At 35.7% G+C, this 72089-nt stretch overlaps 2 protein-coding genes across 2 annotated transcripts; one reads left to right on the top strand and one right to left on the bottom strand.

The window, feature by feature from the left end:
- Nucleotides 1-15140: 15140 nt before the first annotated feature.
- On the bottom strand, nucleotides 15141-45867 carry LOC117916395 (bifunctional aspartokinase/homoserine dehydrogenase 1). Its single transcript, XM_034832364.1, has 12 exons — nucleotides 45665-45867; nucleotides 44704-44854; nucleotides 44372-44452; nucleotides 44026-44141; nucleotides 43635-43688; nucleotides 42229-42316; nucleotides 42044-42136; nucleotides 38514-38554; nucleotides 37811-37864; nucleotides 37469-37632; nucleotides 17211-17280; nucleotides 15141-15694 (listed from the first exon to the last, which is right to left on the bottom strand). Exons 1-12 carry the CDS (start codon nucleotides 45758-45760, stop codon nucleotides 15569-15571), a joined length of 1134 nt encoding a protein of 377 aa, XP_034688255.1. The 5' UTR covers nucleotides 45761-45867; the 3' UTR covers nucleotides 15141-15568.
- An 18599-nt stretch (nucleotides 45868-64466) lies between these two features.
- On the top strand, nucleotides 64467-65465 carry LOC117916396 (putative methyltransferase DDB_G0268948). Its single transcript, XM_034832366.1, has 2 exons — nucleotides 64467-64616; nucleotides 64833-65465. Exons 1-2 carry the CDS (start codon nucleotides 64467-64469, stop codon nucleotides 65463-65465), a joined length of 783 nt encoding a protein of 260 aa, XP_034688257.1.
- The last annotated feature ends 6624 nt before the right edge of the window (nucleotides 65466-72089 follow it).

Below are 72089 nucleotides of genomic sequence, written 5' to 3'. Positions count from 1 at the left end.
AGGATTCAGAGTCTGTTATTGGGAGAGTTTCTTTTCGGTTGATGGCTAGCAGCTGCAGGTGGAGCAGAGGGCGCTTTTTCAGAAGGGGGCTTTTTCAGGAGTTGGGAGTAGCAAACGGAGGGGGGTGGTGTTTTTTTTTGGACTGCTGTTTGCTGGCAGAGAGGGGGAGCTTGCTGGAGAGGCAGAGGGTTATTTTTGGGGAGATGATGGAGCTTGCGGGGGAGCTGCCGAGAGGTGATTTCCAGGCTGCTAGTGAGAGAGCTATAGAGAGGTAAGCCCGCTGGTTTTGGTCGGCATTGGAGGAGGATTGAAGGCATTTCTAGCTAAACAGAACCTCACTGAAATGGGTTCTTTCAGGTATGAATGTAAATGATTTATTGTTTGATTTAGTTTCTTATTACTCCTCTATGTTTCCTACTTATGTTTGAGGGTTTGCTGGTATGCTTGGGGTGGATAATGAAGGCCACTTATTGTTTGTTGAGATATAACCCTGAACTCATGCTTGATGTTGAAAATCTGAATATGCCTTGCTTCTGCTGTGAAATACCCTGAGAATCATGCCAATAGTTGTACTTGATGTGTTTAACTCACCTAACCAGAAGGCTCACTGATGATCTGTGAAGTGAAGCCTCATTTGAAGATGTTTTAGTTTTTTTCATGCTCTGTTTCTATTGTTTCTTCTCTATGGTGGTTGCCTTTTGTTCTTGAGTCTTGTTCAATGCATGGGCTGCGAGAGAAAGGGAGAATCCAGGACTAACTCTGCAGCTTGAGCTAGGGGAGGTGTTCATCAGTGAAAATCATGGTAACTTGTTGATGAGAATAGCTGGAAGGAAGCTCTCTGCTAATGTTCATGGCTCACTTCTTGATTTGAGCTGCCGCCCATCTTTTGCAAATGAATATATAGAAACTGGCGTGCCTATGGATAATGATGATGGGTTGCATCTCTTTGGTCTGTTAATGTCTGAGATCAGAGGCTCCCATAGGAGATGCCCGACATTGATCTCGCATGGAGCAAGAATTCAATAGCTACGACTTGGCAGAGCACTTGATGTCACAAGAGTTTGCTAATGCTGATAAAGGAGCAAGTGCTGCTGTTTCTGGTGGGAATCCAGGTTACAGTGGAAACTATGACAACCCTGAAACTGGATATGCAGCAAATCCTTGTCTTACAAACCATGGCATGAATCCGATACCAACAAGCACAGAAAGTTTTCCTCAATACGGACCTGGACCTGGTTCCTGGGGTGCATACAATAAACAGCAGCTCTCCTAGTTTTGGTGATGGTTATGTGGCATTGTTTGTTCGGATGTTTGGGCTAGATAATGATCCTCTTGATAGGGAATTGGCAGTAGTAGCATTATGGAAATGTTCACTTGGGGGAAAGCAGCATATTGATGTCATAATGCAATTCTGAGGCTGCTTAAATCTCACAATAAATCTCCTTGAATCAGACTCCAATTCTACTTATGAAGCAGCTGCAGGTCTTCTATGAGAAATAACTTCAATTAATCTATGCAGAGAGTTAGTAGCAGAAAGTGGGGCAATAGAAGAGATAACTGGTTTGTTGAGGCATTCTTCCTTAACATCTGAGTAATCAGGTCCCTGGAGGATGAGGATATTAAAGTGAAGGAGGCAGTTGGAGGGGTTTTGGCAAATTTGGCATCAAGCATATCTCTTCACGGCACCATTTGGAACAACTTTGATAAAGCTTGTTTGTTTGGCAACCTTTCTAAACGAACATCTCTCAAAACCATAAGTTCCAGGCTGTTGGACTTGGAAGGGCTATGAATTGGGCACAAAGTTGGGGGCTTAGTGGAGAATGGGGGTGTGCTGGAGTACCTTTTTGGGCAAGGATTAAGAAGATATTCATGGATTGGGATGCTTGCACCAAGAAAGGAGGTTCGGGACCGAGAATAGCTATGAAAAAGAAACTGGTTATTAGAGGGAAATGAAGTAAACATGCTAAGATAATTGAGTATACTCCTTTAAAATGGTTGAGGAATGTGTTTCCACCTACGGGAGGGAATTCCTAGAAAATGAAGGCAATTCGAGTAAGAAGAATGAAGCCCTGAATACAAGGCATATCTGAAACAATTCTCCACTGAAAATTGGAGGCGCATATTGCAAAGCTTTAAAAGAAAAGGGAGTAAACTTCATGCAGATGCTGGGAATTATTTCTTCAACCTGTTGTCCTCCATCAAATATTCGAAAATCCCACCTCCGGTTTTGAGGAGTAGGCAAGGTAGAAAGTAGAAGATGAAATTGAGCGAGGAACAGATGCGGATAGTTGTGATTGATTGGCATGATTTTGTTATGAGAACAGCAGTACCTGTAGATGTGAGAGGGGGAAGCCCAAAAAGCCCTCAGACAAACCACTGGAAGCATACCGATGGGGCGTGCAAGTACACTAGCAGCTACAGATGCTGCTACCCCTACCTTGAGGCGCATAGAGCAGCTTTAGCTGCTGCCACGCCTATTACTTACCATTCCAGGGAACTCTTACACGTTATCCATGAACACCTACAAGCATCTGGTTCGAGCACAACTACTGCTCAATTGCTTAAAGAGGCTCAGTTGACACCTTTGCCATCCTTGGCAGCCTCCTCATCTCTCGTGCATCAGGCCTCTTCCCAAGAAACTCCAACTATGCAACTTTAGTGGCCATCTGGTCGCATTGCCAGTGGATTTCTCTCCAATAAATGGAAACCGAACACAAAGGATGAAGATTCCTGCTTGAAGTTGCTGGACATGACATCGACTCTGTTAAAATCACAAATTCCACAGGTTTTTCTTCATATTCAAAGGGTTCACAAGAGATCACTACACTTTATGAGACCGCAGATAATGGACATCTTGATGTTTTAGGATTTCATGTCATTGACGGGGTGGGTTTTAATGCTTCTGATGCAGTGAAGGCCTCGGTTCGGGTTGATAAGTAACACCGTTGTTTCTCCATATATTCTGCCTGCTAATTTTGCAAAGTGGGGAAAATAAGTAAAAGCAGTGGAGTTGACAAGTTATGATTGGACTCCTGTGGATGTAATAGACGGTTGCTTTTGTCCTAAATATAACAATTGGGCCTCTCATTGTCAATGCCCTGCATTCCGTGACAGATCTTCCATTAGACTTGCATTTGATCTTATTATGGGATTATGGGGGTTTAATCACCTATCTTATATCCTCTCACATGCATGCAGTCCATGCACATGGTCCATTGTCATCCTTCTCAAGCCTCATCCTAAGAATTCATCTCACCACATTTCCTGGTCTTCACACCTACCGAATCCTTCAAACCCATTTTCCCTCATTATCCTTCCATCATCCATACTCATTAAGCCCAGGTTCCTTCACCTGCTATCCGTGTCGTCCTCATTTATCATCCTCTGCTACCATACTTATGTCACCATGCCTTAGAAATCCACTCCATTTCTCCACCACCTTTATGGACTCTACACCATCATCTCCCTATACTCGAACTCTTACCCCATTTCTCTCATTAAATCCCGCCACCCAGTCCACTCATCGATTGAGGAGACCATACCCACATGCATGACCTTCTTGAAAGACATGGAGATGTTTGGCGCGCCTAGGGCTTGACTGGCCACATGTGATGGGATTTTAGAGAGGGTATTTTGTGTCGACATATTGAACCTTTTGACAAAGCATGGGAGAGCTTTCATGCTGATATAGAAGGGATGAATATAAGCTTGAGAATCTTGATGCATCTGCTTCATGAGACTGCAAGTATCCCCAGTGAAGACAAGATCAGAGACAGTTGGAGGATGCACAGTTGATAAAGGCTTGCGATGACCTTTGAAGCAGGTTTAAACTTCCTCCAGAAACGGTCTGAAAGTTGTGACGTACAAGGGTGCATCAAGTCACTGGAGGATGCAGTCGCATGTGCTCTTACAGCTGACATGAATGTAATCTGTGGTCATTATTGATGATGACCGTTTTGGTGGCTAAGAATCCAAGGGAGAATGAGATAAATGCATGGGCACGTCACCTATTGAATTTGTTGATGTTATTGGTTCCTTTCTTCTTCAATGTCCCGTATGACCCCATCAAACAGGCCTCAAAATCACCAAACTTTTATCCAGAAGGTCTTTATCAGAGCGCACCTTGTTAGTGCTGACAATCAGCCATATTTGGAATATACCAAGGGAGGGATCCCATTTAAAGACCCAATCATTGCTTTGTTCTCGTCGAGCATTGACAAGCTGAAGAGGGCTGCAGCAGAGTGTTCTCTGGCCTCATTTATTCCATTCCGCAGAATTCCAATTATAGCTGGAATGGCTCATTCTCTAGCTATGAGTCTTTTGTATGCTTCATCCATTGACAAGTTCAAAAGGTCTATTACAGTGTGTTCTTGAAGCTTGGAATCTAGATAGGATAGGAGTTGAACTAGAGAAGGGATTCCTCCTCTGTTAGCAATACGAATTCTATTATCTGGGTTCTCTTTGGCTAGCATCCGAATCTTCATAATGGCCTTCTCATGTCAGTCAGATCAGTCATGATCACGTCTCGGATATTGCTACATTCATCCAACATGGTGACATCTTCAAGCCTTGCAATAGAATCCCTCAAATTAGGGAAGATGATACTATCAATGCCTAAAGTTCTCAAGCCTGAAACCCTCAGCTGAGACACCTCAAACCATTTCCTTCAGCTCCGGTTAACTCCTTTCTCAGAGGAGACTGTTTTCAGTTCTAGAAGCCTCAGGAGTTAGGCCTATCCCAGCATCCCTTCATTGCTCGTCCCCACCAATGGCAACCCCTACTCTTCTCGCTCATATATTACACCCACTGCCAGTAGCCCGCTTCATCACCACACCTACTCTTTCCATTCTTTCTAAATCTATTAAACCCTCTCATCTTACCACCCTCCATCATCCGTTTCATCAATAACCCCCTGAAGACCAAGAATACTTCGCAACCTTTGCGCTTGAGACAGATATTTAATGGTGTCTTCCTGAAGGTGAACAACGTAACAATGAATATGCTGCACAAGGTTGAGCCTTAGGTGACATGCGGGTATCCCAATTTAAAGAGTGTCAGGGAATTGATTTGCAAGACTGGGTGCCTTCCCGTTACAGCGAAACGCTTGGCTTGTGTCATCGGCACCACGACACAATCATAAGGCATAAGTACTGTTTGCATTGGAGCGAGTATACCCTCCATAATTGGTACTCTTGGAAGTACGTCTACAGGATGAAGCTGATATATTATCTATTTTATTTGATAATGGATGAAATCATGGTGACTTTGTGGCCTACGTCATCAAGAAGTTCTCTCAAGAGATATAGCCATCATGAAACAGTCCACCAGATATGAATGGGAATGGCTCTCTTCATCACTCTCAAACTGCAGAAGGTGTTAGAAATGGTAATTCCAGGCAAGGACAACATCTCAAAGTTGAGGGAAGCTCTAAATTACTCGCTGGATTTCTTCAGCAGCCGCATCAAGGCCACAGGGTATTGACGATTCATACGTGGCCTCCCTGTAAGGCATGAAAGCGTTTGGTGCACTCTTTGGAGCAAAACGAAATAGTGGAATCAGTAGCAGAGGCTTCGTGGTCTGATTCATATCTGTTACTTATGGACTTAGCAAAAACTGACTGCTATGCTAAGCGAGCAAGCGAACTGTGACTTTGGTCGATATCCAAGAATTTGTTGCTGCGGACAAACCTGCTTTCTAGTGACCTTGACGGGGCCTGTAATGCCTATCTAGAAGGGTGAGAAGTGCCTAGCCTTAAGGTGCTTCAACTGACAGAGGAGTGTCTCATGGAGAAGCCTGCTGCTGGTGTCTCCCAATCTGTCCCGTTTTCATTGGTCATCTCAGACCCGACTTTGTTGGTTGTACTCCGGGCCCACATGCACAATCCTAAAATTGTATGGCCATCCTCTTGTGCTTCTTTTCAAATCCATGTTTCTTCATTTATTTTCATGCCTGTCTTTAAAGTAATGAGTTTTCAAACAACTTCAAATTCTTCCATTTTTCATCCTTAGCATTTTTTTAGGTTCCAAAATCCATTTTCTTTCAATGAAATTCATTGCCATTTTCTTCGGCATACATTTTTCACAACTTCCATGATTTTGAAATGTTTTAAAATAAGTGTGAATTTATTTTCGTAATTCTTGGTGATAGAATTTACGAAATTGATTCACTCAAAAATAAATTGGGCTTTGGTGGGGGGCCCGACATCAAATAAATTTCCTTTAAAATAAAAGTGGAATTGGAATAATGCCATGCATGATATTGGTGCTTCTTTATCTGATTTAGTGGTATGTGTGACATATCTCGTGATTGTTATTGTGCACTAACCCCCTTTCTTGATAGCGCATGATGACTCTTTTGATGTCAAGATACGCTCCGCTCTCACTTTGGTTATTCTTCATTGAGTGTTCCGATTTTCATATGTGCATGATTGATTCGGGTATCCATTGATTTCCCTATCAGATCCCATGATTGATTTATTTTATTAGTAGAGACTCGACTTTAGGGACTTAGAGGGGTGCTACGGTCTTTACCGTACCTTCCCGATAAGTAACCTGACCCCCGAACCCGATCCGGTTTTTCACAGACCGCCTTTTCCAAAATAAGGAGTCACACTTAGGGTTTTTCTTTCTTATTTTGTTTACCCTTTAAAAAATAAAACAAAAATAAGTGGCGACTCCAAGTCATTTTCTTAATCAATAAAAATCACTTTTTCAAATAAAAATCGAGCTCGCCATCGAGTGGGAAACGCATTGAGCTCGAAATGCGGGGTCCACAAAATGGCGACTCCACGTTATTTTCTTAATCAATAAAAATCACTTTTTCAAATAAAAATCGAGCTCGCCATCGAGTGGGAAACGCATTGAGCTCGAAATGCGGGGTCCACACCATGATATTTCGGTATTTAATTCTTATGTCGATTGGAAATGGGAACATTAACTATATACAATTACCAATTAAAGATGATGATAATGTAAGGTTAATGTTTCATGTTGTAGCACAAATCCCACCATCGAATACTATTGAAATGTACTTGCAAACACGTCCAAGAGATCATTCATCTAGGTTAAGTCCATCATTTGATCAAGAAATTATGGGTCATGATGTGGAAGTACTAGCAAAGGGGAATTTGGTTGTGCACATTGATGATATGGAAGAGAATTTAACACACAATGATGAAATGGGAAGGGGGGAATTTGGCAATAGTGACTCAGCCATTGATAACGACAAACAACTATGTTGACATCCCATTTACAAATGAAAATGATGATATGGAATTTGATGATGAGGATGAGATTAACGAAAAGAATTATGATGATGAACCTCCAACAAATAAGGCTTTTTTAGATAATGGTGAACATATTATGTCTTCCCCAATTGTTTAAACAATTGAATTGGGATACAATAAATAGCATGATTGTTGAGTCTCTCATATCACATATCAAATTGTGAAATGAATCCAATGAGTTGTTTAAATGATTGAGATTTGAGAGTAAAAAAGACTTGCAATATTCTATAAAACGTTATACAATATGTTAGAACAAACATTTAGTTGTTTGTGAATTAGAACCACAATTGTGGGCAATGAGATGTAAGAAATGGCAGGAATGATATAATTGGAGGCTTCGTGCATATCATCATAAAAGTCATGGATTGTTTGAGATAACCAAGTATGTAGGTCCTCACACTTGTATTTATCCTAAATTATCAAAAGACTACTCTCAACTGGACTCTACATTGATTGCAAGAAATATCTAAAATGTAGTTTAAAGGGATCACACCACCTCTATTGCAACATTACATCATATAGTGAAGGATAAATTTGGATATGATGTCTATTATAGGAGAATTTTGGAAGCTAAGAGAAAAGTAATTATTAGAGTATTTAATGATTGGGATGAATCTTATCAAGCATTGCCAAAGTAGATGAACATCCTTAAGCTAACTAATCTTGGAACAAAGGTTGTTTGGAAGACAATATCTTTGGGAGTGATTTCTAGGAACATGCATTTTATGCATGTTTTTGGACATTTGGGCCAAGTATTGAAGGGTTCAAGCATTGCAACCAATTATACAAATTGATGGTATGTTCTTACATGGAAAATACATGAGGAAGCTTTTAATTGCTACTTCAATTGATGCAAATGGTCATATATTCCCCTTTGTGTTTATAATTATTGAAGAAGAATCACAGGATAGTTGATCCTTGTTTCTTATTGCATTAAGGCATCACGTCACTCAAAGAAAAGGGATATGCCTAATTTCTAATCACCATGTAGGAATAAATGTTGTTGTCAAAAATCCATCAGTTGGATGAAGTCCTCCTCATATGCAACATTGATATTTTCTTAGGCATGTAATGAGCAATTTTAATTTAAGAATAAGGTCTTAAAAGACTTGGCGTATAAAGATGGATCTCAACATCAACCATAGAAATATGAGAGATGCATGGAGGAGTTAAAACTCTAACTATTAGATGAAAAAAGTGTGGGCTGGTTTTCAAAGTTAGACACTCAAAAATGGACTCAAGCATATAATATATGATATCGATATAGGTAGATGACCACAAATATTGTTGAATGCATAAATGGTGTGCTTAAGAGAGCGCAAATGTTGCCTATCACTTCACTTGCTCAATTAACTTTCTATCAATGTGTTCATACTTTGAGACTCGTAGAGCAGAGATACGTGCTAGAATGACAAGTGGAGATGTGCATATTGCATTTGCAATTGATAAATTTTAAAAAGCTAAAGCCAAAGCTAGTGGACATACTATGACTATCTTCCATCGAATTAATCAAACATTTGAAGTAATTACTGCTCTCCATAGGTTTCATATGGATAAAGAACGTAACAAACAAGTTGTTAAGTTGAACTAAGGTACATGTAGTTGTAATAAGTGGCAATCATTTGGCATTCCATGTTCACATGTGCTAGCTGATTGTGCTCATATGAGGATTGATAGTTGGCAATTTGTTGAAAAATACTATAGGATGGATGCCTATGTCAATAGTTATGCCCTTGAATTTAATCTCATTCTACATGAATCTTATTGGTCGTATCTTGATTTTCGTATTCTCTACCTTAACCCAACTTTGATGAGGGATAAGGGGTGTCATGAGGGATAAAGGTTGTCCAAGATCATCAAGGATAAGGAATGAAATGGATTTGATGGAACCAAGCATTTAGGTTTGATGTGGCTTATGTAAAATAGAGGGGCATAATCATTGCAACTATCCTATAAGAGATGGAGGGGCAATCCTCTAACTTCCTTCTTCATGACAATTAAAGTATGAAAGATTATCCATTTTCATAATATGATATTTTTATGTAATGTTTTTAAATTTTTAGTCATACTAATGTTAACAAGAACTAATGGTTATTTACTATATGTAATTATTATTGCACGATGGATTCGGGACCATTGGATCATACAAAAATACATGGATAGGGCACACACAAGTCATCTTTAGCATGGATAGGTGCTGACTTTAAGGAGCTCCATTGTTGGCATCGCGAGGCAATTTTTCATCATACCAGTGCACTCGATGGGAGTTTTATTTCATTACTACAACAGATAGGCTTCTACGGTGTTGCATGCTTAGGATTCATTTCTTAAATTGACACCTTATTACTGCATTTGTTGAGAGATGGCGACCTAAGACTCATACATTCCACTTACCTCAAGGGGAGTGCACGATTACACTACAGGACATTGTCATTCTTCTTGGACTATCAGTAGATGGGGATGTAGTTACTAGTAGCACATGTTTAGATTGGAGACATGTATGTTATTCTTTATTAGGACTCACTCCTAGAGATATAGACATATATGGGTTGCACTTTCATCTTACATGGTTGGGTCAGAGCTTCCCTACTTTGGCACCAAATGCTGATGAGGAGTCTATTCAGCGTTATACTAAGGCTTATATCTTACAACTCATTAGAAGTTTTCTATTTTCATGAAAGACTAACGATAAGGTGCATCTTATGTTTTTACCCATTCTAGAGGATTTTAAGGTTGCTAGTAGGTATAGTTAGGGTAGTGCCTGTTTAGCCTAGCTTTATCAACAATTGTGTCGAGCCTCTCAAATTAATACGCATGATATATCTAGCCCACTGATTTTGCTCCAATTATGGATATGAGATAGGTTCTTATTTATTGCACCTCATCATTTATATATAGCTCCACATGATGACCATCTGTCTTCACCTCCATTGGTCGCTCGATACATATTATGACATTACCACAAATTTTACTATTATGAGGATACATGCATAAACTTAAATTCTAGCATTTATTTATTTATTTATGCTTTTTTATTTTTATTTTTTATTGTTGGAAAGATGAGTTTCATACTACTTTGATTAGCATGCACATCCTAGCTCAATATAGGCACCATCTTGATCAACTTATAGTAGATCAGGTGATAAAAGTGTGATTCATTTCTTATACTTGTTTCTCTAAACAAATTCATACCATTAACTATATATAACCTTTCTTGAGTACAAATTATGGAAACCTTATGTTGATGACATGAATGTTGGTCTTCCTAATTATTGTACTATTGGGAAAGATATATGGTGCACCATCTCACCTTTGATATGTTTCCACATAGTTGAATGGCATAGATCCGATCAAGTACTACGACAATTTGGATTTCGTCAAGGGATTCCTCAGTCATGTGAAAATGAGTCAATCTTACATAAATGTGATTTGAGAGATAGACATGATGTTGATTGGACTACTCAACATAGAGACTACATTCGACGTTGAGCTTTAGGCACGAGCATATTGCTAGAGACAAGATGGCTATAGGTTCATTGGGGCATCATGATACTATACATGGTGTGGTATCGTTCCATTACTATTCAGTTTCTTACTCAACCAAGTCCTTCCATGAGCTATTGGTGATTTTCATGTCTTAGCTTTTTATTAAAGTTTATTTTATTTTTATAAGAATTTAATTTATCTCCTATTTGACTTACAGACTACTAACATGCATTAGATATATGATATTGCACCTCTAAATGATATGTGCATTTGCAGATTGTGTACTCTGTATTAGAGGCCATACATGAGATGGATTGCTTAGATGCTCCATTTAGTATTGATGCTACTACACAGCTTTAGCCTCAATCAGGAGATGTACAACCTATAGGACGAAGGCCTCATAGAGGGAGATTAGGCATACACCAGCTATTGTTGGAACGCGACCATCGACTAACATTAGTCCACCACCTCATTAGCAGCCAATATCATCCATTGTTCCATCTTTGTAGGATCGGACTCCATTTAGTGTTGTTGCAGCTACACAACTCCAGCCTCAATCAAGAGGTGTATGAACTAATGGAAGGGATCATAGGAGAGGGATAGGCATACATCTGTCCTTAGAGATGCACCATCGATTACATCAGCTATCACCTATTGAGAAGACTCCTATTACACCTATGGAGGTGCCATCCACCCCACCTATAGTACCACTTATTGCATCATTACCACAATCGATAAAAGTTACATTGGTTGATGAAGAGTTAATTCATATAGCAAATGATAATCAAGGAGGAAAGAAGAATGATCGTGGTCGAGGACATAGTAGGAGACGTGGTCGTCAAGCACATGGGAGGAAGGGTACATGTCAACCCTATAGAGTCAATAGTGGAACATGCATATCATGGACATCCACAACGGAAGAGGAAGACTCCTTTGTGCGGTACACATTGAGGATGTTAGTACATATGACTTGTATTTTGGATATTGTTAGTATTTTGCATATCATTATTTTGGATAGATACTCATGATGTATATTTATACTTGTTATATTTTGGATTGACTAACTTTTTATTAACATAAGTTTATAGTATTCTACCTATTTTGGATTTATGTTACACAAAATAGTATTGTTACTATTTTGGAAATGTGTCGATTTAATTGGCATTTGGCTTACTTATTTTGATTGATTTTGAATTGAAATGTCAAAATATTGATTATAATGTATACAGATGATAAAGTTTAAACATTTGGTTCTATATAGGGTAATACTAATTAAAAGATTTTTTTATTATTTTAGAAGGCATGTCTCTAGAAAAGACACATTTAGCATAAATTCAATTTTTTTTTTTTTTCATTTTGTATGGAAATTGTAGAAAGTGTCTCTTCAAGGGACACCTTCAATGTAAATACAATTTTATGGAATTGTAAAAGGTGTCTCTTGAATAGACACTTTTAATATAAATTCAAAATTTTTCATTGTATGGTCGGAAGATGTATACATGCAATTTTATCGAATTGTGGAAGTGTCTCTTCAAGAGACACCTTTAGCATAAATTCATTTTTTTTTTTTTTTGTGTAATTGGAAAGTGTATGCATGCAATTTTATGGAATTGTGAAAAGTGTCTCTTCAAGAGACACCTTTAGTATATATTCGATTTTTTTAACATGTATAACTCATTAAAAAATTGTGGAAAGCCTCTCTTGTGGAATTATGAAAAAAGACACCTTCAATATAAAATCAAATTCAAGAGATACTTGTACTAAAATTAAAATTTGTAAAATCATGAAAGGTGTTTAGTATATATTGGATTTTGTGAAATTGTAGAAAGTGTTTTTTCAAGAAACACCTTTAATATAAATCTAATTTTTTGGAATTGTAGAAGATATTTATTCAAAAAACACTTTTAATTTAAATTCAATTCTTTTAAATATATATCATGAATTTGAAAATTGTAGAAGACGTCTCTTCAAAAGACACCTTCAATATGATAAAAAGTGTCACAAATCTATCAATATTTTTCAAACCACATTTTTTAAAGTTGCTATAGAAGTTAAAAAATAAATAAATAAATAAAATTAAAAAAAAAACATATATATATATATAGTTGCCTCGCTTTGTGATATGTCTGGATTGGTTTGCATGAAGTTTCCTATTTTATTTCTAGTCATGGATTAACACCATTTTTTAGCATATTAATTTTTTTATTATTATTATAACGTGGTCCATATACTGAGACGACAGAATGTGCTAGTGTATTCTCCTTTTATTTTTTACTTTTTCTTTTTTCCTGAATAGAACAGTCGCTTTAAAATTTCTTCAATGATACCTGCCAGGCTGCCAACGTCTTAATATTTCTCGATTTCGTCACCCATTGATTTCCCAGCCATGCACATGATATGTCTAGCTCCCAATCATTGCCTAGCTGGCGGCACAGGGCGTGAGTGGTGCTGACAGCCAGAGATGAAAACTCTTATGCATTGTCTAGCTCTCAATCATTTATATGTCTAGCTCCCAATATCCCCCCTCACCCATGTCATCCCAAACATCTACCACTCATGCCTCCTTTGATGCTACTAAGGCATAAATGAAAGGGAAAGCACTAGGTAAGAGTTCATCCCCACACTGCTTATCTTTCCAAAACTTGACCCTCCTCTCATCTCCCACCTCTAAAGATACACTATTGCCAACTAGATCCCAACCCTTCTTGATGATTTTCCAAACACCAACCTTGTAGCCTTGCCTTACTTTATAAGAGTACCAACCCATCTCCTCCTCCCCATACTTACCTTGAATGACCTTTTTCCAAAAAGTCTATCCCTCTTATGCATATCTCCAACTCTGCTTTCCTAACAAAGCCTTATTTAGAGAAGCAAGATTTCTTATTCCTAGGCCCCCTTAATTTTCTCCCCACAAACAATCGACCATTTTACCAAATGACTCTTTTAAAGCCCCTTCTCCTCAAAGGAAGTCTCTCCAAATTTTCTGAATTCTTAATTTGACCTTCCTAGGCATACTAAATAGGGACATAAGGTATATGAGTAGACTAGACGAAGTACTTCAAGTTAAGGTTAGCCTCCCTCCTTTCGAGATATATTGTCTTTTCCAAAATGCATGTCTTCTACGAAATCTCTCTTTCTTATTGTCCCAAACCGCTTCACGTGTAGCAATCAGAGTGATTTTCAATTTTTCTGCAAAGGACTCTTGAATGGAGGCAATATCTTGCTTTTCTCTGTTAATGGACCTTAATCACAGCTCCACTCCTCGAAAAAAGAAGGGGCCACCCTAAGACCATGGAGTTTCCTAGCAAGAATGGTACATCCCCCATGGAGACCTCTACCTTCAAGGAAAACCAAAACAAACCTCTTCTCCTTCATAGAGCTAATTGAGCATTGAATGAACCTCCCCGCCCCATTTCTACATCTTTCCACCATGTACACCCTTCCCTCCTTCACTCCATAAGCTGCTAATTTTTTTCCCCTCTTCCTCCATGCAGTTGGAAAAACCTTTACCCCCTCCAGAATAATGCCTACTAGCTTTCAAAGGATTTTGAACCCACCCCAAACCAACGCTATCCTCTAGGTTTGGAAGTGCATCCATTTTCCTCCTTAATCTTAGTCTATGTTCCTTAATTTTTATAATTAAAGGGGATTCGAGGAAGTCATACTTAAATTTTATATTCCCAAAGTAATGTATTCAGGCTTAGCTTAAAAGCGTATGCCACAAGTGTAGTGTGGCACGGCCTGCCACTCAATAGCTTTCCATTAGCAACTAATAATGGTTGGTGATCATGTTGTTTGATCAGAATGTTCGTATAATTTGTATAATTATCAGAAGCTTGAGGAATACAAGTGTAATTTTTTCTTAATTAAATGACCAATTGTATGTTGGATATGCTTACAGTTTTAAGAAAAGTACCCTGAATGAATAAAAAATAAAAGATCGTGAAAATAAATAAATAAAAAGAATTAAACAAGAACTTTACAAGATTATTACTTCCTCCCAATCTTCCCAAAGGAGAATCTTTAGGAAGCACTTGTAGGCTAGATTCAGTCCTACCAATAATATATCCTTCCAAAATTTTACTCTCTCTTCATTGCCCACTTTAAAATAGATTTCACTTTTAAAACTTTGCCACCCTCTCCTAGTTGTGTCCCATAATCCTAGCAGAAACCCCTCTCTCACATCTAGAGAACACCATCCCCTCTCTTCTGAAGAATTCATGCTTAAATTTTAGATTTTGAAATAAATCTTTTCAGGTTTAGCTTAAAAGGGTATGTCACATGTAGTGTGTGGCACAAACCAGCCATAATAGCTCCAAGCTAAATCCAAACAAAATCATGAATTTAGCATTGTTTAATCAACAAATCATTTCCCATGTTAAAAGGTTTCGACCAACCAATACCAGAATTAAGGGTTTACATTAGATCTTCCCATTTCATCGGTTTTCATCCCTTATACCTCTTCAAGTGGACCCACAAACTGATAGTCAGACATCACCAAATCCATGTACTTCAAACTCAAAAGTTTATGTTTATGCCTTCTTGGATACAAAAAGGATTATGTTCAAATAGACCAACACCATCAGCTTCAATGTATTATCACAAATTTTGAACCACTAAACTACATCTCTTCATACATACACATGCCCACCTCAAGCTAATTACAATTAGTAGTTTCCCATTAGAAAAATGACAATAAATATTTTCTACAATGTGTTTTCTTGGCCACATTAGGAAATGGCTTACCTGAAACTTTGGTTTTCAGTTTCTTCCACTTTAAGCAACAGAGATTTCATGTCAAGCAAACAGATCCTGAATATCAAGGATATCAGCTAGGACACCGGCTGCTGTAGTATCATTTCCTGCTCCAGCACCTTCAATAACCAAAGGTTGTTCATTATAACACCGGCTGTATATCGCTAGCTGCAGTAAAAATAAAATAAGGTCAGTCAAAGTTTAATAATAAATAAACGTTAAACACAGATGACTGTAAACAGAATATAGCCATAAACAACTTAAATGTAAAATTGTGGAAAAGGAGTGCAAATGATTTCAATGAATATCCAAATTGTCTTGTATGGATACAAGATCTCCAAATATGTAATACTGTACTTTCAAATTATAATTTATGTTAGTGAATTGGAAAAGCAATATGCTGCCAAATGAATCAGGGAAAGGAAATAGAGTTGAAAAAAAAATTGGCCAAAGATGCACATTGACAAAAGAAAACAAGGAAACACATTAGGGGTCCTATAATACATTCAATAGGAATTTGAAACACTCAAATAATACCTCCTAATTAGTATTAGACTCCAGCAATGGATAAGAATTACAAGCAAAATAGTTTACTTGATGAGCTTGGATATGCCTACAAGCTCAACATGTATGATGTCTCAACCATATTCCTATACCATGTACTTCTAGAAACTTTAGGCACTATACAACGCCTTGGGCTTATCTTGTATTATTTTGGATATATCTGGAAAAGTGAGACACAAGAAAAGATCCTTGTGCTGACCTAAAGCTCGTGAGGAACATGCAATTCCACCCCATTAATAATTAGCATGATCACATGCGCACACAAAATCATCATCCCCAGTTAACCCCAAAATATATACTCACCCTGAGATACAGAAAGAAAATCCCTCATAGGAAGTCTCTAACATTACATCAGCTCATTTATTGGTTAGAAAACAGGCTAGATTTTTCTTCATGGAAGAAAGGCATAGCCAGTATCTGATATCAAATGAAATAATAATAATCTGTTAATCATTTCTCTGAAAATCCACCATCTTGGACATAATCCATAGCAAACTTGTCAATCAAAAGTTTTAATATCAGCCAACCTTGCCATTCAGGAATATTGATGAAATTGCAAGAAGTTTTCTTTCATAATCAGATTAAAATTTAAAATAGCCTAGTTTTAGAAATTTCCTCCCTCTCCAGTAGAATAGGTATTTAACCAGGTACTTCTCTTAGGCCAGTTAACACAGTAACATACTAGAACCTATCTTCCCAAGTAAAATATGAGTCTATCCAGGATCAAAAGGACCAGACAGTGAGAACTAATATAGCAAGTGAAACAATCACTAGAAGATCACCAAGCATTCACCTCCACTAAACAGCAGAAACTTCTTATGCATGAAGTCCTCAAGTTACACCATTTTAAAATTTTTGTTGCCTATAGAGATAAATTATTTTTTCCTAGATGTCTTGTCATAAACACTTATAAGCAAGGACATCACATGGATCTTAATAAATCAGGCAGCATAATGATACTGGGGTCAAAGTGCCTTGGCAGGCATAAGCATCCAATTGTAAGTTGCATTTGCTTACAGTTTTAAGGAATTTACCCTGAATAAGAATTTACCCTGAATGAACAAGAAATAAAAGATGATAAGGAAGATAAATAAATAAAAATAATAAAACAATGACTTACAATATTATTACTTCCTCTTAGTCTTCCCAAAGGAGAATCTTTAGGAACCTCTCGTAAGCCAACTTCAGTCCTACCCAAAAAGTGAGTTATCAGCAATATGAAACGAATTAACAGAAAGTTGAGCCAAAATTATTAATTTTTTTACTAAAAGCTAACAAAATTATTAACATTAGACGCAACACAAATAAGTATGGCTGGGGGAGGGGGAGTAGAGAGTGTTTGCTTGGTTGATAATCTATTATTCTTCCCCTGAAATCCAGTAGGAGTTCAGAATCATGGATTTTCATGATCATAACACAATAATAAACTACTTTTGGTTTGACTCCATTCCATTCCAAAATATAATACCAATTATCCACTTTCAAGATTAAATCAGATGCTAGTCAGAGGTTTTGGTTCTTTGCATTTTGAAATATAATATTAATTTTCATGTTCAACAATTTGATCAAACAGTGATCAGGATATAAAGTTTCCAGGTGGACAGGTCAAACTCCACATTAATCTTTGATTTCCTAATTCAAAGTTGAAGTCAATACTTTTTTATTTGTTGAAGCAAGAAATTACAATTATTTTTGGAAGTTCATTAGAATCGACATGGTTGAGAGAGAAAGTTTCCCTTTTTTTTTTTTTTTCTTTATCTGATCAATAAACAGTATTGTATTAAAGAGAATAAAAGTACATGAGAAGGATGAGGAGTCCTCCCCATAGTTACAAAAACTTATCAAAAAAAGGCTAAACTCTCCCACAATACAAGGAGACCTAACCAACCGGTATGAATTAAAAAGAAATACAAAAGCCTCTCCACTGGCCAACACCAAACTGCTCTTGTTGCTAATCAACCCCTTTTGTTCTACACACCAATGACTAATCAAGCAAAACCAATGGTTTTAAGGGCAAAAGTGTAAGGCGAGGCGTTTTCATGCCCCTGAGGCAAGACGTAAGCCTCAAAGCATTAAGGCATAAGCCTTTTGAGACTATCATTGTTATAATTAATAAATATTAAAATATAATTGAAAATGTATAAACAAATTTAAAAGATAATTGAATTATATAAATTTTTACTATAAATATTAAATCAATTACATAACCTTTTTTAGCACCAAAGTTTTTAAAGGCAACATTGTAAGGCAAGACATTTTCATGCCCTTGAAACAAGGCATAAGGCATATTAGGGCGTAAGCTTTTTAAGATCATCATTTTTATAATTAATATATATTAAATTATAATTTAAAATATATAAAAATTTTAAAAAATGATTGAATTATATAAATTTTTGCTATAAATATTATATTAATTACATAACCTTTTTCTAGAACATAAAAAAATAAATTTTCAATTATATAATGAAGTTCAAATTCTACAAATTCATATTCTAAATAATTTAAATGTTAAATCAATCATCTAATTTATTTTTTCTGTTTAAAAAAATTAATAAGTAACAAAATTTATAAAGCAAAATAAAATCAACTATCTAATTTTTTTTACTATTTGAAAAAAACAATTATCTAAAATTTTTTACTATTTGGTACAAAGTCAATTATAGAAAAAGAAATTAATTTTATCTTGTTTGCTAATTTTCTACATAGAAAAAGGGAAAGAGAAAAAAAAAAAGGGTCAGCCTCGAAAAGATCGAGATGCTTTTTGGAAAAAGAGAGAGATAGAGAGAGAGATAAGGAAAAAACTAACTAGCATGAAATAAAACATTATTTAAGGTTAAAAAAGAAATGAAAAGGGCAAAATATAAACCAATTCAAGAGAAGAGAAGGAATTAGAAATGTGAACTTGAAAGGGGCAACGAGAGGGGTTGTGGTGTTTTGGGACAATAGGGTTTTGCAGCTTTTGGAGTTTTTTTTATATAAGTAAACAAGATATGCATTAGAAAAGGCTAAACGCCACAAAGCATACAGGGAGTATACAAGACGGCTACAGCCTCAAAAAGAGAAAAAGGACCAAAAAGAACTACCTCCCCTCAAGTGGAAGCTATCCACTCCAAGAAACCTATAAGGGAGAAAGACTCCTCACCTAAATACACTTTGGCCCAATTCCATAAGTTACAGACAAAAGAATTCTTTAATCTCTAAATATTCAACGCACCCCCCTTAAAGGCTAACCTATTCCTCTCCTTCCAGATCGTCCAAAAAATACACAACGGAATGGATTTCCAAATCTTTTTCCTTTTCTTCCCTACAAATGAACCCCTCCAGGAGATTAAAGCCTCCTTTATAGTTTCTGGGAGGACCCACTTAATATCTATCAACCCAAAAATAATATCCCAAAGGACTCTAGTCACTATACAGTGTAAAAGAATATGATTTACATTCTCTTCTTCACAACCGCACAAGAAACAACAATTTGGAAGTTGCACCCCTCTTATCTGGAGCCTATCCAGTGTGAGCACCTTCCCCCACGTAGCCTCCCAAGCAAAAAAGCAGACTTTAGTTGGCACCCTATCCACCCATATTCTCTTTGCGGGAAACACTGTATCATTAGGCTTGTCCAACAGCCTGTAAGCTTCTTTAACCCTGAAAAGACCATTTCTTCCTTGCCTCCATTTAACAGAGTCATCCTCCAGGGAAGGCCTATGACCCCTCAAAGTATGGAGCAAATCACCAACCATATCCATCTCCCAGTCATTGAAGTTCCTCACAAAAACAAGATTCCAATCTCCGATGCCCGAATCTTGGTCCCACATCTCCTCAATCGTGGCGTCTCTATGCACGGCAAGGACAAAAAGATGGTTGAAACATTGGGACAACGGAGTATCAGTGCACCAACTTATCTTTCCAAATTTTGATTTCGGAACCCTTCCCAACTAGAAAAGCCAAATTCTCCCAGCACCATTCAGATTCTTTCATAATCTCCTTCCAAACCCCTACTCCAGCCGCCCCATTAGCCTTCTTAGACCTCCAGCCATATTCCTCTTGCCCATATTTCGTAGAAATCACTTGTTTCCAAAGGTTATCCTTTTAACAAGCAAACCTCCAAGTCCACTTGCCCAACAAGGCTCTATTCAGAGTGGCTATTCTCCTTAATCCTAGCCCTCCATTGAGTTTTTCTGTACAGACCACATCCCATTTAACTAGATGAACTTTTCCCTCCAAGTTTCCACCCCCCCATAGGAAATCTCCTTGGGTTTTCTCCACTCTTTTAGCAACGGACTTGGGCATACGGAAGATAGACATTTGGTAAATTGGCATACTAGCCAAGGTACTTTTTATGAGAGTGATCCTCCCCCCTTTGGAGATGTACTGTCTTTTCCAAAGTGCAAGTCTCCTCCTGACCCTCTCTTCCACTCCATCCCACATAGAAGAAGCCCTATTGGGGACCCCTAAAGGGAGACCCAAATAGTGGGAGGGCAGAGATCCCACCCTGCACCCAAGCTCAGCTGCCAGCTCAAGAATCTCCTCCACTTCTCCAACTGGGATGATTTCGCTTTTGGCTAGATTAATTCGAAGACCTGAAGCCGCTTCAAACCAAAAGAGAATCCAGCTTAGATGAGAAACTTGCTCTTTGTTCGCCTCACAAAACACAATTGTATCATCAACAAAAAATAGGTGGCAGATATTCAATGAAGTTCTACTACCACCCCGAATGTTGCACCCTGATAGATATCCCCCCTCCACCGCTCTCCTGATAAGAACGTCCAGAATCTCCATTCCCATAACAAAGAGGTAAGGGGATAGAGGATCCCCTTAACGAAGCCCTCTAGTGCTAGGGAAAAACCCAGCTGGGCACTCCATTAACAAGAATAGAGAATTTAGCAGAAGACACACAGCTCCACATCCATCCCACCCACTTGATCCCAAAGCCCATTTTTTAAAGGACCTTCATTAAGAAATTCCAATTGATGCTATCATACGCTTTTTCTATATCCAATTTGCAAATAATGCCCTTTTCTTTTCTCTTCTGCCACGAATCTATCACCTCATTAGCAATTAAGGACGCATCCAGAATTTGTCTTTCCATTACAAAGGCATTCTAAGCACTAGAGACCACCTTACCAATCACTTTTTTGAGCCTATTAGCTAAGACTTTAGCCAAAAGTTTATAGAGCCCCCCCAACAGGCTAATAGGTCTAAAGTCTCCTAGATCCTCCGCCCCGCTTTTCTTAGGTATCAACACCAAAAAAGTATTGTTAAGGCTCCTAACAAAGGAATTATGCTCATGAAATTCTTTAAACATCTCCATAATCTCCTCTTTGGTAAAATCCCATGCGTTTTTCCAAAAGGCTACAGTAAAACCATCCGGGTCTGGGGCTTTATCCTCATTCATCTCCATCAACGCCAAGTGAATCTCAATCTCTGCAAATGGGATTTCCAGACTCTTTGCTTCTTGCTGGCTGAAGCAACCCACCTGAATGCTACCAATATCCGCCTGCCAAACCATATCTTCAGAAAGCATCTGCTGAAACGAATTCACAACTCCTTCTCTCACCTCTTGCTCCTCTACCAGCCACTCCCCATTAACCTTAATTCTGCCCATAGCGTTGTTTCTTCGGTGAGCACTTGTCATTCTATGGAAGAACCCCGTGTTTCTATCCCCCTCCCTTAACCAAATCTCCCTTGAGTGCTGTCTCCAATGGGCTTCCTCCAACAGGACCCATTTCTTAAAGGAGTCTTTAGCTTCCTTTTTTAAATCAGCTTCCTCCACAGTCAAATTTCTGTCACTTTCCACCCGATCCCAAAAGTCTACTTGTTCTAAGGCTGCAGCTTTATTGGTCTCCAGCCTCCCAAAAACCTCTTTGTTCCAAACTTTCAATTTCTTTTTAATTTCCTTCATTTTAACAGCCAATCTATAGCTAGCGCTGCCCCTGACTTCAATCCCCTACCACCATGTTCTCACAATGTCTTTAAACCCCTCAACCTTCAGCCACATATTTTCAAATCTAAACGGGGTTGGGCCTCTTCTAATTCCACCCCCCTCTAACACGATTGGGAAATGATCAGAAATTGGCCGAGACAACCTGATCTGAGTGACTCCACTAAACTGATCTAACCAACTAGGGGAAACAAAAAATCTGTCTAGTCTCGCCCACGCCTGATTGTTAAGCCCCCCATTCCAGGTGAACTCTCCCTCCTGAAGAGGCAGGTCCACCAGCTCTAGATCATCCACAGTCTCTACAAATCTCCTCATGGCTGAACTGATTCTTCTTCGGCTGCTCCTTTCTTGTTGAAACAGAATGACATTGAAATCCCCACCAAGGCACCAGGGATCATCCCAAAGACCTCTTATCGCCCCAAATTCCTCCCACATACCCTCCCTTTCCACTTTAGTAAAAGGACCATACACTCCCGTAAAAACCCAAGTAGCCCCATTTTCTATAGTCTTGAATCTACAAGACAATGTAAAATGACCCTCCTCCCAATCCAAAATATCCAAGACCCTCTTGTCCCAACATATCAAAATGCCACCCGCAGCCCCCTCCGCATTTAGGGCTTTCCAATCTATAAATCTCCCCGTGCCCAAGCTTCTCACAATACCTTCCGACATCTCCTGAATCTTGGTTTCCTGAATACACATTAGATCCACCCTCTGACTCCTTATATAGTTCTTAATAATTTTCCTCTTAGAGCTGTCATTAGCTCCCCTCACATTCCAACTTATAATCTTCAGCTTCATTGGGCAACTATCAACTGATTCCCTTTGCCCTGTGAAGGACCTTTCTGCTTATTCCCCCTCCTCATAATTGACAGAGCATTCCAGCCTCTTTAGTTCCCTTTCAAATTTAGACTTCTCCAAGAGTTCTTTGCTGTGAATCTTCTCCCTCCTCTTTCTGATTTTAGTCAGAAAATTCAATATCTCCCTTTCCAGCCCCTCCGTAGAGAAACCCAGAAATTGGCTAAATTTTGCTAAGCTACAATCCTCCCATAGTTCCTCTTTCTCATTTTCGGTGTCTTGAGGTCCTGAAGCATCAGCATTCCCCTCCTTGCCCCTAACCTTGCCTCTGTTTTTGTTGGCCTCTCCCAACTTCCAAGATCCATCCTCATTCTCAACATTCCCCTCATAGACTGTTAACCAAGTTGACTTATCCCCCCATAATTCCTCCTCTATTCCCCCTGGGTGATCGAAAGACTCCCCCTCTGGAGCCTGATCAAAATTAGAAGAGAGAGAAAGAAATGTCCCCATAACCCGCTTTCCTTTAGGATGGGAATTCAGGACATACCTCTTAGCTTCTTCTTCAAGGACGCGGTCAGTCATGGAGAAGCCTTCATCCCTCTGTTCCCTTCTAATCTCTACTGGCACCCAGCTCATCAGAGGATCCTCTGGAGTGGGTCCTTTTCTGGAGATAAAACGGCGCAAAAAACCAGCCTTCTCTTGGGAAGCAATTGGGCCATCCCTTTCCAAACCTTCCATTTCAACAAAAGGATGGCAGCTTAGATCAGCAACCCAATTAGATGGGCCTGCCTCTGACTCACCAGCCACCTTTGTTTTATCTTTTAACTTTCGGCCCAAAAGCCCATCTAGCTTAGCCAGCCCACCATCCTTCTCCTGCTCTTTAAGACTCATATTTGGGCCATATGAGGGCGACCCAGCCATTTTTCCATCTGAATAGGCCCAGTCCCTAGACATCGGGCCATGGATCTGGTCCCCAGTGTCACGGACTTAGTCGTTCACTAAGCTCGTGCGGCACTTAGACAAGCCAAGACGCTTGATCTTGCTAAGTCAGCCTTGTTCCCCCAATGCTTAGCTCGCTCGGCTAAGACACTTGCAACTCAAAAACTTAAGAAGCTTGGTAGGCAACTCCTTAAAGAATGGAAGCTCTATTAACTCAAGAAAGCCTTTACAAGTGCTTGGATGGTCACTTGCTTGGTTAGGAAGTGATTTGGGTGGTGCCTTGGCCAAATGAGGCCCTCACCTATTTATAGGCACCAAGGGAACTTTTTGGAACCTTGGAGGGTTCCTTATAAATCAAGAATATTCTAGAACATCCTACCCTATTCTATGTACAACCCTATGTACAAGAATATACAAGAGATTCCTAGAAGTCTCTAGAAAGCCTTGGACTCCTCCCATGCCTTCCTCCATAGTGTAGAGATGTGTGGACATCTCTAGGCATTTCTAGAACCTTCCACACTCTTCCCACCAATGGCTTAGTGTAGATGGCTCTAGGAGTCTCCAGAAGCTTCCCTCCTCCTATATAAGCCCATGGGGAGGGTCATTTGAAGCATCCTGTGACACTCTCCCCCACCGATGCCGTCAACGTCCTCGTCGTTGCCTCATTCTGAAACCTCTCGATGTATTTCCAGAACTTTCTCAAGGCATCCGCATGTTCCCAGCTTACCTGCCTCTTAGGTAGTCCTTTCCATCGGACTAGATACTCTATCACAGGAGGGACCCCTTGTCTCCTGGTGACCCGTTCAGCCAGGATATTCTTCACCTCCTTCTCCCGTGAGGCTCCAGATGGATGCAGACTCATGCGCTTTCGATGCTTAGAGTGCTGCTTCCTCTTACCCATTGAGTTCACCTTTCCCTTGGTGACCTCTTCCATGTGTGTGCGGGCTACCTTAGCTCGCTCCCCTTTTTCCTCCTTTACTTGCACCCCTGCTAGTAAGGAGGTCTTAGGCGTACTAGGCTTCGGGTTGAATTGGAGGGCACCTAGTAGCTGCATTGAGCCCATATGTGCTTCGTCCTCCTGCTCCCTCTCCTCGATCATGGCACTAAGCGCCTTCCTCTTTGGGCAATCCCGTGCCCAATGTGGACCATCACATAGGAAGCATTTGGTTTTAGGCGTGAACTCCTTCCTCTCCGCCTTACCCCTTCCTTCTCGGACGTTAGACGTCTTGCCTGATCCATTTTTAGGAGCATTGTGGTCCCTTGGAACCTCGTCTCTCCCACCCATGGCGTGGCTATCCTCCAAAGACTCATTATTGGAGGAGTTTCCCCTCTTATAATCCGTTAAAGACTCTGCTACTGCCATAGCAGTGGCTAAGTCTTGAACACCTCGGCGTCTTAATTCCTACTCGGCCCACCCTTGCAGGTTATCCATGAAGTTGAATAATAACTCCTCCTCAGTCATGTTAGGAATCTCAAGCATGAGTGAAGAGAATTCCTTGACATAGTCGCGTATCGAGCCTGTGTGCTTGAGACGCCTCATGTTTTTCCTAGCCTGGTAAGCCACGTCCTCGGGGTAGAACTGCTTCTTGATCTCCCTCTTGAAGTCCTCCCACGTCTTTATGGTGCAAATGTCTTTCTCCATATCGGCAAACCTTCGATGCCACCATAGAGTAGCTGTGTCAGTAAGGTAGAGGGTCGCAGTTCTCACCTTAGCCGCCTCATCCGTCAATGCGATAGCTTCGAAGTATCGCTCCATATGCCATAAGAAGTTATCCAACTCTTTGGCATCCCGTTTGCCACTAAACCCATGTGGCTTCGGCACCTCCACCCTAGATGCCTCATGTGTGGCCATGACCCGTGCCGACACAGCAGCCTTGTAGATGGCCAACTCTTGCCTAACCTCCTGGTCTCGGGACTCCATTCGAGTGGCCAAGGCCTCTATCCTTGACTCCATGCTAGCAAGCATGCTCAAGACCTTGCCTTGGAAGGACATGAACTCCTCGTGTGACACCGGCTGAACTTGTGAGCCTAGCACCCCCTCACGAAGGTCTTGGATCTGCTCCCTTAGATCCTCTAATCCCTTCTCCATGCCTTGCTCGATCAAGTCCACCCCTTCCCGGGTGTCCGCCATGGCTAGCTCCACCTTGGCTAACCTTGCCTCCATGTTGGCTAAGGCGTCACGAGACTTATCCTTCCTACCCCTGCCCCGTGCAGTAGGCTCGGTCTCCCTTCCACGGGTTTGCTCACTAGTCTCCTCCACGTTAGAGCCCGACATGCTTCCTTTGCTATGCCCACCTCGTAACCGCACTCTGATACCACTTGTCACGGACTTAGTCGTTCACTAAGCTCGTGCGGCACTTGGACAAGCCAAGACGCTTGATCTTGCTAAGTCAGCCTTGTTCCCCCAATGCTTAGCTCGCTCGGCTAAGACACTTGCGACTCAAAAACTTAAGAAGCTTGGTAGGCAACTCCTTAAAGAATGAAAGCTCTATTAACTCAAGAAAGCCTTTACAAGTGCTTGGATGCTCACTTGCTTGGTTAGGAAGTGATTTGGGTGGTGCCTTGGCCAAATGAGGCCCTCACCTATTTATAGGCACCAAGGGAACTTTCTAGAACCTTGGAGGGTTCCTTATAAATCAAGAATATTCTAGAACATCCTACCCTATTCTATGTACAAGAATATACAAGAGATTCTTAGAAGTCTCTAGAAAGCCTTGGACTCCTCCCATGCCTTCCTCCATAGTGTAGAAATGTGTGGACATCTCTAGGCATTTCTAGAACCTTCCACACTCTTCCCACCAATGGCTTAGTGTAGATGGCTCTAGGAGTCTCCAGAAGCTTCCCTCCTCCTATATAAGCCCATGGGGAGGGTCATTTGAAGCATCCTGTGACACCGGGCTCTAAACCCGGCCCATTCTCCTGCAAAAACCTCCCATCATCTGGCAGGTGCAGTCCCTCGGTTCCCGCTTCTATCAAATCCTTCCCCACACGCTTCTCCGCGCATGAAAACGTGTCACCCCTGAGCTCGGTTCTCCTACTAATTTCCGCCGCAGGGAAAATCCTTCTCACCACCGGCCTAACCTCCCACCACAACGCCAAAGAGTAAACCTCCTCTTCTACCTGAATTTCTAGCATACTCGTCTAAAATCGCCTCTTAGTTTGACCAGTATCCTAGCCCATTGAATCTCCCCCATCGACCTTGTCCGCTCGTCAATTTCAACAAATCCCCCACATTCATCCCCTATTTTCTTCAGTATCACCGGGCTCCATAACGAAATTGGCAGACCAAAAATTTTAACCCAGGCTTCCTGAACCATCTCCTCCTCTACCCAACAACCCGTCTTTGGATTCCAGAGATCCAACCCTAAGTGGACTCCTCCCATCACTCTGCTCCCCGATGAGACCACTCGGTGAGCCTCTCTTTTGGAGTTGGAGGAGGGGAGTTTTTCTTTCTTGTCATTTTAAGAACTGTGAGGATGGCTTTTGCTAGAGTTTTACTGGTGTTTATGGTCCCATGCTAAAGGTGGAGATGGAAGGTTTTTGGAGTGAGTTGGGGGCCGTTAGAGGTTTGTGGAGTGACCCTTGGTGTTTGGCAGGCGATTTCCATATGATTAGATTCTCATCGGAACATGGCAGAGGAGGTCGTTTGTCTTTACACTGCAGGGAGATCTGCTTACTTGGAGCGGTGGTCTTAAAAAATCGATACAAATCGCGAATTGGTCATTTCCTTATTTCTGAAAATTGGGAACTGGGAGTTATTCAATCTGTTATTGCTAAGCCGGTTTCAGACCACTTCCCGATTCTTCTTGAGGGGGGAGGGCTGAGGAGAGGCCCCTTGCCTTTCAGGTTTGAAAACATGTGGCTAAAGGAGGAGGGTTTTAAGACTGTGCTGAGATCGTGGTGGGAGGGATTGAACTTTAGAGGGTCTGCTAGCTTCATCCTTTCTGAGAAATTGAAAGCTTTGAAACCTATCCTAAGATGTTGGAACAAGGAAGTTTTTGGTAAGGTGGAACTTCAAAAAGAGCTAGCTCTGAACCGGATGGATTTCTGGGATAAGGAGGAGGTCTCCCATCCTTTGTCTTTGAAAGAGGAGGAGGCTAGGAAAGATGCTAGAGAATTGTATAAAAAGTGGGTCCTTTTGGAAGAAATGTCTTAGAGGCAAAAATCGAGAGAAATTTGGTTAAAGGAGGGGGATAGAAACACGAGTTTCTTTCATAGAATGGTCAATGCTCATAGAAGGAGAAATCAGATATCCAGAATCAAAATTAATGGGTCTTGGATCACAGAGGACAGTGCAATTAAGGAGGAAGTTTGCAAAGCCTTTCAAGTTTTGTTCTCTACCTTAGGTGAATGGTGTCCTAGTATTAATGGGTTGTCTTTTGAGAAACTAGAGGATACAAAGGTGGCAAAGCTGGAGAAGCCATTTTCGAAAGAAGGGGTGTTTGGGGCTCTTTCAAGCTTTAGTGGGGATAAGACTCTAGGCCCAAATGGGTTCTCCATGGCCTTCTGGCAATTTTCGTGGGAGTTTTTAAAAAGAAAGGTGATGAATTTGTTCAAGGAATTCCATGATTCAGGTCGTTTTGTGTAGAGTTTGAATGCCACCTTTCTAGTGTTGATTCCAAAAAAAGTGGGGGTAGAGGATTTGAGGGTATTTAGACCAATAAGCTTTGTAGGGGGGGTGTACAAGTGGTTGGCCAATAGGATGAAGGGGGTGTTAGTCAAGGTGATTTCCAAGGCCCAAAACGTTTTTGTGGAGGGTAGGCAAATGTTGGACGCAATGCTTGCGAATGAAGTAATACACTTGATATTGAAAAGCAATGGAGGGGTGATTCTATATAAGTTGGACATTGAGAAAGCTTATGATCATGTGGAGTGGTCGTTCTTGCTTACGGTTATGGAGAAAATGGGGTTTGGGGAGAAATGGTTAAAATGGACAAAGTGGTGTTTATCCACAAGAAGTCTTTCTATGTTGGTTAATGGAACACCTTCGGGTTTTTTTTCAAAGCTCTAGGGGTCTAAGGTAAGGAGACCCGCTCTCGCCTTACCTTTCTATAATAGCAATGGAGGCCCTCAGCTGTCTTTTGAAGAGAGTATTTTGTGGTGGTTTTTTATCAGCTTGCCAAGTGAGGAGAAGAGGGAGGGAATGGGTGGAGGTCTCTCACTTGCTATTTGTTGATGACACACTGATTTTTTGTGAGACGTGGGAGGAGCAAATGATGTTTCTGTGTTGGGTGTTAATGTGGTTTGAGGCAATCTCTAGCTTGAAGGTTAATCTGGATAAAAGTGAGTTGATCCCGATGGGTAGGGTAGAGAATGTGGATGATTTGGTAGGCGAGATGGGTTGCAAGGTGGGTAGATTGTCGTCTACCTACTTAGGAATGCCTTTGGAGGCTTCTTTTAACTTCATGGCAGCTTGGGATGGTATTGAGGACCACAAAAGGTTGGCTATGTGGAAACGACAATATATCTCTAAGGGGGGGAGAATTACCTTGATTCACAACTCTTTGTCCAGCCTCCCTATTTACTTTATGTCCATCCTCCATTTACCAAGAGTGGTTAGAATGAGATTGGAGAGGATTCAAAGGGACTTTTTGTGGGGAGGTGGGACTCTAGAGCAAATACCTCATTTAGTAAAGCGGTCATTTGTTTGCTTAGAGAAAAATAAAAGGGGCGAGGAGTTAAGAGCCTTGCTCTGCTCAACAAGTCTCTCCTTGGCAAATGGACGTGGCGTTTTACAAACGAAAGAGAGGCTTTTTGGAACCAAGTTATAAGGGGGAAGTATCGGGAGGATCGAGGTAGGTGGCTTACCCGTGATGTTAGGGAGGGGCATGGAGTAGGGTTGTGGAAAGCAATAAGGAATCTTAGCCATCATGTTAGCTCTAGATTTTCTTTTATGGTGGGAAATGGCCAAAGGGTGAGCTTTTGGAAGGGTAAGTGGTGCGGAAACTCACCGTTATGCAACTCTTTCCCTTCCTTACATGCGTTGGCTGCAGCCAAAGAGGCTTGGGTGAGTGATTTATGGGTTGTTTCAGCAAGTGGGGATTTGGGGGGGAGTTGGAATCCTCAGTTTACTAAGCGTTTCAATGATTGGGAGCTGGATGAGTTGCAAGACCTGTTAGGGCGTTTGTGCATGGAAAGAGTGATGTTGGATGAGGAGGATAGGGTGAGGTTGTCAATGTCCAACCATGGTAACTTCTCGGTTAAGTCCCTTTACAAAGTATTAGAGCTGAATTCTTCAGTGTGCTTTCCAGTGAAGATAATTTGGAACCCTTGGGTGCAGCAAAAAATAAGCTTCTTTGCTTGGGAAGCTTCTTGGGGAAAAGATCTAACTTTAGACCAAATTCAGAAGAAGGGTTGGGCTTTAGCAAATAAATGTTTTTTATGCCAAGATTATGAGGAGTCTATTGACCATCTTCTTCTCCATTGCGAAAAGATGAGGGAGGTGTGGAATCTATTTTTTACCTTGCTTGGTGTGTGCTAGGTGTTTCCTTCCTCGGTTAGGGAGACCCTTGTGGGATGGATGGTGCTTGGGTAGGCAAAAAGCGCATAACAGTGTGGAAACCCTGTGCTTGTTTTGGTCAGTTTGGAAGGTTAGAAACAGCATTGCTTTTGATGATGGGATGTTGTCCCTGCAAAGGCTGAAAGCCTTTTTTGTTTTTTCACTTTGGTTAGAGACCAAACTATTTATAAAAGATAGTCCTACAACATTAATAGATTTCATTGATTGGGTGGGTTCCTATTGAAGGAGGGCTTTTTTGTACATCTTTGTTTGGTCTGTTTTTGGGTACAGCTGTAAGGGAGTAGGTTTCTTTTATCTGTACATCTTGGGCTGCTTCTTTAACGCCTATTATTAATACAATACCTTTGCTTACTTATCAAAAAAAAAAAAAGGGAGAAGGAATTAGAACTAGAGAGAAGAAAAGAACAGAGAACAGAAAAGGAGAAGAAAGATATACCAAGGACCATACTTGGAGATCTCTTCAGAGCAATGGGAAGATGTCGAAGCTACCTACACTAGAGTGGGCCACCGCTAACAATCCACCGACAATGAGTTTAGAGTTAAGGTTATTTGTGTTTTCTCCTTGGATTGCACTTTCCACAAGCTCTTTTGGTCAAAGGACAACCTTTTATTTTTCTTTTTGTGTCTAACCATAGCTACAAAAACACATTTTAGCCTTATACCTCAAGCACTAATGAATTAAAGGCGTAGTAGAAGCACATCTTAGATACGCTTCAACTATAGAGACATATGCCTTTTGGGAGTCTTAACACTTTTGTGAACATTTCATTAGTTTTTGGGAACTACTTTTGCACCTCACCAACGCCTTGAGAGGAATACCTTTTGAAAGCAAATGTACAAGATGCCCAGAAAGAGGAATAGAAATGGATTAGATCCCAAAATGTCTCTACTGCCCTTCACTTCCTCAAAGACTCTAGCATTTCTCTTTGCCACACAATCCACATCAGTGTAAGACAAGCAATGTGCCACAAGATCTTACCTCTTAGGGAATTCATGAAACCCCTATATGAGATGGTCATCATGTCGCATATGCTCTTAGGTGGAACCTAATTCAACCTAGTCTATCCGAATAGATGGTGCCATAGCCTCATAATCATTGGGTAATGTAAAAAAATAATAAGAATAATAATCAATCATTCTCCACTCCTCTAACATAGAATGCACAAATTAAAACTAAGGTCTTTGTAAGGTCTTCTCAACTATAGCACATCATTAGTATTTACCTTTTTATACGTCACTAGCCAAGCAGAGGCCTTGACTTTAGATGGAACTTTATACTTCCCTAAAATTTGATTGGAGAAAAGAAAAATAAGTCTGATAGATTTGACAAGGCCAAAAAGAAGGATTTTACTAAGACTAAACCTAAAGAGGATAAAGACCAAGCTTTCACATCTAAAACAACTGAAAACAAATGCACACAATTGAGATAATAAGTTTTTCAAGGTCCTCAATCTCTAAATTAGTAAGGTTAAAATTAAGGTTCCAACAAGAAAAGGGAGAACTACCAAAGATACCTAAGATGGAAAGGTATTTCTCAGTGACTACTCTAAAAAGTCTTGGAAATTGAGAACATAAAGGTTGATCCCCATACCACAAATCTTCTCAAAAACAAATTCTCACTCCTTCACCCACCACAAAGAGACTCGTGTATAGAAAAATCTTGAAAAACCTATGCAAGGCTTTCTAAGGGCACCAATGTGACCATCTAACTAGGATGTTAGCATCTCATCCATTAGGATGTAAATGCTCAAAATGACCTAATGCCAAGGGTGAAATCCTTAGAAAATCTCCATAGCCACTTTCCTAGGAGAGCTTGAATCCTTAAAGAAACCCTCCCTAACCCTGAACTTCCAACCTCTTTAGGCTTAGACATAAGGTCCCAACTAATAAGAAGATCTCTTTTACCCTCCCTAACCCTTGACCATAGGAAATCTCTTCAAATTTTCTAAATCTTTGATGTCATTGATGCCAGAATCTTGAAAAGGGATAAGAAATAAGTAGGAATGTGGGACTAACAACACTGGATTAGAGTTTTCTTCCACCTAAAGACAATAATGTTTTTTTCCACCTATCTAATCTCCTTGAAATTTTGTCAATCACTTGATCCCAAAACACGTTTACTTTCATATTTCCCCTAAAGGAAGACCAGATAAATTAAAGGCCAATCTAAGATTTTACAATCTAACATCAAAGCCAACTAGAGGTTTGTTCTTGACTCAAGTTGATGCAAGAAAGAGTACCTTTGTTTGAGTTGATTTGAAGTCTTGAGATGCGTCCAAAAACCAACAAGACTAGTTTGAGATTTTGTAGATCTACCATAGAAGCTCTATAGAAAAAGATGGTATCATCTCCAGATTGCAAATGCGACACTCAAATCCTACTCTTACCCACAATGAAACCCTCAGCTAAACCTCTCTTCTCCACTCTCACCAACATCCTACATAAACCATCAACTACAATAGTGAACAAGAACAAGGAAAGAGGATCCCCTTTTCTTAAACCTCTAGATGCCTTTAGCATTTCCATTCACTAGGACAAAAAAACTTGCCAAAGATAAGCATCCTTTCATCCAAGACCACCATCTTATACCCTTTTCTTCGTAGTACATGCTCTAGAAAACCCCACTCCACATGATCATAGGCTTTTTAAAAATTAATTTTGAATATTACCCCTTCCTCACTTGATCGTCTCTTCTCATCCACCAATAAATTGGCTATCAAAACAGTATCCAAAATTTGTCTCCCCTCAACAAAGGCACCCTAAGAAATATAGATGGTTTCATGGAGAACTCTTTGAAAACGCCTTGATAAAACCTTAGCAATAATCATGTATAAGCTAGTGACTAAGCTTATGGGTCTAAAATTTGAGATTTTATTGGTTTGACTCTTTTTTAGCACTAGAACAATGAAGGTAGCATTGGTGCATTGGTGTTTATTAATACCCCATTATTGTGGAACTACAAGAACACCCTAAGTGAATCCTTCTTAATCACGTCCCAACACTCTTGAAACACTGCAATGGTGAAACCATCAGGACTGCAAGGCTTTTCCTTGTCAAATTGGACAAGCAAAAGCAAAAGAAATTATGGAAAGCAATAAGTAGGGGTTGGGTACATTTAAAACTAGAACCAGATTTGCAATTGGTAACGGGAGAAGAATCAAGTGTCAGCAAGATACTTGGCATGGAGATTAGCCTTTGAAAGACTCTTTTCGCTCGCTTCTCTTTTGCAACCTCTAAGGATGCATGGGCAGCTGATGCTTGGGAGGGGGGGGCTTTGGAAGCATCACTTTTCAAGACATTTCCAAAAATGGGAATTGGATAGTATTTTTGGGTTTAGCTAGGCAGCTTCAAGAGATGGAGTGGCTTAGTGGGGTGTGAAAGGATATACTGATTTAGGAGGCTAACAAGAACGGGAAATTCTCAGTTAAATCCTTTTATTCTGATTTGGAATCAAATGAAGGGAATGGCTTTCACCTCAAAGGAAGAGTAGGGCTCTTGGCTCCTTGGAAAGCAGAATACTTTGCATTAGAGGAAGCTTAGGGAAGGATCTTAACCTTAGATAACTTAAAAGAAGATGAATTTTGGAAGATCAATGTTGTATGTATAAGAATGCATAAAGAATCAACAAACCATTTACTCATGCATTGTGATGAAAGCAAGGGGACTATGATTCGTTCTATCTTTTCAACATCTCTTGTGTGCTCCTTTGATGAAAGAGTTGATATTAGGCATTCATTGAAGTTTTTTTTTTTTTTTTTTTGATCAAAAACGAAGAGAAATATATTAATAGAAGGAAAGATACAAGAGAAAGAAAGAAAAAAGAAACAAAAGAAACCACAAGAAGGATGAGAGGTCCTTCCTACACAATCTGAACAACATAAAAACCCCCAACATTAGCTAAAAACAAAGAGAAACCCCCCAAACTCAAACTTTTGAAGCGCAAACCTCACTCCAGTTGAGTTGTAACACATTTAAAGGAACTCCTCTAAAAGCTGCAGAACAAGAAGCCCAAAGAGAGGAATAGAACAAAATCAAATCCCATAACGTCTCTTCCGATCTCCCCTTATCCTCAAAAATCCTATTGTTTCGCTCTTGCCACACTATCCAAACCAAAGTGAGGCAAGCAACTTGCCAAAGAGTCTTGCCTCTTAAGGAGTTCCCCAAGCCTTTAAAAGCAATAACCAACATGTCCACAAACCTCCTTGGAGGGACCCAGACCAGCCCAACTAGCTTGAACAACTTGTTCCAGAGTCCAATGGTAACAGGACAATGAAGAAACAATGGATAATATGAAGGGTGGATCTTTTATGCCTACTTTGGACAATCTAGCAAGTAAAAGATCATTTTAAGGGGTATCATATTCAAATGAATTCTAAAAAAGCTTCCCTCATTTGTATCTTTTTCCATCTCATTACCCACTTCAAACGAGTTATTTATCCTTGTAGAGGTGACTCCAACTTTTTTTAAAAAATCACTTTTCCACAATAAAAACGAGTCTCGCCATCAAGCAAGAACACACATGAAAAATGTGGGTCTACAATCCTTGTTAGATTTTATTGACTAGCTGGGTTGTAAATATTGGGAAGGTGTTAGTGGGTGTTGGTTTTGTTTCCTTTCAATCTTTTTAGCACCCCTTGTATATGTCCGTGTACTTTGGATGACCCCTTTGTTAGGTGCTTCTTATATAATCCTTATTTTGCCCTATCAAAAATGAAAATATAATAATAAACAAAAAAGAAAAGCTGTAATTATAAAGAAAAGACGTTTTTCTTTGCATATTTAGGCTGATACAGAAAGCAACCAAAACTCTATTCAATATCTCATGCTTGGGAACCCATTAAATTGTCTTTCCACGTGCAATGTTCTATCTTTTCAGCATCTCTTAGGTGCTCCTTTGGTGAAATAGTTGGTATTGGGTTCGTGTGGGAGTTTTGTGAGGCAGAAGCAATGAAATGTAAGGAAGCTAACTCTTTTGTGCATATTTCGGAGAATTTGGCAACAAAAGATCATTTTAAGGAGTATAGTGTTCAGTTCAATCTCTAAAAGGCTACCGTCATTTGTACTCTTCTCCACTGGTCTAATTGACCACAGCAAGTTGGTCATTTATCCCATTAAATATCACTGCTAGTTGGATTGTAAATATTGGGGGGTGCTAGTTGGTATTGCTTTTATTCCTTTCAACCTTTCAGCACCCTCTCCATATCCTGTGTACTTCAGATGCAACCCCTTGTTATGCACTTCATATATAATCCTTATTTTTCCCATCAAAAATAAAAAACGAAAATAAAAAAAAGGTCGTGATAAAAACAATAAATGTGTTTCTTTCCACATTCAGATCAGTATGGAAAGCAACCAACTCTAGTCCATATCTTATGATTAGGGAACACTTCAATTAAACTACCCTCCCTTAAACCTAGGCTCATCAGTAGCACACCTAAGAAGACAATCATGTTGGATGGAGAGGGGTTGAGAAAGGGCTAGGAAGAAATGCCAAGGAAGCTAAAATGCTATGAAAGAATATTATTTCAAGATATTCTTTCCAAAGTGCTACAGAAAAAAAAAAAAAAATCATTAATTTCTCTTAGCAAAACTTAAACCTAGTTAAAAATTTAAAATAAACTCAGCAAAGCCCCTTTGTCAACAGTTTAGCTCAGGAGTCCTTCATAAATATGAATTGCTACAAAGAATTAAATGGTCCAAGGCTTCATCACCGATTTGGTTGTTACTTGTTCCATACAGTGAAGAAGATACTGATAGTCAAGTTCCAACAGAATGATTAGCTATTTGAGCACATAATAGATACACAGAGACTGCAGATTAGCTACCTCTGTGTGAGTGCCCACATGTACATAAACATGCCCACTCAGAAAACAATCAAGAACAGACTTCTACTAATTTTGTTAATATAAGACTTCTCTAATTTTTCATTTAGAACTTAATACAATTGACCTCTTATTTTAGTTAATATAGGGCATATCTTTTCACTCAGCAGAGTATCTAGTAAGATGACACACTGCTGCAATTCTCCCAATACACCTGATGAGTCACAATGTAGATTGTCATCCAATTATTACAAACATCTACCACTTTTGTTACGGAACCAAACTTCTATAAGAGAATTTTCAATCACATCATTTCTGATGTAGAATATGTAGTGAATAACTAAATGAAGCAATAGAAACAAGGAAAATTTGAATGCCAAAGGCTCATCTTCATTTCAACAACATTTCTGATAACAATCATCTTTTTGAATTGTTCAAATCATGCTAGGACTGAAATGGGAATTGATTGGGCCATTTTTCCAACACAAGAAGCAAAACATTTTGAGGGTAGTCTTAAGAAAATGTCCCTTTTATGCAAATTCCAATTTTAGTCACTTGAGGTGTTCTTCAGTACAACTCTTTTAGAATGTCTTGTTTGTTACCAATTGAGAAGTTTAAATAAATTAGATCTATTATTTTTCATTAATTTTCATGATTGTATGGAAAGTCTTTTTTGCTTAAAATTTTAGTCTGAAGTCTACAAACTGGTGTTATCCTGACTTCTATTTTCCTTTGACCTCAGGATAAAAGTAGTCATAGTGCTGAATTTAAAATAATCCTGTATCAACCTTCTTCTTTTTGTTCTTTTTACATATATTATTCAATTCCCTCATCAATTGAAACCTAGGACTCCACCTAATGCATATTGAAGTATAGGCTTTTGGTTGAAAATATAAAATAAAAATAAATTAGCTATAAGGTGTCACTTAAATACACTCCCTCTTTTAAAAATAAATAAATAAATAAATAATAATAATAATAATAGTAATTTCTTTAAAAATTAAAGGAACTCTAGTGTAAAGTAGCGACTTACCTTATGTTCTTAAACTGAAATCAAAATTTTTAAAATTTGAGGTAGTAAAAATTTTTTAATACTTTTATTTTTTTGAACAGTTTTTAAAAATGGTTCTTTCTAAAATAAGTCTCTACTATTTGAAAAAGTGTAGTCATTTTATATAAGTTACTACTATTTTCTGTTTTTCAGAACAGAAAATATGAAGTGTATGCGACACCTAAGAGTTTTAAAATTGTGTTTATAGTAGCTCACTCATTCAGAAAAACAGATGATTGAATTATAAAAGGAAAACATTTTACTGACTATCAAAATTTCAATGACAATAAAAAATGAACACCTAGAATACCTTGAGCCCTCAATAACACAGACATAACGAAGCACCTTCCCATCTAACGCAGCCTTTTGAACTCTTTCTTGGATATCATTATCAAGCAACAAGAGCCCACTGCTCAAAAAGTCTTCCAAAGACATCATGTTAGGTCCCATTTCTTCAGGGTACAAGCTTTCAATCTACAGAACAGAAATAACGATTATGAAGAAAAGTTCAATGAAACTTGAATTAAAAGCTTGATGGTTCATATATTCATTTACTTGTTAAAAAATTAGAATACAACTGACCATTAATCAAGATTGTATTCTAATATTTATTTAAAAAATAAAATAGAGAAAAGGAGATATCAACACTGACCTTAAGGCTATCTAAGTTAACCCGCCTTCCAAGAAGTCTAGATAGGATCAACGCCTGTTTTAAAATCCATAAAGCATGAGTTACAAGTATGTTTCTTGAAATTTTTAATTTATTGTATTTCAGTATCTACATTATCTATGTTTTCATCATTGAAAGCATCTCCTTAAATGGGCAAGTCTTGGAGATTTATAATACAACCTTCTCATCTATTTGACTCAGTGATGTGACCAGAGAATCATGAGTTAAAGCTTTTAACAACACCAAGAGTGAGCTTCAAGCCATAAACCAATTTCATAATCATTCAAACAATTGAAGAAATATCATAAACATGGGCACCACCAAACAGCACCCAACAAGGTAAACTCATATGCAAAATATCCCCAATCTAGGTAATCATGACTAGTTATTGCATACTTCCATGAAAATGGAGGAATAAATACAAATAATATTAACAGAACTAGATAAAATGATCATTTGATCAGGTAAAAGTTACAAGAAGAAAATACTCAAGGTGGGACATATCAAGTCAAAAACAGGAATCCTGCTTGTGCAGTATTAATGTCATATTTTATTGAAGGCCATTTATGGTCTATCCAACAGATGACAAACTGTTACATTTTAATCATAAACCACCAAGAAGTCTTGAAATTTTTAATAAATATTAACCAAATTAGGAACAAATAGAATCACAAGATTTACAAACCTTTCTTGCAACATCCATCCCACTTAGGTCATCGCGCGGATCTATAATAACAAAGAAAAAATAATTATAGTGACCAAAACACTAAACCTTGGAAGTGTAACATCTCACTATGAACTAATATTCAGAAACCAAGCTGTATAGAAGTTCCCCAAATAACAAGATGAACCATACTAGTCTAGTTTATATATTAAAGAGCCAAATAGCATAGATTTATGTTTGGAAAGAATGAAGGTTTTCAAAAGATGCATGGCAAGCCAGTCAGCTGTTTTTACTTCCCAATTCCCCTAAACTGAGTCATATAATGGACATACCTTGAGTGAAAGTCCTGTTAGGAAAGTTTGGGTTTTTCATAATTTCTATTCAACAGAATGTAAACTTAATGTTTATAATAATATTATGTTTTAAAAATGAAATATACAAATTTTATTTTAGAAATATAAAATTAACTAATCATGCACATATTAGCTGCTAAGGTTAAACTACAGTACACAACTGTTCATAATTCATGAATTTTATGTTTACATATATGTAACAATATGATATACATATATATATATATAGAGGATTGCTAGGAATGGCTGCTTTCTCGGAGGGGAGAGGAGTTCCGAAGGGGGGTAAGAGTTGGTTTGCGGTGGAATCAAAGACGTTCGAAATCTCCATTGAAGAGATTCGAGGCAAACTGAGAGGGGTTATTCTGGAAAGGAGCAAAGGCTTCTCTTCTTGGATAAAATTTGGTGAAAAGAGCTTCAGTTCTCTGTTGGAAGGGGTGGAAGAATGGTGCAGAGGAGAGTCAAGCTCGAGGCACCTTAAAGTTTGGGAAGGAGGAAGAAAATATAGGTTGGAGTGTCGTTCAAATGATGCCGATAGGTATCTACTATGCTCGGTAAGGGACTTGGAGGCAAAGAGGTTTTGTCTAGTATTCCCAGAAGGTAAGGGCTTAGTAGGAAGGTGGTTTATGCTGGCTCAGAAGCTAAGAGCCCTTGGAATTACTAATCAAGCCATGAGAAAAGTTGATCTGAGTACCTCCAACTCTGTAAAGGATGATTATAGAGTCAAAGGAAAAGAGAAAGGGAAAGGAGTTTATCCAAAAGTCGTGAGAATGGAGACAGGGGAATTAGGGGAAGCTTTGTGGGTGCATGTTGGGGAGCAAGACCTGATCAGTAGGGAAGAGCAGCTTAGTCGCTGCCTGGTAGGATGCTTTGGTGATAGTGTTGAGGTCGTTCCGTCTTTGTCCTTATTGAAGGAGTGGGAGTATGAAAGGTGGTCTCTCAAGGGAGGTTTAAAAATCTCCAGTTTGGGTGGAGCCCTAGTGATGTTCGAATTTGAAGATAAAGTGGAAGTGGACTGGGTGCTCTTAAGGGGTAGTAGATGTCTTCAGATGAGAGAGTTTTTCTTGCAGAAATGGGGACCTGAAGTGGGGTGTTGCAGAAATGGGAGCCACCCAAAGGAAGTGTGGGTGAAAGTAGTCGGACTGCCACTTCACCTTTGGAGTAGAGAAGTGTTCAAGAGTATAGGAGAGAGGTGCGGGGGATTCATAGCTGTGGATGAGGAAACTGCCTTCTTCTCCAAGTTGCAGTGGGCTCGTATTTTGGTGAGAGCCCCAGGGAAGGTTAGACCGGGAACGTTGCAGGTGGCAGCCGGGAATTTTTGTTAGACGGTGAGTCTCTGGTGGGAAAATCCTCCATGGTTTTCGGAGGTAGTAGCAAGTTCAGACTAGTTCAAAGAGGAGAGGCGGGAGGTCAAGGATGAGGGAGGGGGGGATTCACGCGCCAGTGGAAGCGTGCAAGAGGTTCAAAATTTTCAAAGTGATTTGCAAGCTCGGGGGACAAGAGAGGTTCAAAATTTTCAAAGTTATGTTTGACTCATATTCGTAATTATTTTCTCTCTTTTTAAGATCCCAATATCAATAGCCTTAAAGATTGAGAAATTGCAAAGGGACTTTCTTTGGTCTAGGGATGGGGATGGCAAGAAAGATCATCTTATTAGTTGGAAAGTGGTGTGCAAGCCAAAGGAGATGAGAGGTCTAAGGTTAGGGAAGACTTCCTTGAGAAATAGTGCACTCTTAGGGAAGTGACTTTGGAGGTTTCCTAAGGAAAGTTGTGGTCTTTGGCATCAAGTTATTGTGAGTATCTATGGGACACATCCTAATGGATGAGATGCCAACATTATGGTTGGATGGTAACATAGATGTCCTTAGAAGGCTATTGCACAATTCTTTTAGGATTTTGCCCCGCACATTCGCTATGTGGTGGGGAATGGGGAGAGAATCCGATTCTATGAAGATTTATGGTGGGGAAGTCAACCTTTGTGTTCCCATTTTCTAGAGCTCTCTATAAAGTTATCTCAGTGAAAAGCCTCACCATCTCGGCCATTCTTAGTAATTCCTATTTGCCTTCTTGGAATTTTAACTTTCGTCATAATCTCACTAATATTGAAATTGATTCTCTTGAAAGACTCGTGTCATCACTCTCCTTGATGTATTTGTCTCCCACTAATGCAAACTCAAGGACATGGTCTTCTAGTCCTCCTCTAGCTTATTCTCAGTAAAATCTTTCTTTTTGGTCTTATCCAAGTCCCCAATTTCAATTCCTTCCTTTCCAACCAATTTCATTTGGAAATCAAAAGCCTCTTCAAAGGTCAAGGTCATTGCTTGGTTAGTGGTCTATAAGAAGGTAAATACCAATGATTTGCTACAGGTGAGAAGACCCTACAAATCCCTTAGTCCACATTGGTGCATTTTATGCAAAGGCAGTGGAGAAGTAGTTGATCATCTTTTTCTACCTTGTCCAGTAGCCCTAAGGCTTTGGCATAAGCTATTCAATTTAGCCCATATGGATTAAGCGTCGCCCAAGAGTATCAGAGACATGATGGTTATCTCTTTTAGAGGATTAGGGAACTCATTGAGATGCAAGACTCTTTGGCAAATCGCTTGTCTCACTACTCCTTGAATTGTGTGGCAAGAGAAAAATGCTAGGATTTTTTAGGAAAGATTTAGAATGGAAGAGACATAGGACCTACTTCATTTCTATTCTTCCCTTTAGACCTCTTGCTCTATCACTTTTTAGGGAGTTCCATTTAATGTTATTCAACCAAGTTAGCTCTCAGTTTGTAATTCTTAGGGGGTGGATACCACCATTGTGAGGAGTTGTTCTTAGTTTTCTGTTATTTTGTATTGTGCTCTTTTATAGTGGAGTGCACTCTACTTTGATCAGGTATTGTATGTTTGTGAGAAGGACCCCCCATCCTTCTCCCTTTCTTATATCAATAAAATTCATCTTCATTTCTAATAAAGAAAAAAAAAGTGTGATCGCTTAGGAAACCAAAGTTATGACTATTAGGAACCTTGGTTTCATTGCCAGGGATTATCATTTATTTCTTTCTTTTGTCATTTGTCTTCTTCGATCTCCCATATTATTTCACAGCAACGAAGCAACTTTTGTAGAGCTGGAATTTTTACAATCATGCATAATCTTTTCACTTAATAAATTTCTAATCAAATTTGATTTATTGCAAAGCTATAATCAAAATACCTGGTTCGGTATAGCCCAAGCTTTTGGCATCCTTAACAACTTGACTGAATGGCTTTCCACCTTCGACCTCACTCATCACATATCCCAAAGTGCCTATTTCAAAAATGAGTGTGAAGCAAATATTAGAACTGATATTGCACACACCTTACAAAGATATGCTCTATAGAATCAATGCCTTAAAATACCGCTTAAACAAGCAACAATGCAACGTATGGGATCTCCAGATGAAAGTATGCGATTCAAAGATGCTATGACAGGGAGGCCAGCACCAACCTACCAAGATAATAAAAAATAAGGTCAGCCACAAGAGTACAAGAGTCATTTCACTACAGATATATGTACTGAGAAAAAATAAGAATATGGTGCCACACTTCACACGGCATAAAATCATGAATGAGGCACAACAGCATAAATTTGAACACCGAGAGATTATGTTTTTCATAGATTTCTTTTTTATCACAATATACTTAAGGTTATATAATCACTATTTTTGAGATAAAAAGGCTTATAACTAACTACTAAGATGAGGTTGTGCAAAATAAATAAATTATAAAACTAACAAAAGTACTAATATATGTAACAGAATCATTAGAGATTGTTGCATCTTCAAGAAGAAATTGAAAGCATTCTGAGGAACCTATTAACCCCACAATAGCCAGGAAGCACAAAACTAATTACATGATCAATCAGACTCCAAAACTGCAAAGATATTTACAATTTGTCCACTTCTTGATCTGCAAGCACCCAGTGGTGCTTAGCCCATTGACAAGTCCCTAACTGGAAAAGGGCATAACAACTGATATATCTCAACCTATGCATCAAAGAAGTTATATACATCTGAAACAGTTGGAAGTCATGTATTCCTTTTTTTTCATAAGGGATTAATTTATTCATGCCTTAGCTATGTTCGTTATGTTTAGAAATATTAGAACTTCAGTGATTGATCAGCATGTGAATGTTTTCTCTTAGCTTGTGGATATGTGAACCATAGAAGTGGGCAAAGCCTTATGTGGGTTCAGGATCAGTAATGCAGAAGCTCTCATCATTCAAAGGTTGAGAAATTTTTGTTGCTAACATCTTAGAATCTACACAATCAACAATGAAGAATAGTTGTTTTTCCTACGAAGAACTAATTAGATTTGAAGTCTTGAAAAAGAAATTATCATTTTACTTTAATAAAATTTTCATATGGTACATTTTGCACTTGAGAATTGTGATTATTGTTCTTGGTTCTTTTCCAGACTACAAATTCACTAAAGCTTATATTCTAGTTAAGGCAGTTTGAGGTTGTATCACAAAAAATTGTGCTTCCAATATAAAACAACCATGAGGTCTTACAAGCTCCTAAGCGCGAAAGGCTGAATCATGGTTTAGAGCAGACGTATTACCTAACATAGAAGGTCTCTGCACAAAAGTTTTAAGTATATAAATAGTAATCAGTCACAATAGAAGGATCAGATCGATACAAATTTCAGCCTTAAAGCCCAGTAGTCTCTGCCTTGTTATAGGACAACCAAACGCTTCAACCACTCCAATCCCTATACTTCACTTAAAGCCAATCCCAGCTACATCAAGAAACAAACACACTTACAGTTGACTCATACCGAATGCGACGTGGGTGAGCAACCAGTTTGTCATAATCATCCTGCAGGCCAAAGAATAAATATGTTGGTTTTAGACATTTATATGTTACAAGGTTAACATGTAGGGATATTTATCGAGCATGAACAACAAAAAAGGAAGGATCACAAACAAGGATAAAGATGCTTTCACATGACAAAACATTTATATTTAATTTCTATCAAATGATTTATTTAATCTCTCAACAACTTCTCATGGTAAGCATGGATATGAAAGAGATAACAAAAGAATAGAAAGACATAGATCTTATTATTGCATTGGATTCAAAAAAACAAAAATCTTTCACCCAAAGACTAAATATTGATTGTGAGGGCACCTAATTGGCTAATAGATTTAGTTACCATTGCAGCAGTAAGAGGCTTCTTATTTGCCAGGACAATGCAACAACCTAAATCAACCGCTTGATTTAGCACTCCCATAGTCTCAGAACTGGCAGAGCAATCAACAACAACCAACCCTGTGGGCAGAAATAACAAAACAAAATCATACTAAAATTATCTGATGCTGACACATAGCTAGAAGTCACATATAGTCAATATAAGGTTCCACATTAAGGAAGTAACTACCAAAATTTGAATTACTAGAATTAGAAGGCCCAATGTCTATGATACAGCATAAGGCAATGTCAAAAAAAGTTTGATACCATGGTGGTGCACAAGCAATATTGGAGCTTAGACAGCTGCAAACCTGTTGATTTACTCAGGCAAGTTGCAGTATCTATAACTGTTCTTGTTGCTTCCGAATTTGCAAATATTTGGCATTCATTTACTGTAAATATCCAGAAAAAAGAAAAAAAGAAGAAAAAAAAATCAACAACAAAGAAGCATAAGCTTGTTCAGTACTTCTATTGGCCAATTCCTACAATGCTGTTTTAATTTGCAGTATACTAAGTTACCAAATCAAACTTGAAGATGATAGCAAGATAAATAGCAATTTCTTACAATAGAACAATGCATAAATGAAAGATATATACTGTGATAATCCACTCCTTTCACTGCAGCAAGAAATAATGGAATTACCGAAACTACTAAGAGTCTTCAATGAAGAACCTCCTAACTTCACCCGGGAGACTTCATTCAAAAAGGTATCATCTAACTCCCTTGTGAACACATCTGATGCAAGAAGCAAGGATTTACTGTCACTTACTCCCACGACTTGCAACCGCACTCCCTGCCATTCATGGACACTATTCTCAGTCATTGAGACTAAAGTGCAAATCCCAAAAAATGATATCTATGCCATCCGATTGGACAGGAATGGACACACACATGCATGTACATGGTTCATATGTATTATGGACAGGTCATTTGAGAGTCTGGCCACCCTCAACTATAAACACACAAATGTAGAGAGCAGATTTCAAAGCTAACCCATCCATAAAAAGGTGAGCCCACATGTTCAGACCATCTTATGCACAAATTATTTCCAAAGCGTAATAAAGTCTGTATTCGATCCATCACATACATGCATACATGCATATACATGAATAGACACATTTCAAATCACTTGAAAAGTTTAGAAACAATTTCTGAAAACACAATTCCATGATCATTTGTGATTTCCTCCTCAACTCCGTTTTACTATACAGTGAAATAATAAGGGATGTTTTGACCTCCAACCGTAATGCATCATTCTCTATAACTCAATTTTGCTGCAGAGGAAACCAAATGAATGTAAATTTCAAGAATTTCATCTCGGGTCCATTGTTTTCAAGAAAAAAAAAATCCATCCAAGGTTCCTTTTCCTCCAGTTTATCACCAACCAACCGGAGCCTTTGTCTTTCCACATCAATTGAAGGAACACTCCAATATATGATAATGAAATCTCAACCAAATTAAAGGGGGGGGAAAGGGAAAAACAAGGTATTTCCAGGGAACATCCAAATGCCCCCAAAATAAACCTGATTTCATGTTCCGCTGTGTTAATTTCAGGGGAAAATTTGATAGGGAGAAGAGAAATGGAGAAAATGGAGGCAAGTACCAGTTTGGCGTGGAGGGATCTGCAAGAGACAATGTGTTGGAGGAGGTGACGCCCAACCCCTCCACAACCCAGCAGAATCACTGGTATATTTTTCATTCTTTCTGCGATTTGAATCCGATTTCAGGGTTTTTAGGGTTTATTTTGATCACAGAACCCAGTCGTTTGGTTCTGCTTCTAGGTGTCTCACTCTCCAGCTGACACTGTCCTCCCTCTCCTGTCTTGGCAAACATTAAAGTAATTTTTATAATTGTTCCTTACCTTAAAAAAATAAAAATAAAAATAAATAAATAAATAAAATAAATAGTTTTTGCCCATTAGGAAAAAAGAGTTGTCACGTAAACCAAATCTAAGCAAAAATCATCCACTTAAACAAAAATTTGTCTCTTCAAAAAAAATTATAAGGAAAAATCGTCTGGGACAATTTCTAGAAATTCTTACAAAAGATTGAAATTAATTTATTATTTATGGTAGAAAGAGAAAAAAAAGTGTAAAATGAAATTAATTTATATTTTTAATAATAATTAATTTAATTAATTAAAAGATAAAATTTATGATAAATATCAAAATAATTTTTTAAGCAATACCTAATTTAATTAAAAAAATAATATTTTTAACGTAAGATGATAAACATAATTTATACTTTTATAAATATTATAATTATAAATAATATATCAACAATAATCATAATTATTTTTATATATTAAATTTAGTACATAATATCCATAAATTTTGCAATAAATATACGTAGACCCCCTTTGGTGGTGAGGACCTGGGGGTTGATTTTTTTTCTTTTTGAATTTTCATGGTATTGTTAGAAGAGGTAGGGGACCCCAGCTGAGGTTGGATGTCGTATGCATGAGACGTGTAGCAGCAGAAAGAGTAGTTGCAAGCCCATGCTTGCTAATGTGATGAACAGGAAATGGGAGGTTGGCTTGCTAAAGAAGGGAGAAATAGAGGAATAGAAGGAGGTATCAAGCTTGGGGCTGCAAGGAGACAGGGGGTTCTGAAAGATATCTTGTGGAGAGAGTGACAGGCGGAAGAGCTTTCCTGAGGAGTACGTTTGAGGATAAAGAGGCTTTCAGGTACGACCATTTATAGTTTCTCCCATATATTCTCATTTTTCATGTTTCTCTCATCTCGTTCTTTATGATTGCAATGCTACTTGTTGGGTTGCTTTGGTTTGTTGATTACTGATTAAATGTTTGGAGAGTTTGTCGTGTTTTATTGCCTTGTTCTGACGAGTATTTTCCATTTTAACCCACTGGTTATTGAATTCATAGATGAAATGATGAAATGGGTCCGATATTTTTGTTAAAGTCTTCATGTTCTTCTTCTTGTTGCTATCGTCTTATTCCATTGTTTTTTTTTTTTTTTCTTTGTGAGTGCATTCAAGGTTGTAAGGTTAAGAAAAACTAAACTGAAGGTGACCCTAGTAGTTTATAGTAAGAAGGTTAAGGGGACTGAGTTTTCACATTGATTCGTCCATGGAGGTATGGCATTTCTGTATGGGATAGTGAGTGGTCTGTTAAAGGAGATAGCTAGATGATAGTGATTACAAAGAGAAAGAAGCCCGAGAATTGTTTATGCATGCTGATCTGGCTTGGTGTTTCCTATCTCCATAACAAGGCTTAATACCCATGTCTCCACCCACTCAACTGTTCAAAACCACCTTCAAACTATGTGAAGTTCTAAAATTCCATGCATTCAGTCCACTGTCCTACTTCGTGCATGAAGTCTCCTAACTTTCATGCTCATCATCCTCGTCGCTACGCCTCGTATCTCCATCCTTCATTCCTCCATCAAAACCCCTTCTTCCATTACCTGTTGCCAGCCCTCTGGAAACCACCATGGCTTCACCCTAGCTCCGACTTTCTTTTTCGTTTCTTGCTAAGGCTTGGGCTGTGGAGGTTTCAGCTCCTGCTTCAGCGCCGGAGGTGCTGAGTCTTCCAACACCGCCGGTTGGAGCTCCTAGACTGCGGCTGGATGCGACCCCATCTCCATCTCTGCCAGATGAGAGTAGGGCAAAGAAGACCACGTGCATGAGGCAGAGGGTAGAAATGGATAAGAGGCATAGAATGGGCTACAGCAATGCATGGACTGGTTGATAAAAGAAAAGAGAAATGGGTTTGTTGACACGTGAAGGAACTATGCATTTTAAAATCTTTCCTTTTTTTCTTTTTTAAAAAAAACTCTCCCTGATTGTCTTGCATATTCCCAAACTATCCTTAAAAATCCCCTAAGATTTTGAAGCTCTAAATTTATTCACTTATTCATGTTTATTTTTTTCTTATTTATTCACTTCAAATTCTTGAAACTCAATCTTTAAATTTAATCCTTCAAAGTTCTATCTTCAAAATAACTTTTTTTAAGATTCTAATTTTAATTTTAATTCTCCAAGAATCCAAATTTTTAAATTTAATTTTCCAAAAATCCCACATTTCCGGATTTAATTTTAGACCTTGCATATTATTATTATTATTTCGTATTTACTTATTCATTTCTTTTTAAAAATAATAATAATAATAATAATGAATTCCAATCATTTAAACTCAAATTTTCAAAATTTAATTTTTAATCTCACAAATCTCACTATTCACTTTCATCCATCCAAATATCATTTTGATTAATTATTAACGTTATTCTATTTGCTTCTTTTAAAAATCTCAATCTTTCAAATTTTATTTTAATCTCACTATTCACTTTCATTCATCCAAATATCGTTTTTGATTAATTATTAACGTTATTCTATTTGTTTCTTTTAAAAATCTCAATCTTTCAAATTTTATTTTTAATCTCACTATTCACTTTCATTCATCCAAATATCGTTTTTGATTAATTATTAACGTTATTCTATTTGTTTCTTTTAAAAATCTCAATCTTTCAAAATTTAACTTTTAATCTTACAAATCTCACTATTCACTTTCATCCATCCAAATATCATTTTTGATTAATTATTAACGTTATTCTATTTGTTTCTTCTAAAAATCTCAATCTTTCAAAATTTAACTTTTAATCTCACAAATCTCACTATTCACTTTCATCCATCCAAATATTGTTTTTGATTAATTATTAACGTTATTCTATTTGTTTCTTTTAAAAATCTCAATCTTTCAAATTTAATTTTTAATCTCACTATTAACTTTCATCCGTTCAAATATCATTTTTGATTAATTAGTAACGTTATTCTATATTCATCTATTTGTTTCTTTTAAAAATTTCAATATTTCAAATTTAATTTTTAATCTCACAGATCTCACTATTCACTTTCATCCGTTCCAATATCATTTTGATTAATTAGCAGCATTATTCCATACTTATCTATTTATCTCAATCTATCTAGTCTAATCCTTCAAAATTCCCAAGTTTTAATTTAATTCTTCAAATACTTGTTTAAATCTTATTTACATAAACCGAATCATTATCCCATATTTATTAGTTATTTCAAAGTCTAATCCATCAAAAAATCTCATGTCTTAATTTAATTCTTCAAATATTCATTTAAATCTTATTTTCATCAATTAGAATTTTAATCTCGTATTTATCTAGTTATTTACAGTCTAATCCTTCAAAAATTCCATGTTTTAATTTAATTTTCCAATCCTAAAAATTCTACAATTCATTTAAACCTTATTTTTATCAATTAGAATTATAATCCCGTATTTATCTAGTTATTTAAAGTTTAATCCTTCAAAAATTCCATGTTTTAATTTAATCTTTCAAATCCTAAAAACTCTGCAATTCAACGAAATCTTAGTTTCATCAATTAGAATTTTAATCTCGTATTTATCTAGTTATTTAAAGTCTAATCCTTCAAAAATTCCATGTTTTAATTTAATTTTCCAATCCTAAAAATTCTACAATTCATTTAAACCTTATTTTTATCAATTAGAATTATAATCTCATATTTATCTAGTTATTTAAAGTTTAATCCTTCAAAAATTCCATGTTTTAATTTAATCTTTCAAATCCTAAAAACTCTGCAATTCAACTAAATCTTATTTTCATCAATTAGAATTTTAATCCCGTATTTATCTAGTTATTTAAAGTCTAATCCTTCGAACATTCCATATTTTAATTCAAATTTTTAGTCCTAAAAATTCTACAATTCATTTAAATCTTATTTTCATCACTTAGAATTACAACCCCGTATTTATTTAGTTATTTAAAGTCCAATATTTCAAAATTCTCAATTTAACTTTCAACCTTAGAAATTCTATTATTCGCCTAAATGTTATTTTCTTTAACTAGAATTCTTATCCCCTATCTTTTTATTCATTTAAGGTCCAACTCTTCAAAAATTCAACATCCTAACTTAGTTTTCAATCTTAAAATTTCACTGCTCTTTTTCTATTCGTTTAAAATATTGTTTCCATTAAGTAGCATTATTATTCCATATTATCTGTTTATTCTAATCGTTAAAGCTTAATTCATCAGAATCGGACTTCCAAATCTAATTTCCAATCTCAAAAACTCCACCGTCCATATATCGTCGTTTAATGATTATTCTCGTTATTAATGTTATCCCATCCACTTACTTATTCAGTTATTCATATACCAAAGATCTCATCTCTAAATAAATTCTTAAGTTTTCAATCTCTAAATTCACATCTTCAAATCTCTAAAATTCCATCTTTCGTAATTATTTCACCATCGTTATTTCATTCCTTTATTTATTCACTCATCCACTTATCCCCTCATTTAAAATCCTGAACTCTCAAATCATTTTCAAGTTTCCAACCTCGTTCAAATTTAATTTCTAAAAATTCTCATTCTCACATTTAATTCCTGAAAATCCGATCTTCAAATAAACTCTAAAATCCCAATTTTCTTTAAATAACCTTCGAGACTCCAATTTTTCAAATGAGTTTCAAAAATCCGATTTACTCTCAAATAGCTTTAATTCCATTCTGGTCTTCAAACAATCTTCTGTTCCTCTTAATTTTAATAAGCATGAACGAATTTTCCGTAATTTCGAATAATATAATTTATGGGATTAATTCATGTAAAATAAACGGGCTTTGGTGGGGGCCCCATATATGTGACTGATAGATTGATTTGATTATGATACATGATTGATTTATCCTACTGTAGACCCTCAATTTTGTCCCTTTAGCATATGTCTTTAAATTCGTTTTCGGTGTTCCACAGTAGTTCCTTGGCGGCCCATTACTACTCGTACAACTTACCCTTTTCCGAGTCACCTCGGAGACTTTGGTTAAGGGATTATCCGACCCTTTATTGTGATCCTTGGTAGTCTTGATTTAGACTAGACTTCACTTAGGCACCCTTGACTCATTTAGGCACCCTAAGCCTATTTAGATACATTTGGCCCATTTAGGCTCACTTAGGTCACTTAGACACCTTTCAGAATAGGTCCACTTAAACACTTCATCGGGCTTAATTTTTATATATGTATATATATAACTTTTATTAGTATTATTATTTATTATTGCATGCATTCGATAATTATATTTATTTTGTTTATTCATCTTCATTTAATAAGAAATTGCTCGAATTGTTTAGACTCCAAAATGTACAAAATAACCTTCGATTGGATGGTGGAATGATATAACCTAGTTTTTCTTTCTTTTCTCTTTCTAGGGCTTTTAAAATTGTATTTCGTTTTATTATCAAGCTCATAATTTTTATCAGTTTCTTCTCTTTTACCTTTTTAAATTTTATCTTATTCTGTTTTGCATGAGGAGAAAAATTGCATGGGATTTCTTCGGGAAGATTATGAGCAAGGTAAAGACGATTCTCCAAGCAATGAGGAATTGATTCTAGCGCACAGATTTTGGAGGGGGAGCCGTCCACTTTGGAGAGTGGGATCTCCACAGCCGCCAACACAAGAGGTCTCCACCGGCATACTAAAGGAGGTTTCAGAAAAGCGTACAACACGCATGATCAGTTCCGGAGAATGGAGGGCTCCACAACACGGCCTGTAGCTTCTTTCCTTTTCTTTCTTTAAAAATGAGCAGCTATCACATCGAAGAGAAGGGGGCAGCCAATAAACTAGTCATCTTTCAGCACTATAGAATTGAGAAAGTAAGAATCTTCCACCTCATATTAAATAATTTTCAAATCCGAAAAGATGCAGCGTATAAGGAAATATCGTGGCTGAATGAGAGATCCTTTGGGAGGACAAAATCAGAAACCTCTTACACGGATGGTGGTGCATTCCATATCAGCAGTCATACTTTCCACACTGAAGAGGTCATCCACGCGCATTAAAAGAGAAAATAAAAATTTCCCATAGAGGGGTTGCCATATAGAAGGAAGGTGCCGTCATATAAACAAGGAGAGAGATTATTTTCTGGAGGTAGAGAGATCCACAGGAGGAAAAATATTATTTTTGGCTGAAACAGAGAGAGGGGGAAAATGGCAAGTGAAGGATATTCTGAAGAGGACAGAGGGGACTTTTCTTGTGTGGAGGTAGAGAGAGATCCACAGGAGGGGAGATATTTATTTTGGCCGGAACAGAGAGAAGGGCAGAACGGAAAGAAGAGCAAGACAAAAAAAAAGGGGAACAGACAGAGGGGCAGAACAGAAAGAAGAGTATAACAGAGAGGAGATCTATCAGATTGCAGATTCTTAAAGGTAAGTTCTTCATTGTAAAATCACGGCTCCTTTGTGCACTTATTTTGTTTGCTATTATTGAGACTTGTCTGATACTTTAGTGTGGTCATCAGAGACCTATCTGCTTGTTGTTGATTTTGGGCATAGATATCCTACCATGCATTTGGCTTCTTTGCCATTCTTTGGATTGTTTGGGTTGGGTTATAGCGTGTTCATGTTTCACTTTCTTTTGGGTTTTGTTAAGATTGGTTTGGTGCTGCTTTAGTTTCTCTATTAGATGCCTGCGATCATGTCTTGATTTCTATTTGAAATGTGTTTGGTTCCGCCCACCTGTTTAAACCGTTGATTCGAAACATGAAACACGACTTTTATCGGTTCCTTTTGTTTTTATTCTTCATGCTCTGTTTTTTGGATACCTTCCCCTGTTTCTGGTGCTTATTTGTGGTGACTCTTCTGGATACTGTTGGAGCATGGAATCTCCAAACTTGGCCCACGTGTAGAACCACCAGCACATAACACATGGGAATTTTGTTCTACCTCCACCTCATTCCATTCTCCCGGGAATCAGATTTGTGATCCTATGCATCGCAAGCTGTGTAAAAAAAAAAAAAAAAATGTGTGATAGGGTCCAAAAGCATATAACCACACGGGATGTGAGCATTGAGGAGGGAATCTCCATTGCCATGACCGAATACAAATCATTGTGGGAACCATCAAACCATGCATTCTTATAATAGATTTTTTTTTTTTTTAAAAAAAAAAAAATCCTACTGTCACTTTTGGTGGAAAACGGCCCATGCATTATTACAAAAGGTAAGCTAGAATTCTTTGTTTAATTTTTGACGTGTGAATCTTAATTTGGTAGTGGTTTTAGAATTTTAGTTTTTTTAATTTAATTAATTCCATGACGATATGTTCATCTACGTGCTTTAGATTTTATTTTTATGTTTTTATTTCTTTTCTTAATGTGAATAAAAAAATAAAATTTGTTTAGGAATGTTTAGATAATTAATTTGGTGAACCTCGTATTGGTGTTTGTGTATTTCCGAATTCGTTAATTCTGATTTTAATCCATTAATATTCAATTGTGTACTTGATTATAATTTTAGTTAGTTAATTTAGTTAATTACGTGTTATCGTTTTCGCGTTTTAAGTTTATTAATTTTAATTTTGACCTGTTAATATTTAGTTTGAGTATTTTAGAGTTTTAGTCAATTAATTTAGTCAATTACATGTTATCATTTTCGTGTTTTAAGTTTAGTAATTCTAATTTGGATCTATTACTTAAAGGTTAGAACTATGTTTAAATTTAGTTTTGATGTATCATTTTAAATTAAAAAATAAAATAAAATAAAATTGATTTCATATAGTTTCAGCTTTGATTCATTATATTTAAAAAAAAAAAAAGAATGATTTGATCTCTATTTAATTTAATTTTGATTCATTGCATTAGATTGAAAGCATTTGAGTTTTATTTATTTATTTATTTATGTATCTTCAATTACTCATTATTCATTTATTTATTTATTAATAAGATTGATTCTATAGGTTAGACATATAGCTTTAAAATTTGTTTTGGTTAGTTTTTAAATGATTTTAGGTGCAATTGCTTTTATAAAATTTTAGTTCGTTAAAATAATTGATCATATGTGTTAAGGATTTGATTTTTAGATTTGCCTTAATTAGTGTTTAATTCATTCACTTATTTAGTTTAGGTATTTTCTATAATATTAGTTCTTTAATAAAATTAATTCTATGATTGGAAGTTCATTTTGATTGTTACTCTTAATTGATGTGTTTCTTGAAAATTAGTTATTAATTCTTGGTGAGTACCTTGTCAGCTTATTTGACCTAAGTTTGAATAGTTTATTGCTTTGGTAGTCTCTAATAAAATTTACTTTTCGGAGGCCATCGGAAAATAGTGAAGATTGGCCCCCATCCTCACCACTTCAATTTTCTCTGTTATCAAAAATTCTACTTTGTGATTTTGTTCTTTTTTGTTTTGCTTGGTATTTTGATTCATACATTTTATTGTTTTCAAATTAATTTCTTTTATTTTTAAAATATAACACTATTCTCAAAATCTCATTTTCCTTAAAATCCATTTCAAAAATTCATTTAGAGTTTCTTAGAGTTAAAAGATCCCCCTTAACAATCCATTTCAAAAATTCATTTAGAGTTCTTAGAATCAAAATCTCATTTTTTTTAAAAATAATGTGCAACCATGTTTTGATCGGTTCACATCTTTCAAATAAAATTACAGTTTTGAATAAAACACGAATCAAAGCTTGTGGTCCTAAATAAATGGGATAATTCTAAGCTAAATTCGTGTATATCAATTGGGGAATTGGTGAAACCCCTACATAAGAAAATCTTTTCAAAAAATTATTTTTGTTGCCACTTTTGTCACTTGTTGAAATTATGTCTATTTTTTTTAGGAATTGTATACAAGATGAGTGTGATAATTAGTGTTTTCATATACTTTGATAATTTCTGCTATGCTAATTAGATAACGAGCATGCTAGGATTTCTATATTTTATTATTTATTATCTGACCCCTCATGTCTTATGGAAGCGCATTGTAAGTTATCTATGTTATCCAGGTACGTCCCCTATCACCTACTTTCTAAATTTTGTAAACAATCATGTCACTGTGAAATAGTGCTTATGTCTAATAATGCTTGAGTGTTCTGATATGCATGTTTCATTGTTCGATTATTTCTAATAAAACACATGCTAGATGATATATTGTTTAAATTAACCATCGATGTTTTATGATAGCGCTTGAGAAGCCGTCTAGGTATGCACCCTAACTCTCTTTAATGTTAATTTGATCCTATTTAGCATATTATTTTTTGAAATCACCTTAATCTATCTAGGTATCCATGATCAACCATTTAATTACCATGCTTCCCTTAACTTAGTTAGTAGAGACCTCTTTAGGGCTTAGAGGGGTGCTATCTCCTAGAGGTACCTTCCCAATAAGTAACCTGATCCCCGGACCTAGACTCGGGTTTTTCAAAGACATGCCTTTTTTCCAAAAATTATGGAGTCACATTTTAGGGTTTTTCTTTCTTGTTTTATTTTCCCTTTAAAATAAAAATAAAATAAGTGGCGACTCCGACTTTTCCAAAAATTATTTTTCACTAATAAAAAGCGAGTCTCGCCGATCGAGTGGGGGCGCACGTGAAAAATGCGGGTCCACACCTACTTTCTGACATGCATGCTAGAAATTATTCCTAAATTGTGCACTAACCCCTCTATTGATAGCGCATGGTGGCTCGTTGCCCAGGTATGTACCCATTTTCCCTCTAATCGTTGTCTATGCATGTCTCGATTATTATATGTGCATGATCATTCAGTATATTCATTGATTTAGTCATCAATTGCCACGTCAGCTTCATTTTATTAGTAGAGACCCGACCTTAGAGACTTAGAGGGGTGCTATGGTCTTTACGGTACCTTCCCGATAAGTAACCTAACCCCCGAGCCCGATCCGATTTTTCGTAGATCACCTTTTCCAAAATAAGGAGTCGCACTTAGGGTTTTCTTTCTTATTTTGTTTACCAATTTAAAAATAAAACAAAAATAAGTGGCGACTCCAAGTCATTTTCTTAATCAATAAAAATCATTTTTCAAATTAAAATTGAGTTCGCCATCGAGTGGGAAACGCATGAGCTGAAATGCGGGGTCCACAATGTATTTATAATTATTTTATTATTAAAATATATTATTAGTCAAATATTATTAAAAAATAAGAAAACATGAAGAATTTTTTTTTTTTTTGAGAAAACATTTTTTTTCCTTTAAGAAATCATTTAAAATTTTCAGATTTTTTTAAAATTGTCTTCTTAAAAGATGATTTTTGCTTTTAAAATTAAATAAATAAATAAATTGTTTTTGAAAAGAGACATTTTTGCTTTAAAAAAAAAAATCTCTAACAATCTTTTCAAAGCAAATGGAATTACATCTTCTGCACCAAAAATGAAACTATTTCAAACAAAAATTAGATTTTTAGGTCATGAGATTTATTAAAGAATGACAAAACTGATTTAAGGATCAATAGAATTTGAGAAACAATTATAAAGATTTTTAGGTTGTTTAAATTATATTTATAATTATTTCAAATATTTAAGAATCATTTGTGAACCTTTATACAAAAGACTTAGGAAAAATACACTTACATGGATTAAGTCTCATACTAAGTTAGTCAAAAAAATTAAACAAATAGTCAAACATTTACCATGCATTAACATCCTTCATCCTAATGCATTACTCATTGTAGAATTAGATGCACCTAACATAGGTTATGGAGGAATATTGAAACAAGAATATAATAATCAAGTGTATGTAGTTAGATATCATTTAGGGATTTGGTTGGGTACTTAAATAAACTATTCAATTATCAAAAAAGAAGTTTGAAAAATAATTTTGTGTTTCAAAATTTCAAAGTGATTTGATAAAGAAAAATTTTCTTTTAAAAATTAATTGCAAAGTTCCAAAAAAATATTTTATAAAAGGATGTTAAAAATCTGGTTTCAAAACTAATTTTTGCAAGATGATAAGTTTTACTTTCAAACTTTGATTTTGAAATTTAATTTATCAAATAAGGGTTGAATTCCCTTCCTAACTTCCTTACTTTTGAGTTTTTACAGGATAAGGATTCTCCACCTTAATGGGTACTCCTATTAGCCCCAACTTTTATCCTTAAAACAACTTATCATGGTAAGACTAAGGTCTATGGCTTGAGACCTAAGCTTTGGACATGAGATTTGACATCAAAATGAGCTTGAAATTCAGTGAAAAGAGAACTTGAATACAAGATTCTATAATCGATTTTAAAGAGAAAGGCAAAGAAGGCCACAAGGGCTCTAAAGAGCATTTATAAGAAAAATAAATTGGCCAAACAACAAACACATATGGCTCTTAATTTGCAATTTCAAAATAAGTCAAAAACACCTCTAAAAATCATCAAAATAAAAGGGAAACCCAAAATCCCAACGATAACGTAAAAGAAGAAAAACCAAAGATTCTAAACCAAAATAAGCTCAATATCATGCTACAAGTCAATGGGCATCTAAAAGAAAAGAGAAAATTAAGAAATAAGCAAAATCCAACCAAGAAAGATTTGAAAAACAATTGAAAAAATGATTTAGTCATATAAACAAACATCTAGCAAACTCTCAAATTGACAAGAATGAAACATAGTAGTTTAGAACCCAAAAATGAAAAATACCTATGAACCCCACATTTTGCTCGATGTGTTCCCACTCGATGGCGAAACTCGTTTTTTATTTTATTTGGTGATATTTGATTTTTAGAAAAAAAAAACTCGGAGTCGCCACTTATTTTTGTTTTATTATTTTTTTTAAGGAAAAAACAAAATAAGAAAGAAAAACCTAAGTGCGACTCTTGAAGGAAAAACAAGTCTGTGAAAAACCAAGTCCGGGTCTGGGGGTTAGGTTACTTATTGAGAAGGTACGGTGGTGAGTCGTAGCACCCCTCTAAGCCCGTTACATACGACCTCTACTAAACGAATTAAGGGAATCATGACAATTAATTAATTAATTATGGATACCAAGAAAAATAATCAATATACAAGTCATGATGGAAATCAATATACAAAAAAATAATGATGAAATCTAATTACAAAAATACACAAAATAAATAATAAGAGAATTATGCAAAACGATTTATTGAATTAAATAAATAAAAGATATTTAAAAAAAGTTTTAAAGAAATTTCAAAGGATTTTATTAAAAATGATTTTGAATTAGTGATTTCAATTTATTTACTTACAAAAAGAATCAGTATATTTTCTCAATTTCATTTGTATTCGATTTTCAAAAAAAAAAAAAAAAAACTATTTACACTTGTTGTATCAAAAGAACTTATTACAAAATTTTAATTTGGGTACAAAAATTATTTTTACCTGCTTTTACTAGAAAATAATGAATTTTTACAATTTTATTTACAAAAGTATTTAGATTCATTTTCATTTTTAAAAAAATGATTTTTACAAATTATTTAAAATGACATAACTTTATTTACAAAAGAAATTTTAATTAAAAAGAAAAACAAAGATTTAAATTCTCTATTTCTTAAAAACACTTTTAATCCCATTTTAATTAAGGAAAAAGAATTCATTTTAAAAAATATTTTTAGACAATTTTACTAAAAATTAATTTTTGGAACAACTTTATTTACAAAACAATTTTTAGACAATTTTCATTAAACAAAGAAATTATTTAACAATGTCATTTAAAACAATTTTTCGAATTCTATTAAAAATAATTTTTTTTGGATTTTTCTAAATGCATAAATAATAAAAAAAAATTCTTTTATTAAAAATAATATTTAAAATTGTTGTTTTATTTAAACACATTTATTGAGTTCGTCCTCTTATTTAAAAAAAAAAATAGTTTTTTCGATGTTCAATTCTGCGCACACTCAATAAATATATACGAACAAATATTTAGCAGGAGTAATAAAAATAAAACAAAATAAAAGTGGAAAATAAAATATATACCCAAATAAACTTACAATAAGTTTCACGTGTTATCAATTCGTACTCAGCCAACAAGATTGTAGAGTGGGTCTATGCAAAAACAAGAATAGCACAGATGTAAATATCCAGAGATGTATAAAATTTCAAACAAATATTCAAACCCAAATTCCAATTTCAAACTAGTCCCATAAATTTCGTCAATTAAAATGAACCCAAATTACTATAGTTCTTAAACCAGAACATCCAAATTAATAACAAAAAATACAAATACAATCAACCAAACCTAAAATGGGATAAATTAAAATAAATTCTACTAAACCTAAATTTAATATTTCATAATTTAAGCCTAGTTTAATATACACCACAATTGTCCTATGTCCAAATTAAACAATTCAAATTGGTTAAACCCATATCAAAGATTCAAATAATCCAACAAATTTCACCCACATTATGAGCCCCAAAATTCATATCAATTAACAAGCCCACATAAAAAAAAAATACATGGTTAAAAGAAATAATCTTTCAAGTCCAATTCAATAAGCCCAAACAAATAACAACTTAACAATAGGCCCAAGTCCAAATAAATAATATGCAATTGATATAATCCAAATATTCTCAAATTAATCATCAAATACAATATGCCCACAAACCCAAATTAACAAATTTAAAATTAATTCACTAACAATAAATTCAATCAAATCACGTATTGATCTACCAACAACAAATTAACCCCAAATTTCATATTAATTCAACAATCCAAATTTCACAAACAACAATTACTATTAAAATAAAATAAAATAACAACAATAACAACAACAACAACAACAACAACAATAACAACAACAACAATAATAATAATAATAATAATAATAATAATAATAACAATAACAATAACAACGACTAACAACAACAACAACAACAACAACAATAATAATAATAATAATAATAATAATAATAATAATAATAATAATAATAATATTAGATGGGAAGGAGCTCGTCGACCGACAGTGGCTCACCGGTGGCCCTACTAACGACAATGAGGGTCCGGAGAAAAGCAAGGGATCCCCCCAAAAAAATTGGGGGCCGCTCGTTTTTCTTTGGGAATCCTAGAGAGGAAAAAATAAAAAAATGAAAAAAAAAACAATAGAGAGAGAGGCGGGCTATCGACTGGGAATGGAGGGAAAAAGTGGAGCGAAAACCAATTGGGAGAGGGCCGGCCAATCTTGGGAAATGGAGAGAGAAAAAAAGCAATAAAAAAAGGAAAAAGCTTGATGAAGAGTGGAGAGGGGCTTTTGGACGTGGGAGAGCATGAGGGGTAGGTGAGGGTAGGTGGAGGAAGAGAAGAGAGAGGAGAGAGGAGAGAGAAGAAATAAAATAATAATAATAATAATAATAATAAAAATAAAATATATATAATATAATATAATATAATATAATACAATACAATATAATATAATATAATATAATAATAACAAATAAAATGAATAAATAAAAATAAAATAAAAAATAAATTACAAAATAATGAAAACGAAAAATTGAAGGGTGAGTGGGCCTAAAATAGTACATGTAATCGAGATTTAAAATTGGGCTCAAAATTAATGTAAAAAATAAAATTGGAACAAATTTTGGGGTCTACAATACCAAAAATCAATGGTGTGGTCTTTTAATATCCACAACTCTTATAATTATCATCTTAAGAATCAATAAATGAACAAAAACAAACCAAGATTATAAAATTAAAATTAAAAAAAAAAAAACGAAATAAAGGAGAACTCACCAAAGAAACTCCTTTCAAGTAGGTCACTTGGTTTCTAATATGCTCAAACTTCTTTTTCGAGCCAAGTTCACCTCCAAATCTTCCAATCATCTCTTCTCTTTCTTCACTCTCTCAAAATCAGCGGAGTTTTCCCTTAGAAATCAAGAGAGAGCTACTAAAAATGGTTTAAAAAAAAAAGGTTAAAGGGCTTGTTTCATGCAAATGAAGCCTTATTTGAGTTTCAAATACACTAAAACTTTAGGAACTCCTAGTGTGCCACTAAAGTCACACTATGGATCTAAAACTCCCTCCAAAAGTGGCTAAAAAAAACTAATTAGTGCCAAGACTTAGTAAGGGTACAAAGTTGGGGAGGGGGGAGGGAGGCGGTGCGACGCGAACATTAAGTAAGATAAAAAAAAACATATGCTATGAGGATATCAAAATGAAGGGTCTATAGTTAATTACCAAAAAGTTTGACTTTGGTGACTTACCTAAACCCTTCCCTATTACATTGAAAAACTTTCATTGATTTTGTTTGTATATCAATGTCCAATAAGGTTATGTGAATGAATTGGAGGGATGACTTGTCTTGGTCATTGAGATAGTTTCCCCTGGTAAGTGCACTAATGTGTACAGTTACACATTGGATAAGACTTATGGTAAATCATAATATTGACTATTAGGTAGTCATGACCTCATTAATCTACTATACTATATGTACTCTTAACCTTGGGAGGATACTAAGCAGGTGTTAAGGTCTTTAATAACTTTGACCTATGGGTGAAACTCTAAGATAATCATATATTTTCTATAGATTAGGTCACTGTTGACTAAGACATGTGATATAAGTATACTTGAGATAGACACTATGATATCTCATGGGTTTAAAACAACATGTCCCTTTTGGTGATCCTAAGGACATGTGATTGGAAAATTTATGGTCATAGTAATTGCTTAATTAGAATTTGACATATGTTTTTGTAGAGATGAGGTCTATCAATTGGTCATATAATAGGAGGATCTAAAACTCAAGAATGATCAAGGTAATCTAGAGAGATTGATAACATTCACTTTGTTAGATTACTAACATTAGTTTATGGGGACTTATATATAGTGGATAATAGGCCATAGACTTAAGGTTAATTTATTATTTTAATATTATAGGATATTGCAATATGGTTGACTCTTTATAGTAGGATATTGAGTCAACTTCATAATTAAATTTGGAAGGAATTAATATTTTTCTATGATCCAAATGGTTCTTACTTGAGCTCATATTCTTTTTTAGCACATTTATCAAGAGATACTTAGGTTTTTAATTCATATATGTGTATAAGAGCATTCAGGTAGATACACAAAGTTGCATAAGAGCTTATGAATGATCTTTCTAGATTGGATTAATTAATTAATTAATTGGAGCCTAGTAAAACTAATTAATTGATTAAAGTTCAAGTGGATTGGATTAAGTGACCCAAACTCAAAATGAGCTCAAGTCACTTAAGCTTATAAAAAAGTTTATATAAACCCCCTTAAGGGTTAGGGCTTTTAACACTTCTATCATTTAGATTTCCAAAGAAATGAACAGCCCTAACCTCCATCTCTTTAGAGAGGATTCCATCTCCTCACATGCTAGGATCTAGGAAAGAGAGTCATTGAATAGAAGACTTGTTGGTCTTTGAGATCCATATCAACTCTTCACTAAATGGATTTGATCTAAGAACATCCATATCACAAGTATAACACTCATTCTTTAGATCTAGAGCTTTTATATGTATATTGCTTCCTTTATGTAGATTGGGAGAGCTCCTAGGATAGTTTTGCATGACACTTAATGATCCAAGGCAAGGAATGGAAAATCCAGATATTCCCAACAAATATGGGTTGAAGCCGCTTATTCTCACAAGAAAGTCTATGTAGACCTCCTTAGAGGTTTAGAGTTAGACATTATTCTTTTTCCGTTGTCTTCCAAAAAGAGAACCCTAGCTTCCATCCCTACATGGAGAGAAGACTACCCTTCTCTAGTTCCAAGCTCAGGTAAGGAAAAATTAGGTGGAAGATTCATAGGTTTCAAAATCCTCTTCATCGACTAAATTTAATTCGGAAACATTTAGATCAAATGTCTATTTTTCAAAACCCCTAGATTTAATGTTTTAATGTATATATCTTTCTATTGCTATTAGACTTAGGATTCCTAGTATAATAGATGCATGCATCCTATGATCTAGACCTTAGAATCAAGTTTTTCCATATATTTCAACAATAAGACCAAGGTACAAAGACTTGGACTAGGGTACAACTAAATGAGACTTTGGATATAAACCTCTGGGACTACTTATAATTTCATTTTTGAAAGCATAATTGAAAAACTAAGTAGCTGATTTTGAATGTAGGAGAGCATAGTCACTAAGATTGTAAGAAATTAAAAATTGTTAAGTGCTAATAATGCAGACACATACACATATATGCATATTGAAAATTATGCATTTTTTTATTCTTCTTAGTGGAAGTGGAAGTATCCAAAATCATTCAACTAGACCCTTTTTTTCCTAAAGCAATTAACATATGGTATAAAAGTATAAGACCAAGGTGCAAAGACATAAGACCAACATATAAGCAAATGAGAATTTATTTACAAAGCTTTGAAACTACTCATAAGAGAGTAGATTCTAAATATATAGGAGAGGAATATATATAGAACTAAGGTACAACAAACCAAATGAGACTTTGGGTATAAGCCTTTGGGACTATTTATATTCCCATCCTTGGAAGCAAAATTTAAAAACTAGGGAATGCATTCTGAACATGGGAGTGAAATCAATAAAATTGTAAGAAATTGAACATTTTAAAGTGCTAGTAACATGCATGTGTGCCTTACATTGGCATAAGTCTAAGGTATAAATATATGAGACTAGGGTATAACCAAATCAAATTACAAAGCTTTCAGACTACTTGTAATTAAGTCATTGGGAGCGAAATTGGAAAATTAATTAGTAAAATTTAACGTATTGAAGTGGAATAACTATATATATTCTAAATATTATGTAGTCTTTGGTTCCCTAGTTGGAGATCCAAAATTATTAAATATACCTTATTATTGAAAACAATCATGAAATTAGAATATAATCAAATGAGAATAGGTACAAATCGCTGCACTAATTATTCCATCATTGGGAATGGAATGTGAAAAATGGGAGTAGAATCACAATGAGTATGAGAGATTGAATTAGTAAAATATTCTACTTAAATAATTTCTTTTGACATAGCATTTTATTTCAAGTGATTAAAAATATATTCTTACTTAAGAATAAATTTGTAAAATTTTAAAGATTCAATTTTTTCCTATCCAATATTAGTTATCATATACATCAAATTAACTACATAATTAATCATCATAATAAAATAATTATTTATTATTTATTGTTTATACTAAATAATTTTTAGTAATTGATTGTGAAACAAATATTCTTTAATATTTGTTTTTTAAGATAATATTATATTTTATTTTATTAATTTATTTTATCATTTCAATTTAACAAATTATTTTTATATAAATATATTTTTTATAAATAAATTTTATTTGCTTTGAAAAACACAAAAAAAAAAAAAAAAAAAAAAAAATTGAATCACCTTTTCATAAATTATTTTTAAAAATTAAGTTAATTTTTATTATTTTTTATCTTTTATCTTTTGGTCTCTTATTACTTGGTTAGGTACTGAAAACCTTGACTTGGTCGCCTTACTCGAACCCTTCCCATATACGATTGGAAAACTTGCCTCGATTTCGTGTTCACATCAACGTCCACCGAAGGCGGGCGATTGGAATGATGAATCCTTTTTGTGTTTACATCAACGTCGCTTTCTCTACAAACGTCAGTCCTGACAGCAGAGACAGGCGACTGAAATGGTGATTCATTTGTATAAATAAATTAAAGTGGCACAATGGGCAAAACAAGATCGGAAGAATGGCAGGGTTGTTTGACAAGCAGGCGGAGGACTACCTGGATGGTCGCCCTGATTATCCCCCTCACTGGTATTCTATGTTGGCCGCTCTCACTCCCCACCACTCTTTGGCTTGGGATGTCGGCACCGGCAACGGCCAAGCTGCTCTCGGTGTTAGTCCTTTCTCCATCCTCTCTCCCTCTGTTTCTATTTTTATTTAATTAAACCCATCTTTATTTGCTCTCGTGCCGATAAATTTAAATGGTAGTTTGCTTGTTTGATTGGGTTGAGGTGTTTTTGAAACTTGTAGAGAAAAGGATTTATTAACATTAAGGGTTGTGATGAGGTCATCCAATTCATAGATACCATGTTATGTTGACACTTGACAGGTGGCTGAGCATTATGAGCAGGTGATTGCAACTGATGTGAGCGAAGCCCAACTAAAATGTGCGACTCCACATCCTCGGGTCAAATACCTTCACACCCCCTTATCCCTCCCCGATGATGAAATAGTGAGGTTGATAGGGGGCGAGGGTTCGGTTGATTTGGTGACTGTGGCTCTAGCTGTCCACTGGTTCGACCTCCCAACCTTCTACCCTCTAGTAACTCGCCTACTAAGAAAGCCGGGGGGTGTATTTGTCGTTTGGGGCTACCATATCCCTACAGTTAGTCCTACAATTGACCCATTAATGAAGCGCTTCCTCCACACGACTCTTCCCTTCTGGAATGAAAAGATCCAACTCGCTTTTGATGGTTACAAGACTCTGCCGTTCCCTTTCGAGAGTGTGGGGTTGGGTTGCGAGGGCCAGCCAGTGTCATTAGATATACCCAAGAAGATATCCTTTGATAGGTTTTTGAGGATGTTGAGGTCATGGTCTTTAGTAGCCACAGCTAAGGACCAAGGCATAGATCTGTTATCAGAAGAGGTGGTGAAAGAGTTTGAAACTGCTTGGGGTGGTCCTCAGGTGATTGCATCAGTCACCTACAAGGGTTTTATGCTTGCAGGGAAAGTCAAGCTTTAAACTGACTCTGTAAGTGGTTGTGGCTTTGGACTCCCCTTGGCTCTTGAAAAGCTCTACAAGGATTGATTCAACGCGTCAAGGCCCTCAACTGTAACTGAATTTACATTTAAACCACTTTCCTCCGGCTTAGGAGAGTGCCTCAACGCATCTTCCAAATGTTTTTCTGGAAAGTGGTTAAAAACAGTTTGTATCCTTTGCATAGAAAAAAGTTCTTCAATTTTTAAAATCACATTCAATAAATTTTGGATTGATAGTAGTTTTTGTTTTTGTTAACTCAAGGATCAAGATGGTTTATTCCAAATTTTCTTATGAAAATACCGTAAATTTTTATGTTTCATGACCATTTTTGAGTATAATATTTTGTTTTTCAAACAAAAAATAAAGAAAACATGTTTTACAATTAAAAACTATTTTTTATTTTTTGTTCTTAACAATAAAAAATATTGTGTTTTTAAATAATATTTTAAATTATTATTTTTATTATTTTCATTTATTTTTTGAGAGATAATTTAGAAAATAACTATAATAAAACATTACACATAAAAACTATTTTTAAAATATATTTAAAAATATTAAAAACATTTTAGGGTTTCAAACAAATTTTTAGTCTAAAAAAATCATAAAATTGTTCTTAAAAACTATTTTTTTTAAAACAATAGTCAAATAAAACATTAAATATTTTTAAGAGTATTTTAAAAAATGATTAAAAAGACGGTGAATAAGTGAGGAATATTGGGAACATTGCACTTAGAACAAGCCAACGGTATTTTCAAACAAAATAAACTAATAAAACTAGCATTTTGAACTAAATTCCTACACAAAATTTTCTTTATAGGAAAAAATAGAGAATGATTTTTAAAACATATTGTAAAGAATTTTGAAAATTTACATGTATTGCCTTTTCTTTTTCTTTTTTTTTTTAAAAAAAATGCATATATTAGATTGAGTTGTAAATTAATCAGGGCGTGGAGTGAAAATATCTTCCTTGATCTTCACATGCTTAATAACATATACCTATTGTGATAATAATCTAATGTTTATTATTAAAACATCTTATTTTCATACAAAGATTTAATAAAACCCATATTAATTATCGTTAATAATATAACTAAAAATTAAAAAAATTATATTAATGAGGGTAAGAGATAAAATGAAATAAAATAAGAAAATAAAATTTAAATTACAAATAAATTGAAATTACATAAAATGCTAGATTTGGGTTGGACTTAGAATAAGGTTCGGATAACTGGAGTTTAACCTGATTTAATATTTTTATAAATATTTATAATCTATATAATATCATTCATTTCGTTTATTTTCATTTAAGATTTTTAAGGAAAAAAAATATAAAATTATAACTATACCATTTTTTTTTTCATTTTTCTAGAAAGATAGATAAAAATATTTTTACTTTTTTGTTATTTAAAATTTGAATATATATATATATATATATATATATATATATATATATATATATATTGTGGATGGATTTTGAATCATATAACTCAATTAAGTTAACCAATCTAAGTCTAAATTGATCGACCTAAACTCAACCCGTGCGTAGAAAAATAAGATTAGGTTGAGTTAAGTTAAATATTTCTAGTTAGAGGATGACATGGGTTTGAGTTGGGTTGATTGTTTCTTAATTCAAGTTAGGCTCGGGTTGGCTATTAACCTGACCCAATCTGTCCAAGGTTCCAGATTTTACGAAAAACTTGTCTTCTTGTAAATTGATAACAAAATATGAAAATAAAGTCATAATTGAAAAAAATAAATCAAAAAAATATTGGTTTCCATTCAAAATTCATTGTTATGTAAATAGTTTCATATGGAAATAAAATGACATAGAGAAATAATGAAAGAAGAGAGAATAAGTTAGTTGTTTGGCCCCTTTTATTTGCTCATAAATCCTTATTTGTAAATTAAGAGCAATATAAATATGGTAATAGTGTAAACATGGTAATAGGATTATCATCCATAAAGTACCATAAATGTTTATAACATTCCTTGGATGATAACAACTTTTTAGAATATATCTCAATAAAATCTTACAAGGAAAAATTGTTGTGAAGGGAAAAGTGTATGATATCCTTTTAATGCTTTTGGACTATTAAGATTGTCTCGTCAAAAACTTTGCAAATAAAGCCAATAGGACAAAACTTAGATGAAGAGAAAAAAATAGTACAATGTGGTAAAATTTGCAAAAACTAGCTCCAAAGCTTGAACCACAAGTCTTCAATTAGTTAAATTTGGATTCTAAGGTTCCAATAGATCTTTACAAACACTTCAAGTAATCAAGGGTAGATCAAAAACTTTTTCTCATAAGAATAAATGAGGATGAATTTTTGAACTCTAATCTTAGTTGCAAGTGAGCCTCTCAATACAAATGAAAACTAAGGACTTGAAGGTGCATAAAAGATATAATAGCAAGTTTAGAATTGAATGCATTTGAAAAAGAGGTTTGAATGAGAGAAAAATGGTTTTTCAATTGAATGTTGTAAGTCTCATATCCATAAATACTCTTAAACACTTCAATTTATAGTTTTCTAACTCAAGATTCCCAAAAACCAATAAAAATGGCTTGATTAGTTAAGCAAATGGTTTGACTGGTTCACTAGTTGTTGTACATTTAATGCACAAATAGGTGATTGTTGGGATTCAAACCCTTAATTAGTTTGACCGATCCTTGATTGGTTAAGGTTTTGCCTCAATTGTTGAACACATTTATTGGAAAAAAAAAAAAAAAAAAAAAGACTACAAAATGCACCTTGAGTGATTGAGCCCAACTAGTTTAACCGATTCCTCCTTACCTCAATCAATTGCATTGTAAAGTGCATAAAGAGCCCAGTTTGAGGTAACACCACAAAACCCTTTAAAACAAGTTTGAGAAGAATTGGACTTAAGATTTTATTAAAAACATGAAATCATCATTTAAAAAAAAATTTGATCATTTAAAGTTCAAATATGGATGATTTTAAAACTTTAAGTGCATGAAAATTTATACTCAATTGTACTAGCAAGTGAGAACCTTGCAATAAGTCGTACATCACTTTGAGTCATCAAAGTAGCCAAAATCTTCATTGTATTTATTTTCTTTCATAATTGTTTAAACTTTCTTTAAATTTTCAAAGGTATACCCAAAATAATTATCTTGATTTGAATTCTTAGTAACCTTAACTTTAAATTATAATCATCAAAACTCAATTAGGAGAACTCTTATACTAAAAACATCCTTATTTATCTTTACCCACCACTAATCTTAACCTTGTTTTGTAATCATCGAAACTCAGTTGGGAAAGCTCATGGGTTAACAACATCGTTATTAACCTATACCCACCCTCATGTTGATATATATGATTGTACTTTCAATATATACAAGATGTATAGTACATAATCTAAGAGCCATGGAAGGCTAAAAGTGCTCCAAATAGGAATGATTTCAATAAACATCTATTAGCACAAAAAAAGGATGGCATGCTAGTACTCAAAAGACTAATTTATTTGACACAATTAAAGATGAGATAAAAATCAGGGCAAAAACCTATAACATATGGAAGATGTCTAAAACACACTTCCAAAGGAAAAGGAACTTAAACATACACCATATTGTACAAGTTTCACTAAAACATCTTATAGCTCAAAAACAGGGGTAGCAAACAAGCATGCAAAAGATTGATTTACTTAACAAGATTAAAAGTGGGATCAAAATTAGGGCAAAAATTCTCTAGCATATATGAGATATCTAATAAGATTAAAGATGAGATAAAAATTAGAACAAAAATTCTCTACCATATACAAGATGTCTAGAGCACATTTCAAAAGCCAAAGGAGCCCAAACATACACCATATGATACATATTTCATAAAACATCTCACAACTAAAAAACATGACAACACAACAAGCATGCAAAGATTAACTTATTCTATAAGCATAGTAACAAATTTTGCAAGAAGTACAAACTCCCAAGTTTATTTAAGATATCTAGACCAAAGTCCAAGCCTTAAAAATAATTTTAAAAGGAAGAAATAAGATTGATTTATAAAAACATTTTAGTATGAAAAAATAGAGCAACAAACAAGCATTTAGGAAAACCAAATTATTCAACAAGCTTGGGAAAGAGTTTTTCAACATGCCAAAAATTCTTTGACACATTTAAGATGTCCAAAATAAAGTTCAGGTCTAAAAAATAATTTAGAATAATTAAAATAGTTTAGATTTATAAAAACATTTCGACACCCAAAAATAAGACAATAAGTAGTCAATAAAGAGATGTGGGCTTTAACACGCCCAAATTATTTTTCATTGACAACCAAACATTCTAGCCCTTTAATGAGCATATGGAAAGAGATTCACAAAGGCAAAGAAGAACCCCATTAATTTCATATTTGTAAAGATAATCCATGTCTTTGAAATCAAGAAAAATTGAAAATCAAATATTTAGAAAATGAGTGATGTTGGATATGGACTATAGATCAACTACAAGGCTCTCACTCCTTCCCAACCCTTGAATGAACATGGAATTAAGTTCACAAGAGGTAGAGAATGTCTAATTACACTTACATTTGGAAAAAGAGGTTGAAATGCACATAAGAAGCAACCATGGGAAGACATGTTGTCATGTAGATTTAAGCTTTGTATGCCAAGAAATGTGGCAACCATCAATAACCATAAATTAATCATGATATCAAGGCCCTAATGACCATGGAAGGATAATCACAAGGGCAAAAAAATGACTCACATAATCAATTTGGAAAAATCTTGAAAAAACACAAGATTGAGAGAAACTAGTTATATTATCAAGCAAAAATGGTATGACTAAGGTCTATGGCTTGAGACCTAAGCTTTGGCCATGAGATTGGTCATCAAAATGAGCTTGAAATTTAGTAAAAAAAGGAACTTGAATACAAGATTCTACAATCAATTTTAAAGAGAAAGCCAAAAAAAAAAAAACAAAAAGAGATCCAAAGAGCATTTTATAGGAAAAAAGATTTCACCAAACAACAAGCACATGTGGCTCTAAACTTGCAATTTCAAAATTAGTCAAAAACACCTCTAAAAATCATCAAAGATTCTAAACCAAAATAAGCTCAGTATCATGCTACAAGTCAATGGGCATCTAAAAGAAAATAGAAAACTAAGAAATAAGCAAAATCCAACCAAGCAAGAATTGAAAAACAATTGGAAAAATGATTTAGTCATATGAACAAACATCTAGCAAACTCTGAAATTGACAAAAATGAAACATAGTAGTTTATAACTTGAAAATGAAGACAAATACCCAAAATAAAGGATGTCGCCTTTCAATATCCACAACCCTTATAATCACCATCTTAAGAATCAATAAATGAACGAAAACAAACCAAGATTTTTTTTTTTAAAAAAAAAACGAAATAAAGGAGAACTCACCAAAGAAACTCCTCTCAAGTAGGTCACTTAGTTTCTAGTATGCTCAAACTTCTTCTTGAAGCCAAGTTCACCTCAAAATATTTCAATCTTCTCTTCTCTTTCTTCTCTCTCTCAAAATGAGTGGATTTTTCTCCTTAGAAAATCAAGAGAGAACTACTGAAAATGACATAAAAAAGGCAAAAACAAAAAAAACAAAAACCAAAAACCAAAAACAAAAAAACAAAACAAAGGTTAAAAGACTTATTTCATGCAGATGAAGCCATATTTGAGCTTCAAATGCACTGAAACTTTAGGGACTCCTAGGGTGCCATTAAAGTCACACTATGGATCTAAAACTCTGTCCAAAAAATCTCCAAAAGTGGCTCAAAAAAATTAGTGTCATGGTTAAGGAAGGACATAAAGTGGGAGGGAGAAGACACTAAGTAAGATAAAAAAAAAAAAAAACATGTGCTATGAGAAGAAAATGGAGGGTTTATAGTTAAGTACCGAAAAACATGACGTTAGTGACTTACCTAAACCCTATCCTTATACATTGAAAAACTCTCCTTAATTTTGTTTGTATATCAATGTCCAGCAAAGGGATGTGAATGAATTAGAAGGATGACTTGTCTTGGTCATTAAGATGAGTTTTCCATAGTAAGTGCACTAGTGTTTATGGTTACACATTGGACAAGACTTATGATAAATCATGACATTGGCTATTAGGTAGTCATGACCTCACTATTCTACTATACTATATGTGCTCTTAATCTTCAGAGGATACTAAGCTAGTGTTAAGGTCTTCAATAACTTTAACCTACAGGTGAGACTTTAAGGTGGTCATATATTCCCTATAGATTAGGTCACTATTGACTGAGGCAAGTGATACAGGTATACACAAGATAGATACCATGATATCTCATGGGTTTAAGACAACATGTTGATTGGAGCCAAAATATGTGCTCTAATGGCACATATTCAATATGATTTGTGCACCAAAAGACGCTCAAATCACCCAACTTGACTTAAATCGATGCTAAGGCCCTAGCCATGAGTTTAACTTATATTTTGGAGGTTTATCTCAAGTTCAACTAAAGAAAAGGGTGTAAGTTGAATCACTTTAGATTTTGAAATATCAAGAAATGGTTAAATGAGGAAATAAGATAGTCAAGACTCATGGACCATAAGAAAAGGCAAGAAAAAGATATCATGAGTTTGGGAGATGAGAAATGACCATTA

Source organism: Vitis riparia, chromosome 6 (genome assembly GCF_004353265.1).
Source record: "Vitis riparia cultivar Riparia Gloire de Montpellier isolate 1030 chromosome 6, EGFV_Vit.rip_1.0, whole genome shotgun sequence".
NCBI classification, from domain to species: domain Eukaryota; kingdom Viridiplantae; phylum Streptophyta; class Magnoliopsida; order Vitales; family Vitaceae; genus Vitis; species Vitis riparia.
This window is presented reverse-complemented; position numbering and strand designations above follow the sequence as displayed.

Excerpts from the sequence above, each read along its gene's own strand:
- LOC117916395 (XM_034832364.1), bottom strand. The coding sequence starts at position 45,760 with ATGAAAAATATACCAGTGATTCTGCTGGGTTGTGGAGGGGTTGGGCGT. Across the intron at positions 38,555-42,043 it reads CTTGGGCTATACCGAACCAG|ATCCGCGCGATGACCTAAGT; the intron begins GTATTTTGATTA and ends TTGTTATTATAG. Across the intron at positions 37,633-37,810 it reads TTAACTTAGATAGCCTTAAG|ATTGAAAGCTTGTACCCTGA; the intron begins GTCAGTGTTGAT and ends TCTGTTCTGTAG.
- LOC117916396 (XM_034832366.1), top strand. The coding sequence starts at position 64,467 with ATGGCAGGGTTGTTTGACAAGCAGGCGGAGGACTACCTGGATGGTCGC. Across the intron at positions 64,617-64,832 it reads ACGGCCAAGCTGCTCTCGGT|GTGGCTGAGCATTATGAGCA; the intron begins GTTAGTCCTTTC and ends GACACTTGACAG.